Here is a 60,948-nt window from a genome sequence, read left to right as displayed (position 1 = left end):
CGCAATTGTTGTTTTATCACAATGCCAACGGTCAAGCTCTTCTAGAAAAGAAAGCATGCGACTTTTCACTGATGCGCACATATCCGGTACATAAATAAAGTAAAAGTGACTATGACAGAGGATTAATCTGGCCTACTTCTTATATGTCCTGGATAGCAAGTTTCATCATCTCGATATAGTTAATTGGAGGAGTTTTTCATTAAACGTCTGCACGATCTCTTTTTTATGGAAAGAGTCTAGTTTTGTCATTTTGCTTTCTATACATTACGCAATCCGGTCCAGGTGTCCCTTTTTGGTCTAAAAATGCAGCGAGAGTGCAGAAAACCGATAAAACGGAACGGTCGTGTTGACCTCTTGACCCCCGTTTCCGGTGTTGACCATCAGGAACATGCAATGTGTAATTGTGGGTGCTACGAAGCGCATAGCCCTCAGACAGTTGCATATCGCACCGAAAACGAGGTTAGACTATGAGAAAGCGGTCCAAGATATCGCCCCGCGGCCGTCATTATGGTCTCCGGACCCAAATTGTGCTAAGCTGCGAGTAGAAGGGATAAGAGTCATATATACCAGCGTACCATCTTCGACGCATCACACTCCGATAACGCTCAGTACAACATGAAGACACATATTCTGTTGTTGTGTATCGCGATGGCTGCCGCCCTTCCGGCACAAGAAGAAGGAAGAGGCTCCAGAAACGCGGTCCAGACCGAAAATGACCTTTTGGACACCATCTACAACGACTGCCTCCGCAAGGACACCACGTCCTGTCTCAAGTACAAGCTCTTCTCGTTCGTCGACAAGATGTTGGGACACAAAGATACAATCACAGTGACTGAAGGAGTGCAAATCATCAAAACCGGAAGTGACTCTGGAGCTCCCCGAGCCCTCAACGGCGACGAAACCATCGAAAGTCTCATCATGTCACGAGTCCAATCATTCTTGGAGTCTCACACCATGAAAATCGACATCAAGGGTGCTGACATCGTCAACGCCGTTTCCTCCACAGCTCGCTCTTTCAACGACGTCCTCGACGACATTTCCGAAGATGAAAATTCCGTTGAAGAAGGTCGTGGAAAGAAGAAGAAGGCGCAGAAAATCCTTGGTCCATTGATGGCCGCCGCCGCTCTCAAGGCTGCAGTCCTTGGAAAATTGGCCCTCGCCGCCATCGCCCTGATCGCTGGTAAAGCCCTCCTCATCGGTAAAATCGCTTTGGTGTTGTCCGCCATTATCGGACTGAAGAAACTCCTGGGAAGTGGCGGCAAACACGTGACTTACGAAGTGGTGTCACACCCCCAGCACAGCTCTAGTCACGTCAGCAGTCACGAGGCAGTCTATGGAGGCAGCGGCGGCGGCGGCGGTTATGGCGGAGATGCAGGTGGTTACTCCTCTTCTGGTCACGGAGGCGGCTGGGGAAGAGCTCTGGACGCCCAACAATTGGCCTACAGGGGACACACTCAAGCTCAGTAGATCCGGTAGAGCCGGTCCTGTACCTGTAAATTCTCAGAGAGCCTCTAGTTCCGGCCGGGCAACGCCCGCGTATTATTTATGTTTTTATTTATGTATTTATTAGTCTGTACCGACGAACAAAGACTAAGATACCATCTAGTTCTAGAATTAGACTTAAGTGTTATTTTTGACAAGTCAATAAAGTCATGTACTTATGAAGAATCTCTTTTATTAACTGGGTCAGTTTCTCCAAGTTCAAGGGCTACTTCAGTCAAGGTTGTACACCTGCTTTTTCCAAGTAGGTGACTGGCATATCATCATTTTTTATTTCGAAATCCTCACTAACTTCTCGACAGTTTCCACCTCAAAGGAACCAGCTTTAAAGCCACTGATTGCCCGCTTTGTTCTCCTCAATTTCTTCACAAAAAACCAAATAGACTTGAAAATTCCAATCGTTTGACAATCCGTTGCTGCCGCTAAGAAGCCGTATCAAACGGGATGCCAGATGATGAGGCCGATGACATCAACCTTGCAGGATGGTGCGCTACATTACTGATGCACTTGTAAACAAAACTATACAATCGACCGAAAAACCGATTAGCTACCTCCATAAAACTACTTCCACTTACATTCACATTCCAACAATCAACATTAAATTTCAGCGACAATTAATCACAAGCCTCATTTGATGATGTTTGCTCTGTAAACAAAAATATTTAATTGGAACGTGTGAAATTACCAATAAACAATAAACAGGGACGAGTTTCCAGGTTACTGAATCTCAATAGATATAAAATTTATTTTAATGGAGTTCTTGCCAGTTTGAATGAGAATTCTAAAATTGGGGTGGCAGGACTGACAGTTTTATGCCTGACCAACGAGTTTCCGGGAATAAAATTTTATTATCCCTGCGTTTGCAAAAAGTACAAGATGACAAGGTTAAATTGTAATAATTTTATTCAAAGGATGTTTATCTAGTTAGATGTTCCGATTTTGTGGTACGATTGAGCTGATATCAACTGGAAAAACACTCTTATAGATGCATATGATAAAAATTTAATTACAGAGCTTCAATGCTAGACGAAATAAGATTACATTTCATTAGCGTAAAGAGTACTTTCCCGTAAGATAAATTAGCTCGTTTTATTTTAATATTTTAGTTTCTTCTTTGATATTTCTATCTAACATAATAAATTTCCCAGTAACCCATATTGTCACCTCTGTTGCCGCCGTCTGACAAATGGTCACCCGTCAGTTGTTTGTTTTACGCTTAATCAACCAATAGCATTCATTCTAAAAAAAAATCCTGAACAACCGTTGACAGTAAGATAAATATGCGTATACTGTACATTTAAATGTCACACACATGTTTAAAAATCGTGAAAAAAAAAACCGATTTCCCAGGGCGTCCGTTAATATTCCAAACGGTAAAACAGAGCAACAAAGTTAACAAGCTGAAAATTAAAGGAAAAGTTTTATTACGCAATCGTGACGTTAGAAAGATGAGTATTAGCTTCCAGAGTTGAGCATAAATCTCCACGTAATGCATGGATATTACACTCCTGAATGGCACGACATCGAGTCTGATGATAACTTATCAATTATGGATAATTTAGCTACTTATGATTCGTAATTAGTCTCTGACCTGAATAGCAAGAAAAACTGAGCTCACGACGTTATTAAGTATGCGCCGTAAACGGCTTGTTCTTTGCGAATTAGTTCCTCACGTGCGAGCTGTGAAGTCGTGTGCATGAGTCTTAAAAAAGGCGGAAACAATAAATAGCGACGTCCACATGACCAGACCAAAATCACATTTTTTCGAATCTGCTCCTTCCTCTCAGTGCTGTATTTTTTATAACCCATAAAAGTGGGTCAGTGGTGGGGTCATGGTAGTAGGCAGACATCCACAAAGATGTCACTACCTAGCTTAACACCACTATCCACTATTATTTAATTACAGTAAAGACATTTTATCAACTTACTCCACTTTCCTGTGCGAAAACGTTATCTAGATTTACGGTAAACGTGACGCAATATTGCTCCGATTTTCAAACGAAATCCACCTGCAAATTAACATAATTCCGAAGAAAGTGTATTAGTGTAAATTTGTAACTTTCATTAGCGAGTTCAGCGGAAATTTAAATATCGTCTGCTTCAACTGAATGAGTCTCGTGTCGAGAAATTACACGGTAGATTTATTATCGGCTTTTTAGGAAAATGATAATTGCTTGTTAGAAAATGAAGTTTAATGACGATAATTCTGATGGCACTTTCTCTTCATTCTCTTTCTCTTCTTTCTTCATCGGTTACAATCTGATTCGTTTTTATCTAGACCTTGACCTACAGTACAAATTTTGGAATGAATTCATTTCCTGAAGCGTAAATTGCGAAATTACTATTTCGTGAATCACACATGGATGGCACGTTGCACAACAAAGTGTTGCGCATTAATTGAATTACAATAATGTGAGAAAATGTTTGATAGAGTACAGACAATCCCAAATGCATTGCGAATCAGGGAGTAAACACTGAAAGACTAAATTCCCACAATATAAAATTTATATTTGCTGCCGTTTGCTAGAGTTATGTACTCGTAAAATGTTATAAAGATGTTACCATATCTCTAATTAAATTTTTTATTGGAAGCGTGAGCTAATAATTCCGCATGTACACAAGAAGCTGAGCACCCCATCAGAGTTTCGTATTTTAATTAAATTAAATTGATAAAATTTTTAATAAAAGGTTTTATCTAAAAATTTTACATCACTATGTCTCGATCTGAAATTTTACAACATTATGTAAAATGTGGAGCTGTAATGTCTTTATTCAGAGAAGCAGAAGATTCGAGCTTTTATGTTTATGTAAGTCATGAAATAATAACTGGAACAGTCATCTGCTGGAAATAAGTGCATTTGTCGTATTTCCGATGCTTCAGTTACGTTTATATTGTTGTTTATTGTTTTCTTATGCAATTTCTGCTGAGATATCGCGTCTTTAATCGTTAAACTTTTTTAAGTTCGTTTGAGTAGAGAGCGGACGCCTTTTTGTCGGTCATTTGGACATAGTAGATCTTACGGAAGTAAAACGCGGCTTTCCTCACTAATTGTGTAAATAACTGTGAAACGCTACTAGAACAAATAACATTGCTGCCATCTTAAAACAGTCAATTTTTAATTACCATCATCAAAAATTCAGTTATGAAAATGTTAGCCAATTGAATGTCCTAGTCCGGTTTGTTCTCCTTTAATTCCTTTTCCTTTTTAATCACCCATCTATATTCTATCCTGCGAACGACCCCATCTCACCGCTATTAAATTAACTCAAGTGTGGTATCAATCCCGCAACAGTTTTCGCATTGAGTTTACTAATTTAGGCCACAATTGAAACGAATCCTTGTCGGTTTCCGGCCGAGGATCTTGAACTTTTCGTCCCTGAACTAGACGAGAGAAACGTCAAACATCGAGATCTGAATTACTTTCGAATGTGCTTACGCATCGGTGAAAGTTTACAACTTGCGGATCTTTGTCTTTGCACATAAGAAAAGCTGAGTTCGCGCCTCATGGATAAATTCTGGTTAAATTTTGTGGTAAAACAGCTTGGACAAGCCCTGCTGCCCACTCGCCCCGCACCTGGTACAGGGCGCTGGGCCTCTGAAAGCGGTCACTGGGTCAGGACAATAACCCATGTGACTATTTGGTCTCACAGGGCCGGATCAAGAAGAAACCGCTAGGAATTTGCTCTTAGTCACTGAGTAATAATTAATCCAGAAACTGAATTTACATAACTTTCTTCATTGTTTGGAATCGACCGCTATTCCGTATGACTAAGCTTCGGATAATTAATAAGATAAATATGGGGTCACATGCCAATAGCCAATGAATTTGCAAACCAAGTCTGGCGTCTTTCTTAAATTTCCTAATTAACTTTCTACCGACACCGATTTTTCTTAATTTTCTCCACATTACGCACTTTTATTTCTTGCCACCAACTGACCTGAGAAATTACCCCAGACCAAAGCGAAGACCCTAAATTTGAATTTTTTATGATACAAAACCAGATTAAAAAACGTAAAGTCTCATTTACACGTTTGTACGAGCTTAATTGGCAGCTACCATTTCAACCGGGATCTATCATTTTCCTTTCGTTGCAAGCAGCTTCTAAAACTGCTATCTTCATTTACTTCATACATATTTATACCGCGCTTTCACTTTGTATAATAGGCTAGATAAAGCAAAATTCGGTTAAATGGAAAATTCGCTGCATTATAATATTTATTACATGGCAAAACATAACGTAGCATAAAATTTCGACTTCTCTTGTAATTTTAATAATTCAGCAGTGGAGCTAATGCTATGTCATTATGTAATTCTGCATTTAATTTGTTATATTTAGTCACATACCCGAATTACGGTTATAATTGTTTAAATAACACCAACATTTTTTATATTTTTTGTTGTTGCCTGAAGTACAGTTTTGATCTTGAATTCTATTGAGCGTAAACACATTCAAATGAAACAGAAAAGCATGAATTACAGTATAATTGCTCAGTTCGTAATGTCGAACTAGAAAGAGCAGTTACACGTGTATCGTGAGAATTTTTTTTGCATTTTCATTTGTAAGCCCCTGGAAAACAATTTTATTTCTACTTCCACGAACTTAACAAATCAAATCTTTAACTTCCTTTAAAAATGTCATCAGGCTAATAATAGAAGATCGTAGGACGTATAAGACTTCAGGTGGAACGAGTCCTTTGGTTCTTTCTCTAAAAACGAAAACCAAAGTTTCCTGGAAGTGTCCTCAATCTTCTGAAAGTAATGACGACAAAAAAGAACTGCTGTTCATGTCTTACATTGACAATGAATATTGATGACGTTATAGAATTACATCTGGCTATCGAAGCTCGTATTTGTGTTTATTACTGATTGACGGAAATTTTCACACTTTGTTCTCTGGAAATATTGTTTATATTATCCGTATAAAATTAGGTATTTAAACTGTATTTTCTTCCCGGTCATGAGAAGATGCCGGCACTTATTTACCACAGTTTTGAGATGAAACTTTAAACAAGTTCTTTGTCGTCGTAAAATTCGAAATAATTTTATCTGCGTCTTCTTCTTTTTGGCCATAAATATTAATTGAATAACGTTACGACAGTAATGTGTGCCATAAAAGTCACTGTTCAATAATCGCAATAAAAGCCATCGTACTCCATTTCCAGAATCTTTCATTAGTTCCATTCATGTCACTGTTGATTATGTACCTAATTATTAAAAACAGTAACAGAATTAAAAAGAGAAAGCCCGAACTTTCAAGAACCCTCTCGAAAAAATGTCCTCGAACTGGGTCAAAAAGGAGCTGAAGTCCGGAATCCCAAAAATCTCCACCCACCGAGATGGGAAATTACAAGCATCTAACGTCTTCGCCGCCGAAGAGCGCAGCGCACGTGACCGCTCTCACTGCTCCAGCCCTGCACCTGTAAGTAGGTGAGGGCCACGTGTCCAGCGCCCGTCCTTGGTTGCGCCGTCTTGGTCCACTTAAGTCGTCTCGGGTCCCTCCCCTTAAAATCTGCCTTAATTGGCATTCTTCCACAGTTTTGGTCTACTTGCGAAGTGTCTGCATTCGCATGTTAATTGGTCGGATGCATCGCGGCCATAGGCTGTAACGACACGTGATGCGTCCGATCTGTTTTTCGTCTCGGTCAATGTCACGGCTGAAGAGTGAGGGGGCTTAGGATGACCGCAGAGGGGATAAACCTACCACGAAATGAAATTCCAAAGGTGGGACCGCGCTATAAATACTACTCTAAGTGAAATTATATCAGTTACCTGCGACATGTTGTTCAAGTGTCTTGTTTTGGCTTTGGTGGCGACCGCCTGGGGGCGCTCTACCGCCCCCGTGCAAAACAGCGTGGAAGAAACACCGCGAGCTCAAGAAACTACCTTCATGGGTGACCTACGTTACGTTTACAAAGTGTATCAAGAGTGTGCTGCTAAAGATTTGGGACCGTGTCTCAAACTGAAGCTCATCTCCGCCATGGATAGAGTTGCCAGGAACTACGCCGAAGTACCTATTTTTGATGGGGTGACCTTCGTCAAAGACCCCAAAGCCACCAGCCTCAACGAGGTCAAGACTGAAGAGGAATACGAAGCCACCCTTCCAAGAGCCCTCACCGAACGCGACACCGCTCTCAACACCATGATTTCGGACAAAATCGCTAGCTTCTTCGACACACACAGCCTCCAAGTAAGAAACATTGTAACCACCCTTCAAAACTTCAACTTTTATCGTTCCAGGTGAAGTTACCCTCAGCTCTCAGCGAAGAAAGTCGTGGCAAGAAGAAGAAGGGATCCGGCTTGTTGCTCATCCCCCTCATTCTGGGTGGTACTCTGGTACCTTTAGCCCTCGGTGCTTTGGCCCTTTTGGCAGGAAAAGCCCTCATCGTCTCTAAACTCGCCCTCGTCCTTGCGGGTATTATCGGATTGAAAAAACTCCTCGGTGGTGGCGGCGGCGGCCACGAATCCGGCCATGAAGTGGTTGTTTCCGGAGGACACGGTTCCAGCTGGGGACGATCGTACGAAAAAGAACAAGCTCAAAACTTAGCCTACAGCGCATACGCCCCTAAACAACCATAATTTATTGACTTAATTTATTTCTATTTATTGTATTTAATAAATTGTTTGTGTATTATCTAAGAAGTTTTACTTTCGTACTATGCCTGGAGGAAGTAAACCAGCACGTCGACCCGATATCAGTTATCTAGATTCCGTCGCTCATCCGAGAAATTGTCGATTTGTTACGATGTTAATGTAATCACGACTCAAATGGAGCTCTCGCAAAAAATCTACTTTCCCTAACGTATTATGTGACTTAATAGTCGCGCTGTTGGCATAATTAATGTAACGAAGTTTGATGTTAGAAAGTGATAATTAGTTCCGTTTTTGACATTGACTCTGAGACGCGGTCACGATCAATGTTGACAACAATCAAAAGAGAAACATTTTCTGTTGTTTACAAAACACGGTTACCAATCAGCGGAAACTCATTATCTCATTAATATTAATTGATTTTTATTTCAAAGAGCTAGTTCCAGGTCATATTTGTAACACTTATTACTCCTTAAACGAACCATGAAAGATCTTTAAAAGTAGATTTTACACCATGTAATTCCGTAGTAAAAAAGTCCGGTACAAGAAAATTTAGTTCCGAACATGCTTTGACGTCAGAGTTCCAAATGTTCAGGATGTAAAAAACGGTTCTGTACGTAAGTCACGTGCAGTCGTTCTTATGAGTAGGTCTTGTTGACATTCCTTTATTTAAGAACGATTTTATGGCTCAACAAATGACGGTGAATGGGCATGCAAAGCAGGTGAAAAAAATGGTTATAATTATCATGTGCAAAGAATATCTTTGCCTGCAGGGAAACTAGTACAACTCGTCAAATTGTTCTTCCGATTTCAACGCAGCACGAGTTCATCAGATAGCGATGAGTATAATTTTCTCATAACTGCCAACTTTTACAATAAAATTATCGTCTTATAAATGATAGCTAACATTAATCTTGTCATGCATTAATCCAACATTTGTAACCGGTTATAGAGATATAGTTAAAAGCGGTATTCGAGTATTCGGATGAAAGTATCTACATATTTAATATGTACTGGCTCGTGTCCAACTAATTGACTCTTGTACGACTAAAAGTTACTTTCATAAGTTAGAATCACATCCACTAAACACTAAATTAATGTTTAAAAGTGGGTTAATTCTCTTTATTTATTTCCGAAAATCATAAATTCGACTCAAATTTTTGTCATGATTTTAATCGTAATCATGTCTACAAAAATAATTTTTGTTCAGCCTTGGCCTAGTTTGTCTTGTTCCTGTCTGAAATTGGTAGTTTGGCAACAACCTCTTTCTTAATTTTCTAAGTGATTGCTTGTTATCAAATTTTAGCTTAAGATTTAAGAGTAAAAGCTAACCAATAAATTCCCCGCAAAAATTCTGTCCGACAAAAAGTACATTGGTTAAGGTTGCAAATATCCACCCAAGGTCACGAATTTTAAAATTTTCATCGTGTAATTTGTACCTGTTGCAAATATTGCAATGGCAGTGTTGTTTTGGGGTACAAAAGACGATCGTCTATGTTATGTCATTGCAAACCGTCACAATTAAATTTGTGCTTTACCGTTTTTAAACAGCAATCGCATCTGAGGAAAATGTCACTTCATTTGGAACATGTTTAAGGACTCGCACTAATTAATTACGTAACTTTGACGCACAGCAATTTTTATGTCAAAAGTGACAAATGTCAGATTCTGGGGGGGGACCATGATGCCATCCATGTTATCTTAAAATTCCAAAAATTAATTCATCAAGATTCCAACCTTAAATAAAAAAAAACTACTGTCAAAGTGGACACATGTAACCTAAACCGACTGTAGTAACAAAATATTTTCCGACCTGAGATAGCGGTTGTTGTCACGCCGACGATTTGACTTTTAAACCAAGGGTCATTTTCAAAAGAATCTTTCAAAACATTAAAAAAATAGTCTTATTTGTCAAAAAAGCCTTACAAGTAAAGTGGATTATAAAAGAAGTTATTTATTTATGTGGCGCATCCACCATTTTTTAAAATTAGCCCCAATCAAAAATTTTATAAACAGATTTTATATTTGGCGCACCCACCATTTTTGCAGCATTTATAAGTTTGTATTTTTCAGCATATTTCTCATTCCTGTCATTACATATTGACAGAAAATCAAATTAAAATTTGTGAGATAATAAATTCCTTTTAATTTCAAATTGCTCAAAGTTTTAAAAGTTCTTTAATCTGATATTTGAAAAAATCAGCTTTTTCTTAATTTGGCGCATCCACCATTTATGCAACATTTCTAAAAATTCATAATTTTCTGGTGGAATTTTCAACTTTTTATTTATCTCTACTTACTACATTGCACCTTTGTATTACAAGCAATTTTTTCCCATTTTTAATTAGATTCATTAGAACACTCACATATTAATCAATTTTTATGAAGTATTTATTAAACTATTTCATAATAAAAAAAATCCTAATCAAATAACTACATTTTTAATAGCTCCCTTTCTTTACTCCCGACTTCATTTTAACAACGCCTAGAATAAACTCGTTCTTTAAAACATCATTAACACTTGCAGTATTACCGTTTGCAGTCCTTACCATAGTAATCAGTAGCCTACGGGACGTGCGTTCATGATAAAATTACAGACCGTTTTAAGTACCAAATATAGTGTTTACCTGTACAAAGAACGGTACATGTACTGGTGGTAAAACATCTAATCATTTTAGCAAAAAAGAAAGCTGACACTGGTGAAAAGAAAACCGATGAATTGTGGGCTGCCTATAATGTTATTCTGCGGTTTAATAAATTCGCTGAGCTTTCTCTGCCCACATACTCCAAAGCTCGAGCTGATTGTGATTTGCTTACTTTTTAATAAACAGAGGGATTTTGTTGATAACATCTGTCGTAACAGGACGAAAACAGAAATAACAAAAAAGATTATATCTCTCGGGCGCGTGTATTTTTCTCTTAAAATTATTACCTGCGTTTACGTTGTAGGAAAAATCCATCGATAAAATTGAGGTACGAAATTTCAAATTCAAGTCAGTTTTAGAAACCAAACAAAACATTTATAAAATATTCGTGTCTCCGCGTCTAATCTCCAGAGACTCCTTTTGAATAAAATATAACTTCTAAATAAATTCTTTTTAATATTTACTAAAGTTCAAAAAATCACCTGCTATTACTTAAACACTTGACCTAGTGTTTCACACATAATTAATTTCAAGTAATAAAAATTCGTCGAGTGTCATAACGATCAAATATTTGCCTAAATCTTGTACTAAAAGCACCAAAAGAAATCCGTTACTTCTTTTGTTCCTACTTTTGTTTTAATTGAAAAAAATCAATTTTAGGTTAACATTTCTCTAATGAATTTTTTAAGAGGAATCATACAAAATTAATAAATATGAATAAGATTTACTTGTTTGAGAAAAAGATTTGTATACTTTGTTCGAAACTTGAGCCACGACTTTTAATGAATTTCCTTTGAAACGAATCTAAAATTTAGATTAATTTAAAGCTGTCGTGTTTTCTGTGTATTTTTTAATTAGTAATCAACAGCTACTGATGTTATCAGGACCGTACTATGTTTTGTCGGTTGCATGTATGATTTTCAAGCTGAAAGTGACTGGCAATAGAAAAGTCACGTTCCAATCCCGACATGCATGAAAATGAGAGTCTTGTAATTATAGAAACGAAGATATAACTTCGTTTCATAACTTCAGATGAGATGAAAAGAAAATGCAATTTTCAAGTCCAGATATCTCGACGATGTTACAAGTATCGACAGACCTAGAATGGATTTATTTCGCTAGTCACTACCAAATAAACCCAAGCAGACATACCCAGTCATGGCAGGTGCAATTTCATTAGCTGTCAAAAGCAAGAAACATCTCACGTATTCGGACAAAGTAAATAAAATTTTTCTAAAAACGTAAACATCTCTAATTAAGTCGTGTAATGGTCCGTTTTCGTGGGAAAAATCCCAAAACCGTCGAATTCTTCCTCGCAAAAATGAGCGCTTCCGTTCTGTAAACCAATCCATCGCGACATCAAATTACTATAAATGTCAATTGTACACGATCATTACACACAGGTTAACTAGAACATACACCGTCATTAAACTGGCACAGATATAATAATTTTTTTTTAATGGCTAGTCCTAGGCTGCTCCTCCTGATATAACCAGGACGCGATCAGTCAAGGATCACAGTTTGTCCACATGTTTCGGTGCAACAACATGAAGGTTTGCGTGTTCATTTTATTTTTGGTGGGTGTGATGGGCGAAAATCGCTTCGAAGATGGAATTTACAAAGATGCCGTTCAGTTTGTCAGGGACTGTGGACCTAAAGCTTTGACGCTGTGTTTGAAGGTGAGGAATTATCTTTAGGACCATTAAAAGAAGAATTAATTGCTTGGAAACTTGTAATTTTGGTAATTTTCGTGTTTTAACAGTGGTCCGCCTTTGGTAAATTTATTTCAAACAGGTGGATGGTAATTAATTAAATTGTGCGCCTAGTGATTTTAGATAACTTGGAATATACCTTAACTATAATTAGTTAGGAAACCGAGTCAAGGATCACTACCCCATAATCAGAATTTAAATGGAATTTGAGTTAAACATGTGCAGGCATAGAGCTTTCAATAAGACATTGATTTGTACCTCACATACACAGTGAATAATATTAATTACTCTAATTAGAAGTAATTTGAAAGATACTACTAATTGTTGGTTATAAATGTTTGTATATTTAAAATTAAATAAATTAATTCTAACAATTTGTATTGTAATTAGGAAATTGAACGTGAGTCAGTATGACAACTGAATTGTAATTTTCCATTACAGAAATATAAAAATACATTTCTTGCTTCTGTTTGGAAAAAGCACTTTGCTCCAAATTGATTTACAGATGGGTATTAGACTCAATTTGTCTCTTAAAGATGTTCTTAAAGTATTGGGAACAAAAACAGTTCATTCTAGAGTAAATAAACTTCCAAAAATAAGTTACAAAAATGTTATTAAGAAGAATTGTACAAAATTAATAAATATGAGTAAGATTTACTTATTTGAGTGAAAGATTTGTTCGAAGCTTAAACCACGTGTTCCGCTGCACCAAATTAGGTGAAACATTAATTTTCCAGATACCAAGTGGCAATTTCCCAACTATTCAAGCGCAATGTATGTGTATTAGCATCCAATGTCTGGAAAATCACTGTGTCTACAAATATGCATTACGTGCACTTGCATGAAATGAAGGAAACCCAACTTGCGCATTGTTGCGGTCGCTAACAACACTCGTGACTACTTATTAATAAGAAATTTAGAATCTCTAGAAGAAGTAGAGCACTAGTGGACAAATCTGGGAGACATGTCATGGTTTTTGCATCTGGAAAATCATTTTTGAACGATATTATAGGCTTAGTGACCCACATGGTCACTTAATGTGTGTGATTTATAAAGAAATGTGTGCTTTCTATTCTTTTATTGACATGTTTTTGCGAAATTATACGGGAACGCAATTTTTAAACTTTCCGACAAAATACCGTAAACTCCCATTTTGATGTTTCCGGTCTCCCCGTTTTTAGACGAGACGAGTCTATACCCATTTTGATTACTTACGGTAATAGTGAGTTCTCAATGTCCGTTACTCATTTTTTCCCATTTAATTTGTCCATAACGTCGCATTGTAATGTTAATCGGATCATTCGGTAACTGTATTGAACATCTGTCGTTGGATCTACTACGTTCCAGGACGCGCACATATCATTCATTTTAAGACTGTTTTCGTTGCAGGAAAAGGCTCTAAAATTCGTAGAGCGGCTACCAAACAATATTGACGTAGGAAATGGAATACGTATCAAACAGAGTAATTCTGAAAGACTTCCGAGAGAATATAGTCCGGTTATACTGCCGAATGAAACGAAAGAACGGGAAGCGGCGCTAGACAAGGTCCTACTGGAAAGGCTGATGGATTATTTAGGGTCGCATACTTTGGAGTTGAAGATTCCGACGATTTTCGGGGCTGACGCAGAAAATTCCGTCGAGGAAGGTGAGATAATGGCCAAAGAGCACTTTATTTACAAATAATACAAACAAACAACAATGCAATTGCCAATTTTGGTCAAAGAACGGTTCATTTATTTTCATTTCGCCCCCTATGGTCAGTTTAATTAAATTTAGCTTAATTTAATCCCAATTTAGTTTCATTTGTCGCTAATCCAGTCTCACAATGTTTCTTCAGCTTTATCTAAATGAGAAGATCCGATTACTCTACATTTTTACCACAAAGTTTTCAAATTTTTGCCTCCATGTAACTCATTTGTATTCGTCTAGGTCGTAGTAAACAAGGTGGTAGCTACACAGGCGGCTATGGTGGTGATAGCTACATAGGCAGCTATAGTGGTGGCTACACTGGCGGTGGTAGTCATGGGAACGGCTCCACCGACAGCAAAAAAGAAAAACATAAAAGTTCAAACTACGTTTACGAAGAAATCTTATTCTTCTCCATGAAAGGCGCACTGTGGGCTGCTTTATTCACAAAAAGTCTCGGTGCTTTCGCGATCAAAGCTCTCGTTATGGCCAAACTAGCTGCGATACTAACTGCATACTCGTACGGCCAATAAATTATAGAAAAAGTTCCTTGAAGTGCCAAATATAGAAATTGTTACCAAAAATTGTAAATAAACTTGTTATTATCAAAGTCTTTTTGTATTAAACTACTTTCTTGTTCACTCAGGTCGCAAAGAAGGCGGTGGAGGTGGAGGAGGATACGGAGGCTTCGGCGGCGGTAAAAAAGGAGGCAAAAAAGGCAAGAAAGGCGGCATGAGTACGATGATGATGATGATGATGATGAAGTCGTCGATGCTGTTCGCTCTAGGATTGAAAGCTGTGGGTGCTTTGGCGTTTAAAGCTCTGCTTATAGCGAAAGTAGCCTTCACTATTGCCAGTATTATAGCGTTGAAGAAGCTGGTTGATTCGAAGGGTCACACCGCGACTTACGAAGTGATTGCCCATCCTCATGTGGAGGAACATGGACACAATGAAAGAGCTTATACTCCTGCAGAGTTGGTCTATAGAGGTTACAGAACTGGTTCTTAAAGACGACACTTTGACATATTGTCGGTGCATTTGTAACGGTGCAGTAGTTGTTCAAGTTTCATTATTTTTAGATGACCTCAACTAGTACCTGGAAATGTTAGTGATCTGTTACATTGTTTTAATTTATTTGTTATTTATTATTAAATAAACTATTTTAACGAAAAAACACCCCCACTAAACAATTTCACCCAATTACTCGCCTCGTTAAAGTCAATAGACAATTATCACCATTTTTCTCCACCAACAACACTTCGAAAAGTCCTAACAACCATTAATGCAGCGTTATTAGTTCCATTAAAACGGCAGTTTATTCCTTTTGGAACACACATAAAGACAAACATAAAACGCCGATTTAGTAGTTCTACCAGATTTATTTCGGTTGTTTACTCTGTGCCTTCACCGGGCGATTCTATTTACATAATTTCGGTCCTGCGAAGTTTCTTTTGCTACAGCAAAACATACCAACAAAACAAATTCGCTGCCTCGGGAATAAATTTTTCTCTTCGATTATTCTGATGCCTAATTTAGTGCTGTATAAAAGTTAAATGGAGCTTTGATGTAGTTTCGGTCAGATGAGCCGCTTAAGAAATCATTAATGGATTCGATTGAAATCCTCTCAAAACAAGAGGAGATTAAAGAGGAAGAATTGATTAGAACCACAACAGAGGAAATGTAAAAAACTAATGAAAAAGTGATTATTAGCCAAAATTATCCTTTTTCATACGAATAAAAGATGCACGTCACGAATGGCGAATTACAGTTACATTAACAGCATCCGAAAACAAAGGTCCATCCGCTGTTCAAATATCCAAAGACCCCAATCACACCCAACAATAGCCTTTATTACCCATTGTAATGACGCCGTCTTACAATTCCTTTCAGTGCTTGCTTTTCTTCCTGCTACAAATTAATTAATGATGAATCGATGGTTAATTAGAAATTCAACAAGACAACCTTACACTTGAACATGCAAGATTTCGATGTCTGTCACATCTCCAGAAAGCGTACTAAATCAAAATGAGAGCGGAAAATTCTTGTTGAACCGTAACGGTCGCGTATGTCATTGTTTAGGGGCAAAAATCGCTCGAATCCTTTTTGTAAAGGAAGAAGGAAATACGGTTCAAAGAGAAAGCAATTGTCGAGATTCTATCTTGACACCCAGGCCGCGTTTACACAGGACGAATTCGAGGACGGGATAATCCTATAATTGAAGGATTTAATTAAAAATTCAAGCACGGGTGGAGTGGAGACACTACACGTGCACCTTTTTATGGAAATCTCGTTTTTTTTCTCACACGAGATGTTGCAATTGTGCCCCTCTCTCCATCATGTGAACCACTTTAAACAAAGGATGTCTATCTCTCAAAATACGGTAATTTCCTGCACTTTCACTGAAAGTCAAATTCACTCAAACATGACTATTGTCTACTATATAAAATCTCCCCGCGAATTTCGCTCTTATTTTGCAAAAATGTCTGCATCCACACACAAGTCGTCCTTGCTGTTATCCTTCTTCTTATTCTCAGTGACGTGTAACAGTGTTAATCACCCTTCAGTGGAAGACTCCTTTCGCCAGTGCATCATCTCACCCTCAGTCACTTTAGGATATTGTTTAGGCGTTGGTGCTATTAGCAAATTGCGAAGTTTAGATAGCGACCCCCAATTCGATCTAATTGATGGTGTTACTTTGAGCAGAAGTCAGCAGGAATATAGGGAAACGTACAATTTCGACGAAAGGGATCCTGCCGATTTCAGGTAAGTCAAAGGAAATGAGGGTGGACAAGGGAAAGTAACAGTCTCTGTCTTTGTAATGTCACAAAGAATTTAGCGGAAATTGAGGGTTGCCAAAGGAAAAAGAAACGGATAGAAAATGTGGGACGATGCGAGTGAAATGGAGTTTTTCACAGGTCCTGCACACGTTAGGTGGAATTCGTTGTTGCAATGTTACGTTTAATGATGCTGGTTTGCAAGAAAAATTTTAAGCAACAAGTGGAAAATCTGACAATGAACGCGCAAAGAAACGTTTAAATTAAATATTTAATTAAAGAGAATTCCCGTTTTCATTTGCGAATAATATTTTAATGCAACAAAAAGACAAAAAAAATGATATTTTAACGAGAATTTGCAGGATTTTATTATTTGTGCATTAACTGCACCAAAGCATTCTTCGAGTTATTAAATCCTTTTGTGGCTAATACTGCAGCAGACTATTTAAAGCAATTATTTATGGTTCCTCTGTGTTAGAAAGCAGCCACATAAAAGAGAATTAATTGCCAAACTTCTTGTCTTCGATGGGTACCCACAATTAAATAGTTACCTAAAACAAAAAAAAAAGGATAAATTCGGAATTCCTTGCATAACATTACCTCACCTTTTCCCAGCAGAAAAAAAAACAAAAAAATAGAAGTCTGATCATTGATCAAACGCTTTCTTGTATCTTTCAAATTACGTAATTTAATAATTTTTCGCTGATACATCATTGAAATGCTTGAAAATTTTCTTTTTTATAGAGAGCACACTTATGTATAAAGCTAACGCTTCGCAAAAGTTGATAAACTTATAAATTGAAGCAGAAATGAATATTCATACGGTATACCCAAAACTAATCCTCTAAAAAACGTTTCTGAATCCTGATTTGCAAGTTGTTAAGTAGTGTAACGAAACATTTTCCTTACATTAAAATTTCACCAACTGAGTAAAAATGCCATGCTCCGGCTTAAATAAAAATCTCTAAATTTCACTACGAGTATAGCCCGGAAATATCTCTTGAAACAAATTAGAATACTTTGAAATGTATTCCATCCCGAGGGTCGTAATTCAAACATTGCCCGGGTCTGTAAATCCTCTCGGTTTTAGTTAGCTACCGAAAGAGAATCTCTTGTATAAATTCCAAAATCTTGTCAACATCCCTACACCTACACAGTTTGTGCTTAAATCCGTTTCTAAACAGAATATTTACTACCTTTGCAATTGCTTATACGCGTTTCGATTGGTTTCTTGTTATTTTTCATTCTTCTGTAAACAAGAAATAAAACCACATGAACTCATCTCATAAATGCAACCAACAATACAATACTCGAAAATGATGTTCTATTATTCTGTTTACTTTCCCAGCAATTGTGGTAAACGAAGCTTTGCAACGCTTGTTAATTTTTTGTCGTAGCTGCAGTTCGTAAAATTCAAAACCCTCCACAATGCAAGAAATAGCAATACAAATTCTTCGTAACTCAGTCATAAAGTGCGATTCCCTCGACGATCTCGATAACAAAAAATTTCAAACTCCAACAGTATAAAAATGGCAATTTCCATGTAAACTAGAATCCATTGTTACATCGTGTACATATTTCTCAATATCAAAAGCATGCGAAAAACAACACATTCCGCTCGATCCGAGAATAGAAAATCACCCTAAAAAATTTCCGATGTATCAAATTTCTATTGAAAATTACGGCTAGCGTCTCTCAAGTCCAATAAATAAATCACTGTCAAAATCAAATAAATCGCGTTCTATCTCCTCGCTCGAACTTAATCGAATAGAATTTCAAGCTTTCAGTATCAAGATGGTCCAACATTTTCAGAAAATTCCTTGCATATTTTTCAGAACATGGATCGACTCGATAGGCCACGTTTTTGCTCATCGAACTTTACAATGGGACATGGGATTTGTCTACCCCGGGCTTGCAATGCGAGTGGCGCCCTCTACTTCACCAGGTGGTCAACTAGAGTTCTTCGTTGACCCCCACCAAGAGGTCCTCAACAAGCACGCGGTGAAAGACCTAGGAACCGGTAATTGGTTTGAGGAGAAACTATGCGGAAGTCTGTAACTAAGTAGTTCAAGGTTTTGCCGTGACTTTGTCGCTTCCGCTTAGAAGATTCTTTTCTGGTCAAGTTCAAGGGTTAAATTACTATGATTCACGTTTGTAGGTCGATTGCTGGCGCGCCAGTTTCTGGTTCCGTTTCTTCTGGGATTCAAGTTCAATGTTGCCACCCTTATTCCAATTTTATTCGGGTTGTTGGCCCTCCTGGCGAAAAAAGCGATTATTATCAGTAAAATTGCACTAGTGGTTAGCAGTGCTTTCGGATTAGGAACTCTTCTCCTGGGAAGTGGTGGTAACAGGTACCCGCAGAGTAATTATCAAAGCAGCAGTTTTAATCCAGGATTCGGGGCAGGCGGTAATTTCCACAACAGGTGTCGTATTGTATTTTCATTTAAATGAAATGTTTCTGAAATTATTTTTTTCAGATTCCCAGAAGACGACTACCGGGACATCTACTACCGCGCTCTGGCTGAAAACAACGTGGACCAACTCCAACTCCACGGCAACATCCAGAAAATTTTCCCTGCTGAGGAAACTCCGGCGCCGACGTCGCAAGGAAGAAATTTCGCGTGGAGTGAAGACGAGAAAGCCAAAAAAGCGACTTGACACCCTAAAAATACCTTTCCTCTTCAAATATACGAAACTAACCCACACGATATTTTTCATTTTTCCATAGCCCACCCAATTAGCATACCTCACGTATCTCATCTTCGTGAACAGATGCGACCTGGATTCTTCGGCCCCAAGCTACCTTCAACACAGTTTCGTTTAACTTTCTATGTACAGGTCTCAGAAAATTTCATTAAGACATATCTCACCCAAAAAACTGTTTGTTTTTCCTTCCGAAAGCACCGGACACGCAAGTCGGATTGAGACCGCTTTCCGGACGATTATGTAATTTCCCCGGAGCGATAAAAGCGACTCCGGAATGTAGTTTTTTTCGCGTGTGCGATTAATAAAAGTAAAACTGGGTTCTAGCAAATTTTATAGAGATCCGGTCGATTATATTGGTAGTGTTCAAGGAAAGTTTAAACACGGATGCAGAAAAGTGGAGAAATTACGTCTAACAGTTTTTATACACCTGCTGCATATTTTAACGATGCGTGCTACATGGATGTGGATTTTGTGTTCACGAAAATTAAAGGTGTTGGTAATTATTCAGCGAAACGAAAGAATACATTACATGGGTGGTGTATACTAATAATTGAAGTTTCGGGTTTGTGTTTCGAAAATGTAGATCGAGCATATGGGGCATATTTTCATATTTGATTACCGAATTTTCAATTTAATATATGCGAGTAATTATTCCGGAGTTAAACAAAAAGAAAAAGCAAAATTTTGGATCCAATCTGTTAAGTAGTTCAGCTGTCAATCAAAACAAATCGAGTAAATTATTATAATCTTCTGCCGCAAAATTAAATGGTACGTCCAACAAAAACTTGTTCTCAGAACATTACAGCCTGAGCGGAGGAAAACATAATTTAAAGTGCCTTAAAGACCGCACAATAATTTGAAAAAATGTTGATAAAACTTGATAACAGAAAAAAAAATTATGAGTATACGCTGTTTATTTTGAACGTGAGGTCCAAAGTCCAACATGTGCCCAAATTTTGGGACTGTACGCAAAATTGTGCATTAGGTTGTACCTCCTAGTGATATTTTTTGGTTTATTAGGTTGCCTGCATTGTCTTGTTGACAGATGACTTTGTTTACATTTAACTAAAATGACAAAAACAATATTAGCAATGTTGAAAAATTATTTAATTTATGTGTAGAACTTGTTTTGATTGAAAGATAGATCTCCATAGCTCACAGTGAGATTGAAAAATAAGGGTTGTAATTAAACATAACCTATCGTGCTAGTTTTTAACTGTACCTAATTAACATGAAAGGCTGCAGTGGGTGCAAGTAATGTTGAGTTTATGGCTTAAATGATTCTCAAATTAAAACCGTCACTTTGAGACCCGTGTCATTGAAATTATCCGATTGTTCCACAAGAAAAAAGAAAAAAATATAATCTTCGAGGATCTAAACGTTGATAAAATAGTCTTTTCTTGCTCATTGAACCTCAATGGTTTCACTTGCTTCGATTCTAAACCCAGATTCGATTAAAAGAATGCAAAATGTTCGCCCAAAGGTTCAATTCGGAAAAATAGGAACATGTTTACTAGTCGGAAAAACATCCACATCACGTAGTACAAATCTTTTATTATCCACTTTTCATCAAATTAGACTTAAATCTTTTTGTATTTTCAATAAATTCCTGATTTAACCAAAAGTGGCAATCAAAATGTAAACAAACCTTTTTGACACCCCCCACGCTAAATTAGTACCAACTTTGATGAAAACCCCTAACTTGTCAGATACACTCAGCTCTCACATACACCTTCCGCCACTAAAATTGGGACCTTTTATAGGTAATAAATGAAGTTTATTTGATCACATTCAAACCACCTATTTGCATAAATTTTATGTCCTGACTAATTTATTAAAAAATCCTAATTTATTTAGTTTCTATAAATATAATTACAATCGTTGAATGTTTAAATATGTTTAAATAATTTTATTGTTGCAAGTGGTTTGAATGTGATCAGCGAAAATTATTTTCATATTTTGATATTACGTACATTTAAATAAGTGCAACTTATTTCAGTATTACAATGTCAAACAACTCAGAACAATAAAATAGATAAGTTTTTATGCTTCAATGCTATTTTCATGGTTCTATCCATCATATAATTCTGAAATAAAATCTTCTCAACATTGTGGCGTTTGATATTATTGCTCCAGACAAAATAAAAAATATAAAATGTATATAATTCTTTAAAACCTCTTTATTGAATTTTACTGCCCTGTTAACCAAGTTCCTGCACATCACGTTATGCAAGCGAACCGGTTAAAAGGCGATAAACTAAACACGATGGAGTGAGAAAATGGTACAGTTTTCTAGGTTTATTCAGATAACTGTCTTATTTTGCGCATTTTGCGTTCATACAAATAGAAAATAATTAGCTCACGAACGCAGTTCAGCTAAAAACCAGTGAACTTTACAAAGAACACCTTTGTGGACTTTTAAATAAAGCATGTATTCACACAAGAACTAGTCAGCCTTTCTCAGAAGGTGCTTCTTTGAAAAAGAAAAAGTTTGTTGGGTCATCTAATTACAGTAATTACACGTATTAATTACAAATTTTGTTTTGTAGTAATTGTAACAACAATAAGTACCGCTATAAAAGTAAAGTTGGAACAATAAAATCAGGCCACAACAAAATAATTGCTTGTGCGTAAACGTTATCTTACGATCATGTAGATATGGAATATTTAAAAATCGACGTTCCCGATTTCCATTTATGACCCATCAATAAACGTTTCGATTTCGTCGCAGTAATTGTATACAATTGAAGCGAATTCGACCGCAACAATGCGGGCCAAACATTTCCAGCGACTCCCTTGTTGCTCCTGATTCATGTCAAACTAATTTGATTTTAATTGTCTTGTGATTACTTAACGCACTTGTATCTTCGAGATCACTTGTCTAGGACTAACATTGGAACCGAAATGAAAGAGACCGGAAAAACTTACATTAGATGCGAGCATCACCAAAACGGCACAGCACCTAATTTTTTTCTTAAATATGTATGCACCGAATTCGTGAGTTTGTTTCTGTAGAACATTCGCTACGGTTGGTAATTCTGTGTTTTATATAAAGTTTTGCAATCTCTCGCCCATATCAGTTTGTATCAAGCACCATGTGTGTCACCTACGCCAAAATGGCTCTAGTTCTAGTGCTCTTGTCGTTTTTTCAAAGCAGTGAGGCGTATATCGATAGGGAGACTTTCCGGAGTTTGATTCCATTTCGCGAGTGTTTAGGACAGAAGTTCCCCGGATTGTGTTTAAAAGAACGAGCACTTGACGCCCTAAACGCTACAATCATGAGCGACAAGCCTTTGGTGTTGATGGACATGGTGGAAATCGCGAGAAACCCCAACTACCAGTACAACCCTCCTGAAGAAGAGCTTCCCAACGAAGTAACAGCAAGAAGCTCCAAACTGAGCGGTTTGCTCTACAACAAAATCGAAGAGTTCTTCAAGTCACGGGTGGTCAAGTTTAACATAGCCCCAGCTTTCGACGAAGGTACAATCGTTTTGCACGAATTCGTTCAGTAGTGATAAAATTTTTCTTTTTCAGGTCGAGGAAAGAAAGATAAAAAAGGAGGAATGATGGTACTGGCGATGGGCGGCATGGCGGCCATGATGGCTCAGATTTTCATGGGGAAAATTGCCTTCATGGCTGGTACAGCTTTGGTTCTTGCCAAAGTCGCACTCTTCATGTCTGCCATCGTCGGGCTTAAAAAACTCGTAGGAGGAGGAGGTGGAGGCGGCGAGACTTCCCATGTGGTGTACGCCAGCGATGGCCACAGTCATGGAGGAGGCGGTTGGCACCGGAGTTTAACAAATGACGCCCAAAATGTCGCGTACAGAGCCCACATTACCGAAACTAATGCTGGGTATTAGAGATAAGCCAAAGAAATGTCACTACTTAAGCAACTAAATTAGTCGCTTGTAAGTAGTGACACTTTCGTTAATTGGTCGGTAGTTTTAACTATTTATTTTATTTATTGATTATTTTAAGTACAATGTGCAAGAAGTAACAATGATAATATTTATGCACGGAAAACAAATAGCTTCAAAAGGAATCCTAATATTATCTTGTTACATACTTGCTAACTGTTGGCTAAATAATACCAAGACAATCTTGTGAATATTTTTCAACTTTTAAAAGACCTAGAAAAATGTAATTAAGACAACGATGGTCTAGTTAATTAATTTAGGTCCCTATTGTTTAAATCTGAATCAAAACCGCGAATTCACGCTTTGTACATAAATCAACAGGTTGTCCTAATTTTTAATAAATCGGCAAAAAATTTCAAGGTCCAAGAAGTACTCATCACTCGTTGCAATCTGCCAGATCTAGAGTAATTTATGTAACTAGTGTAACGTTTTATGTAAGCATCGATAAGCTTTATAAAAGAAACTCGTCCGAAGTGTAACGTACATTCAATAAATGAACTTTTTACGCACCCTATTGGCTAGAAATGTAGACAACACAATTAGCTGCCTTCGCACATTTTTATGTATTCAGTTTCATAGCAAATATTTCCCCAATCATTTCGCATGTAATCGAATCTTTTTAGAAACTCGCGGTGCGAAATCGGGGCGATCTCCCGGCCCACCATTGAGATTGACTTTGAGGAAAGCGTCTCCGAAATGTAGATAATGCACACATTACTAAACAAAGAGCAAACAAAAAATTCCCACAAGCAGAGCACACGGTACATGTACCATATACAGTTTGGGGAATTGGCACCCGATGCATGGAATTAAATTTAATAGAAAGTGGGGGACACCGAGCGAGAAAGAGATTCTTGCATTCTTTCATTCTCACACACATCAAGAAACATGAATTTTCGGTGAGTCCAAGACCGATTAATGGACAAATAAATGAGCGCAACAAAGAAAACCATAATTGCTATTGGAGCGAGGAAGATAAAAATAATTTACCCCCATCAGCGCGAATGCATGCGTCGTGGCATTGTTTTATCATTTTTAGCAAGACGAGGTGTTAACATGATTGCTCCTTTAGTAATTCTTCGCTATTAGAGGAATTTGTTCCTTCGAATGCAAAATGCAACAATTTAATTTTTTTATGAGTAATGATAGGCATTGTATTTCTCAATGAATTTGAGTTACAATTTTCGAGAACTTTGTCGCTAAGATGCGTTGAGGGGAGTAATGCCACCCACTGACACTACTCCTCTCCCACTTCTTATTAAAATTGTTCCCATTCATCGGGTATCAATTCCCCAAACTGTAGGAGTGAAAGTTATGAAGTTTGTGAGAAATTGGTCGACCTAGTGAGCAGCGTTGTTCAAGATCAGCCTGAATTTTTTTCGCGTAAGGTGCAGAATCTTCTGTTGTTAAATGAGCAAGTATGTGAATAACGAGAGGTCGCAATGTCAGGTTCACAATTAACATTTCGAGGCGAAGATCTCGATGACACGGATTTAGAATTTCTTGATTTTATGCAGTTCCAAATGCAGGACGAGTGACCGAGTTTGTGAAAATATTGCGTAATCTTGATTTGGGTGCAACCGTCAATGGAAATGTTTGAGAAGATTAATTATTAAGTATTTCGTAAGCGGAATGTTGTAGTAGTGGTGTTTCAAGTGTATCATTAAATCTAAAAATATCGTTATAGGTGTTAGACTTTCGATGTTGATCTGAAGTTCAAGTTTTGGTACCAATTTCTGCAGTTCAATGTCCTGTAATTTTTCTATTAAATAAGAATTTTACCTTCCTTACGAACTAGGCACGATTCCCACGTAAAAATTAATAATTACATTATAACAATAAAACTAAAAAGTATCACAGAACAGAAGATACATTGAAGAGATTAAAGTCAGTTTTATTTTCTCCTAAAGCTAGAAAACAGTTTTATGGAGCAAATTCATAAATTAGTTTATATGGGTCAAGGATAACGCATCTAAGAGAAATGCACAATAAATCCTAAAGAAAGTGCAGTATGAAGTTTTAATTTGTACACAGTGTAAATCATTCAATTATCTAACGAAGGAAATTGATTAGTTCCTTCATTAGAAATCACTTCTTACCCTTTTCAGGCAACTACTTCTTGTTTATCTTTCTTCATTCAGAACCAAATAAGACGCAAAAAACCTACTTTTTAAAGATACCTCTATATTTATTAGTACACATACATATAAATATAACAGGTGCTCAATTAAGTTTAATAACGCTTCTTGATATTGCAAGCAATAAAGAATAATAATCATTAAAACATCTGTCGCATTGTGAAGAAAAATCAGTGCTGACCGGCGAAGAGGTCATTAGAAAATTGTGACAAACTGGCTCCAACCCCACACCCAATGTCTAATCTCCTTTATATCTTCTAACATTATCGCTGCCGCAGAACAATGTATTCCGCATATTCCACCCAAACATAAAACTGCATTATTATTATAAAACTGAAGATAGTGCAGACAGAATTGTAAAACACGCTCCACTTCTTTTATTGTGGATTAGATTTAGACGTGAGCTCCAAGATTAAGCTCATTGTTTCAAAAACTGCCGGATATTGTAATAAGAAAGTACGCTCTTCCTCGTTTACACCAAATATAATTTCACAGCATGTCTGATTCATTGAATTAACGCGCTACCAGTGTGTGTTGTTGCACACTCTACAAGAAACCGGTGAATTTTAATGAGATTAATAAAGTCGCTAATTACGTTAATTGGATTTATCCACGCACATAACACTAATGCAATGAATTAAAATTATCTCACTGAGACAAGCGTAATTGATGCAGTAATAACAGGACAAAACGTGCCAAGTGTCGATCTTAATTTTATATGTGAAGAAGCTTTCACGCGTCTCTATTAATTGTGATTCATTGAGACATGGATATAGTTTATTAATATTATCCCTTTCATAATGAGCTCTAGTGATCTAAATAAGGTCATTTTCATTCAAACGAGTTTCTTTTCTATGCACTTCTTTATTTAAGTTTACAATAAAATTATGATTACACTCTCTTTTCGTTCAACTAACGTGAAAATATCAATCAATTTACATCCAACGTTATATAATGTATTCTCGGTGCTTTTGTAGACGTCTCTTGAAAAGAAATGTCGCCAAGTAGGTCGCGATTTTTCTCTATAAGGCGCATCGATCTATTTATTCAATAAAAAAGTCGAAAGCTGCATTTTCACAACATCCTCGTCGACATTTTTGCGTCCTTGTGGACCGAAGAATCGCATAAACAATAGCGAAAGTACCCATAAACAAGAAGAAATCTATCTAAGCATCAATTATCTCCGTTTAGCACAATTCCTACGTTTGCGTGCTAATGCGGAGATGCACAACCGATTGGTTGTTCAGCACAACTTGACATCACTTTTACTCGCAGAACCAACAGATGCTCAATACCGTATAAACCCATAAACCTGGTTTTACAAGACTTTTTATTTTAGTTTCTTTCTTAATTATTACATTTACACTGACACGAGCCCAAAATAAATAAATTAGGGATTGTAACCCATCCTTCGACCAAAGCTATCATACCGGTGGTAATGGTCATCATCTTCGTACGACGTGGAATGAGAATGCGTCTCCGAGTGTTTTGGAACTTTTACGATCTCAAAAGTAGTCTTCTCTTGGTTGCTACTCACGAGTTTCTTCAAACCGAGGATTGCGCTCAAGAGAAGAGCCATTTTGCCGACGATGATGGATGTGCCGGACATGACGGCGATGCCTTGGTATGCTAGCGCTAAGAAACTACCTTTGATAGCTAGCGCCCAAAGTAATGCAGCCCATCCTCCACCTTTCCCTTTTTTTCTTGCTTCCAAAACTGTAGGAAGTCGTACTTCGAGTTTCCGACTATTCCAGAATCTCGCAGTGGTGTCTTTAAGCATATCATCAACTTCTTCAGAGGACAACTTGTCGAGTTTACTACCGTTGAGAGGTACCAAACTACGACTCTGTCTGTCACCAATAAGTGTCACACCATCCATAATTTGGATGGCGTGAGAATGAAGAGCCCGGTCTACAATCTTCAAACTCTGTATTTTCAAACATTTGAAGATTTCAGTTTGGTTGGTGCACCTACTGTAGAATTTTCTCAACACTTGGAAACTAGAAGGGTTTGCACTGACAATAGCCAACAGACTCAAAAAAACAAGTGTGGAATTCATCGCTACAACTGAAGATGTTGAAGCGTACGTCTTCAATATATCAGAAGGAGTTCGTGTTTTAGGGCAATTTTCACACTTGGTTCATTAGTATTTCAGATCATCACGCAAATTCCTGCTTGATAGATAAATAGGTGAGAGAAACAGTTTTTCTTCGCACGTGACCATTGATGCCTTATTTCTTGTGTGGGACCATCATAAAATTTTGTGGTGTCCACGCAAGTGTCGGGAGTCATAAATTCGTTTCTTCACGAGCCGATAAAGTGAACAGATAAAAAAAGTAGAATAACACTTAAAATTAAAATCACATAGGTATAGTCATAAATTTAGTGGCGTTGCTGATCGATATTTAACGACAATCTAATCAAAAAGGTCATACCCGGCAAAAATCCTTAATTGCACACATCTTCCTTATTAAGATTAACAATCAAGCTAATGAGCACGTCCTGAGCCGAAGTAGACCGCACGCATTATTGTTGAATAAAAGCACAAAGAACAATTTATTACAAAATAAGATTATGGTGTTCCGGTACTCCACATTACTGTCACTCTTATGCACCTTCGATTGCGAACGATTACAAAGATATTGTTCTGTGATTAAAACCTGAGAATTAGGTTAAATCTACACGAGTGCATTACTGCATTTTTCCTGTACAAGTACTCTTCTAATGGATCCGGAATTGGCCTCGTTGTTGACATTGCGAAAATGTTTTTCAAACCACAGTGTCATAAAACGGAACAACTCTGCGGTTGTTTTAACCCTAAATTTCGATCGGTTCACGCATCTTTTGACATACTTTTGGGAAAATTGTTACGCACGTGTAATCTGAGAAAAAAAAATACTCAACAATAAAGCACGAATTGTACATCTCCAAGATCATCAAAACAACCAGAATATAAAATGCAAATTCGTGGAGATACGCAAATCTGAAAAAATGATTGGATTGTGGAGTTCTGACCTGATTCTTTGTCTCTTTGATTTTAAAACCGTCGCGGTCCGCGCTCGTACTTTCAACACGAGGATTTAAGAATCATTGATAATGTCGTTTTGGTGTAATTGGGACTGGACTGTGTCCACAGTAAAATATAATGACAGAAATCTTACTTTTTAGTGTAATGAGCGATTTAAAATTAATTTGTGAGGACAGCAGCTGTGACAATGAGGCCTAATTTCGTAATTACGAAAGAGGTGCTTATGAGGTGTCCTATGTAGGTAAATAGAAAAGAAAATACGGATGTGTGGTTTATTACCACAACAATCCCATCTTCACTTTTGTCTAAAAAGTCCAACATATTGTAATTATATTGTTTTATGGGTGGTGCTATTAGAGAAATCCTGTGGTTAATCGGGTTAATTAGTTCGTGGCTTTGAATTTGAGACTATTAAATTACGTGTGCACTATTGAATTTGGAAGCAAAACTAATTGATTAAACCAATTACTAGAGTTACAATAATGCATAATTCTAATTGTAAAGATGTATAGCAGCAACTGTGCTTAAACGTTAAAATTTGAGTTAACCATTTTGGACGTAAAGTCACGAGTCCGTATCCTGCCCTCTTTTACACTAAAATCTGTGTTATTTGCCTCATTAGTTTCTTGTAAACGCGACACAGCCACAGACTCCATCGTAAAAAATGTTTTTAAAAGCCTCTTCAGGAAATCGGCGCTGTCAAATTATGTTAATTTTACAAAGTGCGGAAATTAAAGTATTAGTTTTCCTTCTAGAGGTACTAAAACATGTTCAATAAAAACGCTCGATAAAACTAAAATAAAGAAGCGATACCTGCTCCTACATTAAACACAATAAAATTTATTCTCAAATAGGTTTCAAATACATATAATAAATTTCTTCCTCGAATTTATTACTATTCCGATCATTAACTCGACTCTGCGGCTATGGATTTCTGATCTCTGAATAAAAAATCGCGGAACAATAGCATGAAAAACCAATTATTTCCTTAAAATCAGCAACAAAAAGTCGTTTCCGCCTCATCGCTTTGCCCAGTGGCCATCAACGAAAAAACCAATCACTTGCATTTTCGTCGTTGGCGTAATGAATCCGCCAAATAAACCAAAACATTTTTAGTTTCCATTTCAAGCATCACTTTTCTAATAAACCAGATTCACTGTCGACTGAATCTGCTCAAAGTACTCGAGCGTAAAAGCTGGAGGGGTCTGTAGTACCACTGGCCAATAGTGTTTGTTTTTGACTTTTCTGGGTCAGAATCCGGCCAATCACGCTTGTAGGGTAGTCGGCAAATGTGTCAATGAAACCGGGTGTGGGCGCAAAGACGTCTCTCTCTCTATGGGAACTTCTTATGAGGTCACCAGAAAAGGTCAAAGTCAGTGTCAAAGCTATTGTATATAAGTGCCCCATTGGTACTCTCGGTATCAGTCGTTGTCGGTTCTCGCAGTGATGAAGAGTTTGGTGCTAGTGTTGGCTTTCGCCGTCGTGGCGCTGGGACAAGAGTCCTTCGATAGCGCAGGAATACGTTTAGCGATGAAAATTTACGATGACTGCAGTAAAAGTGACGGATTTTCGCCATGTCTTAAGAAAAAAGCAATCACATTTTTGGACAGACTCGGAAGAATGGATCACTTTGCCCTTACTGAAGGTGTCATGATCACGCGCTCCAACGACGTGACTCCTGAAGCAACCCTCAGCGAAGAACAATTAGAAAACACCCTTCCAAGAGCCGTGGACGCGAAAGATGAAGCCTTGACCACAATACTTTTGGACAAAGTCGCCAAATTTGTTGGTTCCAGAACCATCGAAGTCAGCATACCAAAAATGGGACTGGAAGAAGGTACTGTTAAACATTAGACCATTAGAACCACCCATATTTTATCTAAACATGTTACAGGTCGTGGGAAGAAAATGAAGAACATGATGGGCGGTATGATGATGGGCATTGCTGCAAAAATGGCAGCTTTAATCCCCATCGCGATTGCTGGTCTTTTCCTCCTCGCAGGAAAAGCACTTATCACAGCTAAAATCGCATTACTTCTCTCAGGAATCATCGCGATCAAAAAACTCTTCGCTTCGAAACACGGAGGCGGTGGCGGCGGTGGTCACGGATGGTCGTCCGGCGGCGGTGGGGGCGGTGGCTGGCAATCCAGCGGAGGCGGTTGGGACAAGAGGTCGTTCGACGAGGCCCAGAAATTGGCGTACAAAGCGTATAGTCCCAAATAGTTAATTTAAGTCGAATTGTACAAATATTGACCGATTTTTTGGTCACTTCTTCCCTTTCTCTGTCACACAAGGCCATTGTTAATTGTTATCTTTATTTATTGTATTTATGTTATTTATTGTTTGTATTTCGTACCAAACAGTATTTCCGATTTTCTTCAATAAAAAGATTTTTGTAGAAATTTTGTGTTAATGTGTTCCTCGCGGCAACGTGATATTGATGGTAATATCGTAATTAGCGTGACTAAAAGAGTGTGTCGAATGACTATGCTTGTTTAGTTCTTCTTCTTGTAGCACACTGTGCTAAATTAGCATAGATTCCGGTGTCATATGAGATTTCACGCAACCTGCTTCCTTAATTGTTGATATGGGAAGATTAATCACTCCGACTCTATTCATGTGAAAGCATCTTATTCTAATGCCAAAGAATGATGAAATTTCTATTTTACCGTTAAGCCATAAAAATCAACATCAGCAATAAGTATTAGTGCAGCATTTTTGGTAACGCACCCAAACATTTTTCAAATTACAGAGATAAGAACGGCATTTTTCACAAATTTCACACTTTCGCACATTCCTTTTCATAGTTTAATGGTCCATAAGGTAAATTTATGTCTTTGTTTATGTTTATATTAATGTGTTACGGCTTTTAAATGCGGCTTTCAGCGGTAGCGAGCTGGTAGCGACCTCTTTAAACAACAAGGGAGCACCCGTGCAGGTTAAAGAAATCTATGATTCAAAGAGAAATGTACGGATCGTCAACTAGATGGTGCCTCGAATAAAACTGAAAACTTGAGGTACTGAAATTAAAGTACTATAGTTTCCGGCCAAGAAATGAAATAACAGTACTTGACAAAAACTCAACTTAATTCCGCAATCAAATAATGCAAATTTTAGCAAATTCCGAAGTACCAAGCATGAAATTCATCAAATTCGTGCGTAAATTAGTACTTCCATTAACAAACAATAACTGAGCCTGCAATTAATTTAATCAATCATCGCTTTATCCGTTGATCTACACTTGAATCATTCGCATCAAATTTCACAAATGGATAAGCTCAATTACACAAAAAGCTTCAGCAAGAATGAAACCGCCAAATAAAAAATAACCGTGTTTATAAAGCATAATTAACACAAGAACACTGCATTTGATCAAGCGTTGCAGTCAGTTATTTGTGCCTTTTTGGAACGATTCAAGCGTGACAAGAAGCGCTGAATATTTGGGGAAGTAGAATCAAAACTGTATCCAGAAAAAAATCACGAAGAATGACACCCGTCAGACTTGAAATTAATCTAACAGAACTGTAAATTCCTCGCTATTCTCCAATGAAAGGAGTAATTAACTCAAACGGTTCACTTGCGCACCAGTAATTCTTAATCAAACACAAACCTCTTGAAACTAGTAGAATAATACCTCTACAAGTCAATTTAAACATTTCATTCTTGGAACTTCCTCATCCCAGAAAGATTAATAAAGCGATACGTTGAACTGAGCCATCTTTATCAATCCTAACCGCAGATTTTCTTTCGGTTCTAAAAAGATATTGCTATTCAAATCGAGAATAATAACAAGTGACGTCTGTACAGGAAAACCGAAAGAAATGCTGTATTGAACAGTTAGGCTGCTTTCTGTTTCTATTTTTGTATAAAAATCGGGTGTGGATTAATCAAAATCCGGCTCGTAAACGGAAACAGGACGGATGTGAAGAACCAATTAGTTTGAGATTCAGTAGGATTATGGGACATATTAACAAACCGCTAGTTCAAACAGCTAATTGTGTTATTAGCAATAAGAAATTTGCTCAAATGTGGATTTTTGAGTAAAAAAAACTCTTCATTAGTGCCTAGGAAATTAAAACAATAACTTTTTAACTAGTTAAGTTGCACTTCACAAAATCAGTTGCGGAGGAGTTTATGATGGGAATAGAGATCACCGCAAGTGAGGATTAAGTGACCACTAATAATAGAACTTTATGTTTTTACGTGTGAAAAGAAAGTATGGTTCGCTCTTCTGCCGTGACTGTTGATTGCGTGAGAAAAATATTTGTAAACGCAATTGACTCCTCAACTTCCGAAAAAAAAGAAATTTGCGGAAAGAAAGTAAAAAAAAAAGAGTTAGGTGAACCATTTTTCCCATTCTGCGAAATTAAATTTATCGTGTAGAACTACTTTCCTAAATTTATTTTCGGCATGCGGGTGATAGCTGCGTTTCTCAAATGCTAATTTCGTTTTGGGAAGCAACTTTTTTCACTTTCCATCAGTGAAAAAAGATAACAATAATAATTAAAAAACAATGCAGGTTTTCTATCAGAAATATTGTGAATGTCAACCTTTTATAGAATCACTTAACTTGTTATACTAACCGCATATTATTCGCTGCTTTTATCTTTCATTATATGGAAGCAAATTAGAGATATTTTATCGAGCAAGAAAAGACAGAATGCAAATTTACTAGGAAGGAAATTTAGGTCTGTCTGTTTTTCTATACCACATGGCGATACCGTGCATTTAATATTCATTCAATTGGCGTGTGTTCATTTTGTTTTCATGCTTGTAAATGAAATGAAATAAAATGAAATTTAATTTTCACGGAACGTTTATAATTATGTAGATGCTGTATGTCCATGAGAAGTGTTAAAGCCATCTGTGTTTGTCACATATAAATACGGTTTTTAACTGTTCATACGATGCTGGAGATTTCCTCGTTCATTATAACGTAAATGTGTTGATATAGATCATGACGTAGAATATAAATCTGTCAAACTTAGTCTCGGACAATTTTCCAGTTTTAATTTTCAATGAAATTTCGTCCAATTTCACAACTGTTGACAGTTAGGCTAGGCCTGAACAGGTGCTATGATTTTTTTATCGTCACCCAATTGGCACCATATGGTCCCAATAAATTTTATGAAATTTAAACAAAACGGTAAAATCTTACGCAACCTTAACAGAGTCAATCACTTTCATCTCCGTGACAAAAGCAAAGAAAAGTGATGATTTGAGAAGATAAACTTCAACGGTAGTACAAGTGCGTAGCCGAAACTTGTCGTTCTTTTGGATAATTACAAAAGTTTTCCGCCGACCTTTCCGTCTTAGCAAAACAAACAAAAATGTTTTCATTGTCATTTAAAGTGTAGCTGACACTAAAACCTCCACATTTATCCGCCAAATTAAAGTCCGCACCTACCCGAAACAAATTGTTCTTCTTAAATGTACGCATGAAGGCAAAACGGTACCGTTCCTTCTGCACGCAACTAATCACATTTAAAGCCAATGATGGATACATCTCTTAATTTCCGTCCCAAAATTTGCATCGTGCGAACCCTATCCTCGATGAACCAGACTGTGACCAAGTTTTCGCAAACATTTTACCTATCATTACGCCCGCTGTGTCCGATTTTTGGGCACGCCACTGTCATACCATAAATTGCACGCTTCATGTTATATCTAAAGAATTCATGCGGAAACGTAGATAATATTTAACATTACAGGAGAATCATTACACGGGTCTGAAGCACGAGGAAATGGTTGAGTCTATTGCGAACGGTTGTGGTGGCAGCACTCGGGTGACGCACTCTTCCAAACCAAAAACGCGTTCATTTTGAAAATGATTCCTTGACGTTTGGGTCTGAGTGAAGAAAGAACACAAATATGAACTCGAAAATTGTTTTATTAGTTTTTTGTGTTTGTGCGGTCCTTGTTGAAACGTGTTGTGAGGAGAGCATCGAAGAAAATAACGAGTTGCAGGTCCTGGAGGACTCTTGGAGTCCTTATCCAAAACAGTGGTCGCTACAGAGCCGGATACCCATGACTCCAGGTACGATTTTATCGCATGCCATCAAGGCACATCGCTTGATTTTTCGGGCCAGTAACCAACCAATATGTAATTACATTGTAGTCTAACAAAATACGTGTGTTTATTGAAGTAGGTTTTCAGAAAACGTGACGAAAAGCGCAATCAAGTGGTGCAAATCAAGACGAAAACGTGTGCCGATAAAGTAGGTCTTTTCTGAGATCATTTAGATTTCGGAATCGACAACCGAAAAATGTCGCGATTAACATAGAGCAATCTTCTGACCCGAAAACAATAACGTCACGACAATTAGTTTCAGCTTAAAGAATTCCACATGTCTCAACTGTACATTCATTTACATAAACCGGAACTTCATCTTTATTCACAATAAAAAATCCGAAAAAACTGGCTCGTGGCGGGAACTCGCCATCCTAGATTAATGCCTCTAACTGGTCATTTTCTTGTAGTCGCGGCGGTGTAACATTTACAATGTCTTTTTATAACGACTCTCAAGCACTATTATTTCCAGAATACGACGATGTGTCCCGAAAAGGCGGCCACTTCAAAGTGAAGAAAAAATTTAGACGGTTTTTACTACCGTTGTTGTTAGCTTATAAACTCAAGTTTTTCACATTGATACCTGTCCTGATTGGAGGACTTATCCTGTTGACTGGAGCGACAGGAATGGCTGGATTTTTCTTTGCGTTGTTCGCTGCTGTTATGGGTCTCAAAGCTGGAGGAAGTCATTATTAATGTGCAATATAGGTAGCTGCTTGGGTGCCAACTCAAGTTTTATTTATTTCAAGACATGTAATTATAAGTTAAGTTATTATAAAATGTAAAACAAATCCTGGACGTATTTTTGTAGAATAGAGTAGATTTTGTAGAAACCTTTACAATTACACTACTTAAGCCAAATCCAAAGATAAATCAGTGTAGAATAAACTGTTTGCTACAAATAAATTCATGATTATTAAGTTGTTTCACTTTATTTTTAAACAAACAGTGGAGCAATAATGAATTAATAACTTTCTTTACCACATCTATTCAATTTTTCTCCATCAAAGTAGTTAAGTATGGAAAATACTCTGTTATTGAAAGGCCTTACTTTGTTCTTTATTTGCCCTGAATATCCACTTAAACTAGAATGTTGTGATTTTTCTTCGGGATGCAGGAAATAAATTGTCGTGTAATTTGAACTTCTTATAATGTATTTCCACACTGGTAGCTTTCAGTGTTTCTTATAGACACATCGTTTAAAGTTTGTTTTCATGTGAAAATATTTTCAGATGCGTTTATAAATTACATTGCTATTATTTATCTTCACGAAAATTGGGACAATAGGAAACGAATAATATGAAGTGATTAATTAATGTATTTCTGACGGTTTCAATGTTAAGAAAATTGCTACGGTTACTACTTTCAACAAGTTCATTAATCGTGCCCAATTACAAACTTCCAGAGCTTAAAAACGCAATTTAAAAAAATATATTTGAAGATTCAGCAAAATGAATTAAAACCTACAAAAAAATCCCGCATTGACTCCCATTATTATCTTTATTAAATAGTTTTTGTCACATAAAATGCATCCATCCAATTAAACAACTCGATCGTAACTTCTCTTTCATTGACGAAATAATGGCTATAACTGTTGTTTATTTGATAAATTTGTAAGGTAATTGAATTATGCACAAAAAAAAATCAATTCGTTATATCTTGGTAACAAAAAAACGCACAACGTAAAGAGAATTGAGCTGTGGGTTTGCCGAGCAACTTTTTAATTGGCGTTTGTTATTGGATGAAAAAGACGAAAAGCGTGCCCTATTACATAATTCCAGAGCAAAAAAACATAAAATTCGTAATTTTCAGCAATGGGTTCACAATCATAATTTGGTTCATTTGCTAAGGTCTGTGTCTACATTAGGTCGTTAATTTCCTAACAGTATTTTTACCGAAAAGTAGTAATAGTCAATAGCTGAAAACTGAAAAAGAATTCAATGAGTTCACTTTTCAGACAAACATGAACTTCTAGTTTAGTTGTGAGTAGTTTAGAAAGACTACATTTCCCATTTAGCTAATCCTTGAATAAATAGCTTAAAAAATTATAAACCCATTATTATGTTCAAGTTTAATTTGGCTACACCGCTATTTAAGCTCGATTAAAAAAAAGTAGCGTAGTTCCACTTTCTGTCAAATCATCAGTTAAATGGTCCGTTGAGATCCCAAACAATTATCGTTCCAGATGATTAAATAATATTTGTACAAACTTGTCATTCAAATCAATGGCTTTGTAGTTAAACGTTTTATCAATTAATAAAAAAAGTTACACTTAAATCTGCCACATTAACCGTTTAGCTAAATATTCAATGATTCCGAACAGACTTTGTGGTCGGAAGCGGTTGTAGTTCTTTGAAGTCATTTCAAGAACACATAAATCACTTTTGGTTAGCTTTATCCAATTCTTCGATCTAAATTGATCCCTCACTAATTGACGAATTAACTCACTTACCTTTAATTTGTAATTAAATCGTCACGTATTAATTAAAAACCAATTCAAGTTCGCCAATTACTTACGCGAAGCTCGTGATAAATTAATCTTGTTTGCAAAAACACAAACATTCTTGTAATAATTAAGTATCTGAGACGGTGCAGTAACAGTGCTAAAGACCAACTTCCGGAAGCTTACAATGAGGTTAATTTTAAACGTAATTTCATTCCTTAATTGGAGCAACAGGTTGTAATAACTAAAAACGGTAATGATAATAAAAGTTTACTACATAAAATTATCACAAGATAAAACTTCCCCAAACATAACTTCGCACGACAAATTCCAAGATCTTTCCGCCGATTAGCAAATTTCCATGGGAAAGACTCATTATAATAAATAAACCGAAAATCGATTAGTTCTTATGTACAGTATGATTTGTAAATTATTTATATTCGCACTGGTGGCGACACCCTGTTGGACACATCTTATTAATAGCAAACCATTGTTTTAAATGAGCGAGGTGTCCACCGTGTGAACATCCTTGACACCAAGCATATAGTCCTTTAACTACTTGGTGGCAAACGCTACAAAGTGCGTATTGAGACGAGTGACATTTGTCACACAACCATCCAATTCGCTGCAGAGCTTTACTACATTTACTACAATTTGTGTTAAATCGAGTCGACTGTTGGTTAAGTTGTTCCACAGTAGGGATCCACGACAATTTAATAATTTGTGTTGCAATATTCCACATCTGGAACCTACTAAGAAGTTCGACGTACCCCAAAAGCCAATGTTCTTGCGTAGTTTCATCTAAATCAGTCAATGATTTTCTTTGGTCACCTAAAATTATAAGCACACACGCTGCCGTTTGAACATCTCCTAAAATCGCGTGGTGCTTTAAAGTATCCAAAACAATTGAAGACGGATCATATAGAGGCATCTTTGGTAAACAAGAAACAGTTAGAAGAGTCTGCGGTTGCTCTTCTAGAGAGATAGTCTGTTGGTCATCGCTCATCACATTGAAGTTCGAGTTAGGGAATTTATCAGGAGGAGGTGTCCGATTTCGAATTTCGTGTCGAAGGTGGAAAGCCTCGTTCGGAAGAACGTAATCTTGTTGAGGAGTAGCATAATTTCTATATCCACTTTGGTAATCAGTGATTATACCATCCAATTCCATATCTATTTCGTTTTCTCCGAACGAAAAATCTCCTTTTGGTAGCCCTGTCCTGAAGTTTAGATAAGTCGGAAAGCCGTTATTGTAGATCGCAATATGATCCACTTGATCCTCGTTTTCGGTTTCATCACTAAACTGCGCCACTGGTGTATCCCCGCCCCTCGATCTTTGGTCATTATCATTGGCGTGCTCAATCCCGCCCAGTATATTATTTAAAGGAAGATTACTATGAGAAACGACATCATCTCTGTTGCTAATGTTAGAATTCTGCAAGAACTCCTCCCCATACATTGTTTTGATTATCTTCCAAACCATTGCAATTTGATTTTTGCCATATTGTTGAGCCACGGCCGAGTTGTGCTCACACATCTCGGATAAGCTCCTTCCGCTGAGCACGTAGTTGTGAGCCAAACCAATGAAAACGTCCGCTTCGGATTTCTCCTCTGGTGATTGGCTGAACTGGTGCATGAGACTAGATGCTAGGTGGAATTGATCGGGCGATTGAGTAGTGGACGTTTTTCTGTAATTTTTTAAGTGCATTTTTTGTAGTGTTGTTTTATTGGTACCTTATAATGCTGACACCAGGTTTTGCAACGACATTGTTGACGTTGACTTTGTGGGCGTACAGAATCTCGCCTTTGTTGTTTAAAGACACGCCTTGGGGGTTGGCTTTACTGGCGGGGCGGCTCGCAAAGTTGAACGAGTGTTGGTATAAAGTACAGTCCTAGTAGAAATACGTAAGACATGTTACTACACAAATATGTCCCTGTATCACCCTGTATAATGCAAGAATAACGAAAAAAGATAAATAACCGCATTAATGCTTCAAAGTTGCGCCGAAATTATTGAAAATAATTTTAAAAAGCCCGGTAAATTTTGGGATTTAATTAATTTAATTAAGGGAAAATATCATACCCTTCCGCTGCTGAGAAAAGTGTATGGATCCCCTTTCCAGGCCACGCCGCTTGGAATATCCTTGTGCTCATTGAAAGCGGCAAAAGGAATGTAAGGACGCCTGACGTCCCAAATGTTAATGCTGCAGTCCACAACAAGGGCACAAGAAGCTATGTGGTACCGGCGCTGCGGGCGCCACCTTATATGCCCTATTGACGCAATAGTATGAATTGTATACTCCAAAGTGAGTTTGCTTGTCAAGTCCCAGACCTAAATCAAAATGATGAGTCAAAAAATTAAATATGAAATAAGTAACGAACTTTAATTGTCTTGTCTCGGCTAGCAGTGGCCAGCCACGTGCTCTCAGGATGCCAGTCACAAGCGAAAATAGGTCCGCTATGTGCTGCAAATTGCTGTTGATACCTTTCAGGTCTTCTAACATCCCATAATTGTACACTTCCGTTTTCAGAAACCGCTGCAAAAGTGTATGGATTATGGGGGCTAAACTGTACATCTCTTACACTCTCTGTATTGCTATAAAAGATAGCTACAGCACTTTTAACGCGAATATCAAAATAACGCATTGTTCCATCTTGGGAACCTGATATAAGTCTATTTGGTTCACTTGCATGAAAGTTTACTTTATTAACTGTCCTTTTGTGCTCCTGGTAGTCTTGTTCTTGCATTCCTTTACCCATTTTCGTGAGATTCCACACGCACACGTGGCCATTGGTAGCCGCGGTCGCTAAGTAGTGGTCTAAAATTTACTAATTAGACAAGAAACTCATTGGTTTCTTTTTATACCGTCCGTCCAACTCCATGACACGTCGTTGCACGAAAATCCAAGGTTGAGATGCTTTAAACTCCGCAAGTTGTAGACTTCAGTGAATTTGTCTTCTTCAATTGTGTAAACTTTGAAAACTGAAATTTTTTATCGTTATTGAAGAACAAAGTTGTCGAGGACCTCACCATTTCGGCCTCCAATCGCCACCTGAGTGTTGTCTCTATTCAATGCTAGCGCATTTACTGGACCTTCTTGTACAACGTGAAAAGTTGCCATTGTTTACATTCGAGCAAAGACGAGAATTACAGTTATCGTGACACTGGATTCCAACATGATTTATCACTGGTTATAAAGTCCACGGGTCTGGTTACTTCACGAGGTTGGATTTTACTTATGGGACCGAATTATCATAAATAAATATGTTTCCAAAACAAGACAGAATGTTGGGTTAGGTGCGATGACCTCGAAACGTCAAGATTAGGAAGCCAGTGGCTGCGAAAATCTTAGCAGGAGTACTGAAAAGTTTTTTTTGAAAATTGTTGAATCGTTGAAATAAAAGCCTACACAAACACTATTTATTATTTAAAACTAAATAAATAAAAATAAATAAACAAATATACTAAAATATACAACAATAATCTTTTATAGAGGTCCTGGAGTTACAAACTCATAAGTTTCCCCATTGCTCGAAGTGTAGCTTTTCAGTCCATTATCATCTTTAGCCCAATGATTATAAGGAATTTTATGGACCACCTTGACTTGAGGTTTCGAAGGTTTTCCCAGCTTCGCGAATCCCACAATAGTCGACATGATTAGCCCCAAAGCGCTAAATAACACAGCAACACTAGTCATCACTGCCATGGCCTTAAACGCCAATGGAAAAATAATCGATTTGGCTAACATAGAGCCCCATAAAAGATACGTAAAATAATTTCCTTTCTTCTTTTTCTTCTTTCGAGCAGTTTCCATCATCTCTAAAATAGATAAACAAAGCGTTTTTATAAAACTTTTATCATTTGCTTACCAGTATTGGAAGTAATGTTGGTCACTTTATTAATAAAATCTTGAAAATAACTCTGAGAAGCAACACTACAGAACAAAATGAATAAAACCAGAAGAACGGCAAGTACTCTGAAACGCATTTTGCATTGAAATGGTAAAAGATTCCAAAGTTTTACAGTCTAGTTAGCCACAGTAGGGTGAAATAATGTAGTGATTTAAAAATTATACTTTTTAGAGCGGCTCCCATGCGGAAAATTAAGCGATTTGTGGCAGTTTGAATATGAGTTCTTGCATAAAGTGGCACTCTTAAAGATGAACACATGAACACGTTTTGCACGTTTGATTTGTAACTGTCGATGAAAAAAGTCCTTACTTAAAAGCACAAAAAAAAAGTTTGAATTTCATTTCAAGAAACAAAGATTAAAATAAAAAGATAAAAATTAATTTGTCAATTTGTCAATACAAAGCTAAATTAAGAGGTTTTAAAGCCCAACTGAGATTCCATTAGTGCTTTCAGTGGCTTGAACGTGAAGAGAAGTCTAAAGAAGTATGGAAGTTCAATATTCATTGCAGTTGTGTTTAACTGGTTGCATATCCACGAAGAGCTTTTACGTTTTTTTGTTGTTTTGTTTACATAACAGCGGAATTACAACAAAATGGCTGCAATAAAATACAAATAACTGTAAACTACTGCAAGCGCAAAGATTATCTTTTGAAGAAAATTCCTCTGAAAGCTCATTTTCGGATTCGTGCTTATTCGAACTTATGACGAGCTTTCAACAGCTGCATCGCGCAAACGTCACTTTGACAAGTCTTGTGGCCAACGTCGCCATTGCAGTGTTTACAGTTGTAAGTAGAAACGGCTCGCATTTCTAAATTGGCGCAGTGTTTGTGTCTGTAAACATCCTGTAAGTACAACTCACTTTCATAGTCATTACGTGCACAAAACCATAATAACACGTGGTAAAAATCGTGTAAAAATAAACGTATTAACAGCAGACGATTCACCCCAAATCTCGCCAACCGGCTTATTTAAAAACCAAAAAACAAGATAAACAACATTGGAGTGAGTTCCAAGAGACTAAATTAGGGATGAGGAGTGGCTCAGTAAGACCTCCTAATGGCTGTTGTAAAAGGGATGTTGAACTATGCAAAATTCGTTAAGGGTGCCTGAATACGAAGGGTCGCATTGTGTCTAAGGGGCTTTCCGTTACCTCTATCACCTGTCTTTTGTATTTTTCTCTCGAGTTCATATGAAAAGTCAGTCGCGTACATTCTCTTGCTAATGCAATTTTATTCACGATTTTTTAAGTTGTGTAGGGCGAATGGAATATAATTTCGTTTTCTTCAGTACGGGAAGCGGAATTTAAGGGCCAACAAGCCGAGATGTTTGTACATCCAACAGTTGACCAGGTAAAGATTTCAAAGAGGATTTATGTTTCCGTTTTTGTCAGTGTTTTTATTTCACTTGTTGTGCTCTAACACTAAAAAGCCCCTGGCAGCGCTATTCATAACCAGGTGATGGTCGATTTCGCGAAAGGGGATTCGGAAATTGACCGGAAGAACAAAATCTTTAGCTAACTTTGCACTGCAGTGAATTCTAGGGCATGTGGAGGAGACGTGTTGGTGAAAATTTTCTTTTTGCAGCAGTTTCGGATGGACCCAAACATGACACTTCTTCACTCGACGCCACCATTGCACACTGTCCATCCGAGGAGGAAGAACAACAGAAATGCTTTGCATGGGATGCAAGCCGAGCGACTATCTTTAAGTGAAGAAGCCAAACTGGTAAATATTCTTAGAATGGTGGCAATTTTGCAGCGCAAGGACACTCATAAAATTATGCGTATTTTACTTTTACGGAAATTGGTTTCTAAACAAGGCAGTAAAAAAGTCTTTCTTCATTAATAATTCATGGCCATGCAAATAGCGAGATTGTCTGATTATATCTGTGCATTACTTTCATTGCAAAATACGCTGCTGTGAGTGCAAACATGCTCTTCAAAATCAACAATAAAATGTGAATCTGTCTTAATCATCTTCAAGTAACTTGAGTAAGTTATTAAGCGGTTTTGCGATAAATTAGTCGAAATCAGCGGATTATTTGTTTAGTGATTATTTGAAAAGCGATAAAATTTTGTACCTTTTAAGTAAATGTTTCCCTAATTCCTTTAAAACTAATTTGATAAACAGGTGAGGAAGTACACGATATATTATTCACGATGTTTTCAAAGAAGGGGGCGGCGTGGAAAGTTTAATAGTTTTGTTAGTACCAAAACGATCCCATTTCAAGCATTGTTTATCCACTTCAGCCACGTCATTTTAGGTTTTAGATTACTTCAATAAAAGTCTTCAAAAGCCTTCGATAACGGGTTATTTAATTACTATAAATTGGTCTGTCTATTGTATTAAAATTCATGGCCTATTTTTATCGAATTTCATCACAATCGTTACAACTTTCACTCTTTGCGACGAAGTAGACCTGAAAATTCGACTGTTCTTTCCAGGAAATGGCGTCTCTACCCACGAAAACTCCCGTTTCAGTCCTCCAAGAATTACTAAGTAGACGAGGGGCGACTCCGAAGTACGAACTAGTTCAAATTGAAGGTGCTATCCACGAACCAATTTTTAGATATCGAGTTTTCATTAATAACGATTTCGTCGCCACCGGAACCGGAAGATCGAAAAAAGATGCGAAACATGCGGCAGCAAAAAATCTTCTGGATGTTCTGGTGGGTAAGCAAAGTCCCGAACAAGCCAATGCTTCCAATGGAACACCAGGAGCCAACGACATGTGAGTGCGAAAGATTGATTTTGTTAAATTTTCATTGGAACTTTTTTCCAGAACTGCCCAGGTAGTCTCACCTTTCGACGACAAAGTGATGGGTAATCCCATCGGTTGGCTACAAGAAATGTGCATGTCGAGGAGGTGGCCTCCACCGTCTTACGAAATGGAACACGAAGAGGGTCTTCCCCACGAACGTCAGTTCACGATAGCTTGCCAAGTTTTAAAATTCAAAGAAGTAGGAACAGGGAAATCTAAGAAGTTAGCAAAGAGAATGGCGGCGCACAAAATGTGGCAAGCTTTACAAGATATGCCTCTTGAAGGAAACAGTTTGCCCCAAGGTTATGACGATGATGAGGAGGTACAGTGTGGCTTGGTTTATAGTTTATAGTTTGGTTTTGGCTTTCTACTTTAGATGGATGTTTAAATGTTGCTTAATGTCAATGGGCGGAAATTGCTGAGGTATTTTTACGATCTTTCAGTAAGCAATTAATTGTTAAAATGTGCAGAATTGAAATGAACGCCTGTTGAGTTAGACATGATTCAGGCTTACTAATAATATACATGTATAGGGAACTGCAATGTGTTTGAAGTTGTGTAGTGCATTTCTGTTTAAAACCACTTTACAACAAAAAACGCTTAAGTGTCTTTCAACAACAAATTAACGCTAATAAAATTAACCCAATTGACCTCTTTTCGTATTGTTCTCTTTCTAGGATAACACATGGCTTTAATGTGCGTAAGTTCTGTTATGTAAAGAAATCCAATGTTTACAAATTCTTGATAAGTCTGAATCATGGTATTGTTTTTTTCGTGTCGTAAAAATAATCTGAGCAAATCAGCGAACTTCCAGACATCATTTCAATTGTGTATGTTGTAGTTGGCTGCAAAAATGTGTAACTTGCAAGGACGATACAGCGGTCTGAAAGATAGTAAAATACCCACCCTCACGTTGCAACACACTCATAAGGTGTCGCAGTTTCACAAGACTCTGAAACAATCCAACGGGCCCAAACTAAAGGAGTTGCAGGTATTTTTTGTTTTATACAACAATAGTAATATTTGTACCAAAATGTTAATGTTCCTTCTTTTTTCAGAACATAGTATTCAACAAAGACTTCAATTTCATCCAATTTCTTCATGAAATAGCCTCAGAACAACAGTTTGAAGTGACGTACGTGGACATCGAAGAGAAGGCATTATCTGGTAAAAACCAGTGTCTAGTTCAGCTTTCCACTCTCCCGGTTGCGGTGTGTTATGGCGCTGGCGCCTCACCGAAAGAAGCCCAATCGGCAGCAGCGGAAAACGCGTTGGAGTATCTCAAAATTATGAGCAAGAAATGAACGTGAAGAGTGCCGATCGTTTACACTTCGAACATCTGCAACTCGTTTTATTTATTGTTTTTACTGTATATTTGTTGGTTTGATCCATGTTGAGATGTTTTTAAGTGTAGTCGAAGCGACTTAACTAATGTATCAAATGGCATGTGCTTTCCCTACATGCATTGCTTTTCTTCTCTGTCGGCGCCGTTGGTGACTTTGGGCGTCGTTTCATTTTAAATACATCAGAATCGGGTCATTTTTGTTGGTTGAAATTTTTCATCGGGAAAATTTCAAGCAATAGGAATGACCCTAACGAGAAGGATCGCACCTAATTTACAAGCTATACTTTGCATAGAATTAGTGGTTTTTTTCGAGACTATCAATGTCACGGTAATTTTTAATTTTTTGTGTATATTGTTATATGCACTCAATACGCAAAAGAGACCAGAATTATGTGGAACATGGTGTCTATCGTTAAGAGTAGTGTTGTTTAGGTAGCTTTAGCCTTACACTATATAGGCACTAGATATTTAAACGAGTTACTGTATCGTTCATATTCTGAATGTATCGTCATTTGGGTGCCCCCATGCGATGTAATTTGTACATATTTGTATTATGTAAAGGGAGCATTTATTTAATGCAAAGTATAGAGGTTGTACCCCTATTATTTTCCCCTAATTAACATATATGTCAATAGAAGCTATAATATTAAGATGGTTACATCACGTTCTCAAGATTATATTTACATTTCTTTCTTACTTTAAGTACATCTTAAGTCATATTCATATTGATGTGTATGCTAATTGAATAAAAACATACTATATGCAAATTCACAAATTTCTTTTCTTGGTCCTTACATTTCTTATTATCGCATTCCTTGTTCAAGAATTCAATTTAAGAAAAAAGACGACTAAGTGAATGACTTGACACAAAAAATGTGGAATTCAAAGATTTAAGAAACATTTTGTGGCAGTTTAGCATAGTGGTGTGTGAACGAAAATTAATAAACATCTACTTTGAGGAATAGTTTTATCTTTACGATTTATGCGCAATAGTAACTTTAGCTGCGTCGTAAATGTTTATTCTGAGCAGTAATTTATGAACTTGCAGAATTGCATGTTTTATTCGCTTTATGCAGTAAAGTCAGAATGAAAAATACTGGTCTTATTTTTATAACGTGGTTAATAATAAAAAGTTTTCTGTTTAAAAAAGTCATTACGGGCATAAGCCAACGAACATGTTTTTATCCATCTAACTAGAAGTTCCATTTATCTTATCTCTCTTTGAGTCACTACTGGGAGTTGTTTGAGCATAAGTAATAATTCTGCGTATATATTTGTAATATCCAGAAAGCAAATAGAACACATTTCAATTTACGACGTCTTCAAAGGCTTGCAAAGGGACCAATATTCTAATGAATTTTTCGTGGTTTTTGAAAACAATCGTGAAAGTGGAATAATTTTAGCACACCGAATAGTGCTCATGTTTGTGTAAAATTTTGGATTGTTTACGTTTCTATAGCCATTATTTGCTTTCGCCTCTATTGTTAATAATAATAGCACACACAATTGTGCACTATTGGTATTTATTCATCACATTTTTCTAATTAAAATAAAGATTTTTTCATTTCCACCTGAAGTTATTTTTAATACAGTCCATTGAAAGGTTTTTTGCTGCCTTATAAGCACAGTTGGAGCTGTTGGTTCAATTTTTCCCCTTTTACTGAAGTGTTTTTCTCTGTAAATACTAAAAATGAAACGAAATTTTCGTGAAAATGCGTTCCTTTAATTGTTCGTAAAATATTCATACTCCCGACGTGTTTCTCACCGGTGTAAATTTTCCACCGTTCGTTCAATTAATCAGAAAAGCGCGGACTCAATTTGCATACAACCCCATAAACCCGATTTTTTTTAAAATTCATTTACATGAACATGCACGAACTAGTTTTAATCTGCGATAATGCATGTATGCAAACAAATTTCGATTAAGTCAGTGAATTTTTCAAGCGAGATGTATGATTAAAAGTTTAGATTGACAATTTCGAGGGAATTGAAGACAGGAATCCAATTAACTCCATTGGAAACCGCATATCTCTGAAGTTTCACTATGGATTCTAATAACTGTTGGAATGAAAAGAGTACCTGTTCGCAGCTGTAGCTACTTAAAACCGCTCGTTGAATATTTAAATGGAATGTTTTTGCAAACTAGGACCTTTTGAATGTATAAATAATGCTTTTACGGAAGTTCGTTGTGATTGTCGAAAATCTGTGCTCTCAAATCGAATTTGTTAGCTAGGCCCTGTTCTTGAAAGCTTGCTGGAGGACCGCGACAACGTTCCTTCGAAATTAAAAAGAAAAGAATTCGGGGGTGGAGCTCCAAGTCGAGTGGAGCACAATTATTCTTAATTGGAATTTCTGCATTTTCCGATTCGAATTTATTAGGTTTGAAGATAAGTTAGGAGCCGAGTGCCTCTTAAGAAATCTAAAACCTGCAACGAAATTTTTTGTGTAAAATCATTCATTGTGTTCAACTTGAAGACTACGGTGAACTGCCCTTTCGTAACAGCATTACCCCAAACTTAATTTCGCATCGCTATAGATTTTTAGTGGAATAAACTTCGTTTCGTATCTGCCGATTCATAACAGATCTAAATGTCCTCCGCAGGAAATGAATAAGCTCCGGAACGTGACCGGAATTCGAGTTCTTTTAAAGGAAAAACCTCGTCAAAAATAATCGCTTTCCACAAAATGCATTTTTTCACCAATACGGATGGGGTTTTGCAGGTTTCTTGCGCCTTCAGGTAAATGGGACAAGTTACGATAAACAATGATCGATGGATTCCTGGGAGCGTTAAATGTCTGATACGCAACTGCTGATTGATCTGATTTTCCAAGGATAATTACGCCATCGTAAGGAGGTTCATCGATTCCTGAAAACTCAGCGAGCGTGAAAATCTCGAGTCTCGTCCAAGTTGTAATAACTACTAATGCAAATGCAACAACTAACGAAACAGAATCAGAATCGTTAATTATCCTGGATCCTAGAGCCGAGTGCACTTGTCTGTTGATTTTGGAGCTTCCTTCTCCAGACGCTACCTTGGAATATATTAGACTACTGATTACTGAAGATCCCATTTGTTTGGGAAACAAACCTAACACTACTTTTGCGAGCCATAAAATAAATTTGTGTAGTGCTTGCTCCCTGCATATTTAAAGATTTATGGCGAAATTAGTTATTTTAATATGACGCGAGCTCGTTATTTAAAAAATGAAAAAGGCTAATTCCATTTAAGCACGCTGTTCCCAAAAGGAATTTATAGGATCGCTTTACTTTAAAAATAATTCGAGTTTCTTGTATCCACGATATTCGCACTAATGAATTAGACGAAACCATGACGCTTTATGTGCTCTTAAATTGTCTCGTTTAATGATCTGGAACAGCAGTCGTATCGAGTAATTGGCTGAATAATTGAAGGCTCTTGGATGCTGTGTGTGGAAAATTTTAAGCAGTTTTTACACCAATTTTTGCTGGAAACAATGCTCATCTTGTTACACCCACAACAAGCCTAGAGGAAGCTATCAACAAGAATTATTTATTCCGACCACATGGCCAGAGCTTCCTCTTGATAGTCCTTGTTTTGTCCGAAACTTCCTCTAAATACACATATAAATTAGGTGCTTCCTCTAGCCTCCAACTACCGTAAACATGAGCACCTGCAGTTTTTGTTCTAATTGTTGGTGGTTATCGTTGTCGAACAACGCGCCTGATTCAATAAAATGTTTGTTTATAAAACCGGGATTTTACAAAGAGACATAAAACTGCATCTAAAAATTTTATGTGGTTCCATAGAAGTTTTGTAATTGCCATAGAAAATGCGCAGACATTGTTTCAAAATGTAACTCCATATGGTTTATGCGACACTTGCAAGATGTAGCCATAATTCCATTTACGGTCACTTCTCTTTATAGATGTAATAAACACGGACTCTGAAGTTCTTATTTAATTTTTGCCGAGAAGGGATTTCCATGCAAACATAAATCTGGTTACTAACTTAGTAAAGCCCCCGCTTAATCTGTTAAGTAGTTTACCAGTACTAAATGACATCTGACTGTTACACTAAAAGACAGTCTTTCCTCCGCGCGCCTGCAAATGAAATTCAGGGGATTTTTTTTGACAGGGAAAAATCGCCGGCCTCCTAACTTTTGACGGTGTTTCGCTATATTTATGCGAAAACTTCATTCCTTTTGCGTGCTCCGTGAAAGTCATTTAGAAAAAACACTCCGGTCAGATGCCAACAAAGAGTGCAAAGTGGCCCTTGCGACGATATAATTAATAAACGACAAGAATGAGGTTGTTGCCATGACGACGTTTAAGAGTAACAATGACTCTGATAAATGAGTGCGAGTCCTTTGGGAAATACCTCGATGTTCTTTCAGGATAACTCCGGTAATGGTGTCTTAAGTTGGAAACCGACATCTTTTAAGAGGTTCTAAGCAAAGACACCGAACGCATTTCGCTGTTTTTACGGCCCGTCTCAGATTTAAAATGCGCGTGGCAAATTAAACACTTAAGCCTGTTAATCGAATTATGAAACTTTAACGACCAATTCCGCCTTTATATCACCGTTAAATAGTCAAAGCGTCGTTAATTTCCGAAGACTCACATGTACATGGTGTGTGTCACTTCATTTTCCAATTAGCTTCAAGTCGCTCAGAAAGCCCTCACCTGCACCTGACAGTGGTTAACGCTTCATTATATCGCTGCGTATTACTTCATAGAAATTGTAACGCGTCTGTTCCACAAAGTCTTTGTCTTCATAGAGACGATTTGATCGAGACAACGCGTAATTGTAGAGCTAGAGATCCGGTCTCAAGTTTTTTCAACAAACTCTTTTAAAAAAGTTACCGAAACATCTCGCAGCGATACAAACTCGATTTAAATTGTAATTGCATGAGATAATACAGAGTCTGGGGAAAGTTTTATTTATGGAAAACTCTGATGGAGGGTTTTTTTGCGAAAGAGGCGAAGATTACACAAAAAGAACAGATTACATGCGAAACAGTTTGGCGAGCAAACATTGTAATATTTAATTGTAATTGTAATTCAGTAGTCAAACCAAACATGTCAATATTAATGCATTGAATTAAGGGTGTGTGTTCAGAGAGCAATAATTACACTAAATGTCAGGAGTCAGGACTACATTAGTGCCAACTCTCTAAAATAAAAAGAACTACCAACAACATTCTATTCACTATTGAGAATAAGAGCAAAACAGTTCACAACACAAATACCTCGCACGCGATTGCATTTCCAAACTGGGGAATATCCGGTCATATATTGGCACATTCTTGTCAAATACTTCAGACAATAATTTAATTTCTCCGGCTGTTGTGGAGAGCCGATTATTATGCTTCCTCCCGAATGTGAAATGATCAAATCAATTTTGATGCGAGACATTCTTTTCTCTATTAATCATTCTGCTACACTCTAAATTTCGGGTATGGTAGTGGGGTACTTTGATAAGTTCCAAGTAATTAAATGTTGCTCATTTATACCAAAAAATACGAGATTTCGTGATAACGTTGATTACAGTGCGAAATATTGTATGTATACTTGTCTCGAGATATAAGATTAAAGTAAACCTGCTAGTAAAAATAAGGCCGAGTCAAATCACTCCTAATTCTTCTCAAAGAATAATCAATTAAGTGTTTGAATGGTAAGTAGCTTAAACGATTAACGAGCTAGAACATTAATTTTTTCAAACGTTGCATATAAATTTTACTGCAGCGCACTAAGAATTTGAATTGCAGATCCAGTAAACAATTTTATTGAAAGAAGAAGACTTCTTTTTGCACCATTGACAACCAAATGTATTCCATTTTGAATATTACTATTCACATAACCCATTATGTGTAGGCGGTAACGTTGATAAATGGTGGATGCGCCGGGATAAAACATCAGTCAGCAAGTTCATTTTTATCTCCTATTATGAGTGACGTTAAAAATCAACATTCTGCTTGCAGCACAACACTTTAAATGAATATTTTACCACGAATTTACATTCCCTGAAAAGTAAACTTTGTAGATGATCTAAAACAACAACCCAAATAGCTCTCTTCTCAGACCTCGCTTTTAATCCAACAAATGGAACGTCTCAACGTAAATTTTAATTAAAGACCTCCTTCTTGGGTCACGCGTCTTTTATTCTGTTTTGATAGCAACTTTTCTCTTGGTCCAATGCCGAAGCTTCATTCCTATTATTTCCGCACGTTAATAGTAAACAAGTGCATAAAATCTGATTTGAATTTCAAGATTCAAGAGTGCACTTACTTTTGCATTTAAACGGAAAAATCGGGAACGGTTTCCGTGAAACATTGTTATGATTTCATTTGCATAACGGGATTTAATTAAAAGTTACAAGTCGAGTTGGTGAAATGCGTAAACAAGTTGAAATGTGTGCGTGCAATGTTGAAATTATTTAAATTCAATGGTTTCCCGTTCGATTTGAGCCTGAAAAATTGTCACGGATTGAAAATTTGACGAATACAGGTTTAATTAAAGTTGTTTGTTAAAACTGTTCTCGTAAACAGAATCATGTGAATCCCCTTATTCCGGCCGGATTTCGCTTATGGGAATTGCTATATAAAGTCTGAAAATATCTGTATAGTCTACTTCGGTCGATATCTCGCTTATTTTTGGGGCAAAGTTAAGTCAGAAGGTGTTGATTAACGCAGAATTTTACACAGATTCCAAATCTCTATTCAAATTCTACGTACGACACTAAATAACTGAGTTATGGTCGATTAAAGTTTGGGATAATCTGTTTTTATTTTTCAATATGGGCGAAACTATGACAAATAGAAAGCTGTGATTTGCGCCATTGTTTTTCTAGAATCTGGTGTTACATATTTAGAATTTAAAATTAAATTTTACCATTGTCTTTCGAATCCCTTAAGCAATTCAAAGAGTCAGTTTAAATAACTGGCCAAAATTACCACTGTCTTGTATTTCGGGTCATTAAAACTCGGACTAATTTGTTGGGAGTGTGTAACACCGTAAAAGTGGAGTGTTTATTGTTCTTTTATTGGACCGTTTTATTTTATGTCTCCATACCTTGCTAAACTAGTTTCCCCTTTCATTTAGTTAAAAATAGATCCGCCGACGAGTGCGTGCAAAAAGTTAATTCCTCCGAATGATTAATTGTATGCTATTTTCGGCGACGACCACCAGATTTATGTTTCGTCGTTAATTCCATGGCGTTTGAATTAATGAAACCGTGATTCAGACTGTAGCATCGCAACAAAACCAGAATTAAATTTTATGCATTCAAATATTGTGGTCGTGTTTTTGATATTTTGGGTGTGGAAAGTTTATAGATTTATTGTGTGGCGTGCAAATTTCAATGGTTGTGACAACCGGCGGTGGAACGTTATTTGGAAAATATTCAAATGATTTCGGTTCGGCTCTCGAGAGACTTGTAGCATTTATTTCAATTATTTATTGCTGTCATAAAACATAAAATAAAAATAATGAAGCTGATAAGGAATTTTATTTGTCATAAACTTGGATGTGGAGTTATCTGGGCACTTTTTAATTAGTTATCTTAACGTTATTCATAGAAAAGTGGATCCGGCGCATCCACCATTTTACTCTCAGTGTGATTGATCAGTTTTCAAATTGCAAAATTATACGTCTCTATCTGCATCGTATTCTGGGTAATTTATAGTTGAAATTCGAGCTCAATTTGTGTGAAATGAAGTGTTAAACTAGTCCTACTATTGCATAATTACTAGTCTTTGTACAATTTCCTTTCCAAGGACCAATAACTTGTAATTAATGTCTCTAATTACTTCAGTATTGGCAAAACTATTCAAGAGTTCTTTATTGGCATCACTTCCGAATTCGTTGCGTTTCAAATTTCGGCTTTAATGAGCACAAGATGCAGTTTTTTTGGTGATGGAGTCATCTTATTAAATTCCTCCTTAATTAAAAATCTGTAATAAAAGAGCTTCAATGCAAGCTCCAGACTAGAAGTGTTTCCATGTTAACATTGAAGCAATTAACTCAGTGAAGCCTTGGCAGTTTTTCCAATACATCTTCCGATATTGATAAATTTATGCACTTCCAGTAATGGAACTTACTTCCGCTTTTGCTTCGCGATTTATTCCGCTATTATCTCTCCTTTCAGCGCAAGTTGTAAATGTGAACACAGTCGTTAAAAAGACGTATTTGCAACCCAGACGAGACTATTTAAAACGGAATTAGCTTACACAACGTTAGAAATGCAACGGGAAACGTTTAACCGCTATTCAATACATTACATCACTCGAACGTTCTTGCAAAATTCGCGCTCCCGAGAACCATTATAGTAATTGCATTGACATCTCCGGTGCTCCAGCCTAAGGAGCTGTCTGTTAGCACGTATTTATGTCAAACGAATGTTTACAGACCCACCTAAGAAGCTCCGCTCTAGCGGTGAAATTGCTCGTGAAATATTGTACCGGAACGATTTCAGACCAGAGAATTTGCACTTAGGAAAAATTTTACCTCTGAAAGGTGGCTGGATTTTTTCAAGCGAGTCAAGGAGAATATTCTTCGGGGAAAATTGATTTGTGACTCGGTGGAGGCGCCGGGAACGCTAAAATAGTGAAGGGGTGGATCATAATTTCGGAGCGAAGTCGTAAATTTTACGGTGGCGCAACAGCAACGTCTATTGTCTTGATATTTTCTAAGACATGTCAAAGCAACACTCAAAAAGATTAAAGAAAAAAACATTCCGTGCGCCACAGTTTCTGTTTAATTTCTCGTTAATTTAGGTCAAGCGGAGTTTCCGTGTGAAAAATTAATAATCGTTTGCACCATTTTCTGAACCATCATTTCGATTTTAGTTTCCGTAGACAGACTCAATTAAGACGAAATTAATGAGTTTGCTACAAATGTGTCGTTCATCAAAACTGTCCATCACTGTCAGGTGAGATATTCCGCAGACACCTCCAGAAGCACTCAAACCAATTATTATCCCCAATATTTAAAACGTGATGTGTTTGACATCAAAGTAATCTCATGTCTAATTCCGAAACAACAAAATCGAATCGCGCCAGAGCGCGTCTTTCAAATAATCTCGAAACCAATTTAACAATAAAGAAAGTTGGCGAAGGTAAGTTATTTATGTGTACGAACGGAGAAGCTCCGGTCTGCTCTGGAGTTCCGGTTCCGGTTCCGGTTGATCGATAAAAGCGGAACAGGTTTAGTCCATTAGAATCGTGTTACCAAAAACCGACGGCTGAACAAATCGCATTAATTATGGCATTGTTACGGAAACGAGATCGTATATTTTCATTAGAGTGGGCTTTTGTTGGTAGGTTATGATTGGGTCGGCTAATTAGCTGTTGGAATGAACTTTGATTTTTTTCAAAAGCTCGTCGTAATTGTTTTATGCATGACAGGTGGAAAAACAGTCTCGTCTGAAGATAACCAACACGCTCCATTATTAGCTCGAGTTCTCTCCGAGTCAACAATAACCACGTCATTTCTACACATTCAACTAGTGGTAATATTTTTCGCTAACCGAGTCTTGTTTTCTTTATTTCCGGTCTACTGAATCTGGTTTTCATTGTAGACGCTTGAAATACACGGAATATTACACAGCTGGAGATTTAAAATGCAAACCGAAACATTTTTACCCAGACGAGTCATAATAAAACTACATAAATGTGTTTCTCTTGTTCGGTTTTAGAACATACTTAAAAATTTTATCGTCTTTCACAAAAGCGCGCTTTTATTGTCCGTATCAGTTTACCTAACCCCAATTTTTACCATAAGCGAAGACTTTATGATGTCTCTAATCAGCTGACGCATTTCATACCTGGCATAAAAATTTTATAGAAAATTGGGACGACATTTCATATCAATATGCCACCACCTTCGTGAACAAAATTCGCAAGAGACAATATCAATTCCGCGACCTTTAGAGCCTTCGGCTAATAAAAAACTTCAATGAAATGAATATGCACCACCTAAAAATAAAAGCGCAAACAAAATATTTCAAACCAGAGCAGCGTTTACTCCCATTTGTTACCATTACCAATGTTCAGTCTATAAAATCCTCTAATATAAAACTGCTCATAATTCAATTAACCCGGTACAATTTCATCCCGTCTCTCCAATTTACCAGCGAGCTGATTGAGACAGGCGTAAACGTCAGAACAAAATCTGGTTTGGGTCAACCACAAATTTATTATTCTTTTATCAAGAGACTTAATGATAGAAAATCATAAATAAATCTCCTCAACAAGTCGGAGCCAAAAATAATCTCATTTCAAAACATCTTTCGTTGAAAAATTAAATTGGAACATCAAACGGAGATGCGCCCTCAGGAGACACTTTGTCCAAAATTTCAATTTCACACTGCAATAATTTAATTACGGGACTTTTTCGTAGACGTGTTAAACGAGATTCGCACATTAATAGCATCCATACGTTCTTGGATAAAAAATTCAGTGCTAGTCTTGTGGGGTAAATAAATAATGTCCGTGCTACACCTGTGAATCCAGCGAATCAATTCCGTAATCAGAGACGTTCCTTCCAGGCGTCCCGAGGGAAACGGATTCTCGGAAGGTTTTCGGTTGACTTCCAATCTGATTTTTGGTCATTATTTTTTTCTAATCCACTCGATTACGAGCAGTGTTGCTGATATATCGCTCTCGGTTCTCCACCCACACCTGTAGGTAATTCTTCCAGACGATGTTGAGACAATTTCAAGTCTTGGCTATTGGCTTTTTCCCAAGAATTCGGCGGGCTGTTAGCCGCCCCTAAATTGGATTACTTGGAATTTTAAACAGAAATTTTCCACTTGTTGATTATAATGGAACGTCAAATTAGATTGCCATAACAATGTATTTTCTGATAATTCGAAGTCGGTCCGATCCGTTTGTGCAGTTGCATTGACGTCTACTTTAAAAATAAAAGGTAAAGTTCACCTCTTTTCATCTGTCTGTACTTCAAGTTTCCGTGCTGAAAAAACCTCTTATAAATGAATGACAAATTATCCAACGAAAGTTGCCGGGAAGTGACAGACGACTTTGTAACATCGTATTACTTTAGTCAGCAACACATCGCACCTGGATGAGTCTTGTGAGAAATTCTATCGGGAATGGACTTAACTCTAATCCTGCTTGAAACGTGCCTGAAACCCACACGAAACCGGAGATCGACCTAATTTAACTGGTTTTTAGTTACTATTTTCTGTAATAATATTCCCACTTGTGATAAAAAGACTAAACGACCTTAAACGTTTATCGATTCGTTCTGTTTGTCATTATCTTTGTGTATTTCCGCTTCGGTGGACTGCTAAATTAAACAACTTTGGAGTTATCGATGTTTTGCCAGAAGTGGGCCCATTTTCGCATAGTTTACCAGGATTGAGGTTGTTGGAAGTCTCTTATGATATTCACCGCAGGTTGATATCTTGTCTAGTCTCTGAAGGTTCGTTATTGAAAAAAGTTTCTTGATTTAAAGGAGTTTTAACTTTTTACCGAGCCACGGAACTGGAAACACATACTTTACTCTTATTGAGGAAATAATTAAAATATTTTCTTTTATTCCCATTTTTAAACTTTTTCACTAAATTGCACGACAAGAATGGTAGATGCGTCGTTGCGGACTTTGTCTTTTAATTTTGATTAACTTAAACTTGGCAGAAAGATTTGATAAGCAACGACAAAGTAACAGGAAATAAAATGATTTTATGGAGAGTTTAAGGGTGGATGCGCCAAGTCTGTTACCCAAATGAAAAGATAGCTAGTTTTTGCCATTGCTTTAATTGCATCGTAAACATTTATGTCTGGGAAATTCGACGTATTCTTATTTATTTTAAGTGTAAACAAACCTAAAACCTCAAACAAGGGATGCTTGCAAAATAAAGATCTAAATTTTATCTTACTGCGCTCTACAGAAAGCCCTCATTATCTCAGTCAGACAAAAGCATTTCCAATTATAAGACGTCGCGAATTCAAATCAGATGCACGAGGTGTAAACTTTGGATGTCGCATTTAATTATCTAAGGTCGTTTTTAAGCATTGAAACTCCGAATCGTTTGTTAATAGCAGTATTAAGTTGCTACCGAGCCCTTTAGGCTTTTCACACTTAATATATTTGTTGTGAAAACATCTGGCACTGAAATATCTCTTATTAGTGTTTCGATTACAAATTCCTTCATAAATATTCCCCCATACAAACGGAATAAATTAACTGGGAAGTGGCGGAAATAAAATAAACGAAAATGGAAAAAGCTCGCTGCAACGCATTACGAAACAAGATTTCATCATAAATAAATAACGAATGTTAAGAAAGTTTCATGAAGAAGTCATTAAAAATCCACGTGTTGCAACGTTCCCATTCTTATCGCGCCCTGCAAGCTCTCATCAACCCCACGGCATTGTGGTGTTTGTCAGAAGGTGTCTTGTCTTGTTCTCGGAGGTTGTTGGCTTTAAATGACTTAATTTAACCGCTTCCTAGTTTCCGTGACACGTCCTCGATAAGATTATTCGGAATATGTGGAAATGTCAGCACACGTTCGATTTCATTTGTGTTCGGGTGAATGAGCACCCCTTTACCAACCTAACATAGTCATTACAAGCTCTGGGGAAACACAAAGACAAGACAACTAACGTAAACTTTGAACCTCGACGTGCCACGTTTCAAATCAGATTTATTAGCGAAAAATCGCCTCTCGCCCCCACTGAAAGCTTTTCTTCGAGTAATTTAAGTCAAACATGATGCAGACCGCTCCTTAATTGGGTTTGTGGGCCGCAACTTACTGACAGTCGACGCTTTGAGGTCAACATGGCTTATCTAGGGTCAGGTTTCACCAGCGTTGCATTTAATTTGACAAGGGATGCCCATGGCGGCTTTAAAATTTCGAACTTTTCGTCCTGATACGTTTAGATCAAACCGAGGCTCCAGGGACAAGTGCGAAATTCCCTTTTTGCACACAATAAAACTCCAAGTATCGTAAATTCTCATTCAAGCTACAAAACAAACTCTTTGATACTAATACCTTGTCTCGAGAGATGATTTAAAAAAGACTTGCTCGCGTGCCGACGCTTTGACATGGAAATTACTTCCAAGAAAGATTTTTTAATATTTTATCTTAGAAGGGGTGCAAACGAGGTTGCTCATCCGTGAATTCGAAATAAAGAATCACTTATTTTCGGCTTAACTCGGGAGTAATTTCAAAATTCCCATTACAATCCCAATGCAATTACGACATTAGAAGTAAGACTCTAATCGATTGTTTCTCAGAACGCGTGCACTTTTCTCCATTTCAGACTCAATTTTAGGAAACTGGACATATTTTAAATCAACCGTGAGGGATGACAATGAAAATATGGTTACGATGCTCGTGAGACCCCTAAAACCGATAAATTGTGGCTTTTCTCTCGCAATGTTCTAAATTATTTAACAAAATTACATTGCTGAAGACGACAAATAAATGATTACAGTGACGTGCGGATATTTTGAGGGGTTTATAAATTTTTATAACTGAGTAATTACCAGAGTTTATGTACGAAGTTTCTTGTAGAAGTTTGAAAGTTAATTTTCTAGGTCTGCCACCGAAATTTTAGGTTGTATAAAATAATTAATTTCTGCTGTTGTCCGTAAAATTTTATGTAAAAAGGTAAAAATGCGTTATTACTGAATTTCATTTTAGTTCTATTGCAGATGCTATCAGGGCAGAAAATTCCATCCATTCATCAGAATTTAATTTGGCAACAAACTAGTTTATTAATATGAGCTCTAATGCAAAATTTGAAACTGATTCATATTACATTTATGTGTTACACTAAAATCTGATCCAGCATATTTGAAAGATTCTCTCTCTCAAAATAAATGGAAATTATTCAATTCCAATATTCTTTTCCCCAAATGAAAGCTATTTTAACGATCTGATTATTTATTTTAAGCAGATAAAAATGCACCGACAGCAAATTACTCTTTTCCCGGAATCCACATTTGAGTGGCATATTTATGTACTCTTGCCACACCATTCACATCTAAGACTTCAGCTGTTTTCAGCTGTTATTCCTGATTTATGAAACTGGAGTATTTTTAGCAACCGCCTCCTAATTGCATTCCCGTTGACATTTTTAGTTATCGAAACCGAAATTTTTAGTATAAGTTCCCAAACATTTAGCAATATCACCACAGAGGACGCCACCGATGACAAGACCTCAAGTTATTCCAAGAATGGGATCGATATAAAATACCTCTTGACGCTGGGTTCTTACCTGCACGAAAATGCTCAGGTGAGTTTTGTTGTTTCAAAAGAATAACAAACATATTATATTGATTGACTGCGTGGTTAGTGAACTTTTGGCCCGGTTTATTATTTTTGAACGTTCTACAAACATGCATATGAGTTATGTGCTTCGTAATCGCGTAATTCCATCGACTTCGTGAACCGAACAAATGGAAAGTCAAGATAGGGCACAATTTTCTGGACTTTCACTATGGAAAAAAGTCTCGAGATCCGATCGCGGTTTAATTAAATCTCCGAACAGAGAAAATTTAAAATTGCGAGTGATTCCGTATCCCAGGTTAGACACAAAGTTAAAAATTGTAATAAAACGATCGAGTTAGTCTAGCGAGTCTGATGTTAATAATTAATGAGAAGTTGTGAGTCCTTAATTAATATCCGGCTGATAATAATGGAGGATAAAAACTTGCGGAGCGAGCGAACTTTGCTCATCCACTTTCAATAAAACTTGATCTCTTAGGATACGAATCATCAGAAAAACAGAATCGTGCCGAGTTACTCGAAGAAAATTTTATCGAGTAACACAAGCGTTAGTGAGAAAAAATGGAAAATATAAGAACGACATAAATGGGGTAAAAATAAAGTTGAGTGGTTTAAAGTTCTCGCGCTTCAGAGACGGAACAACATAAAATTTTCACTGTTTTATTTCGGAAATATTCGATCTCGGGAGAGGCAAAAAATTGTGATAAATGACCGCAGACGTCGTTGTTAATTACTCATAAAACTGAAATTGTGCGCTGAATATAAAATATGTAATTATTTTTGGCTACTAACACTGTGATCACAGTTAGTTTAAAACTCCCCGGAATCTGCACAAAGTATCAGTTAAGAAATTATGTGTACTTTTATATCGCGCCACCCTGAAAAGGAAAAAGTAAGTAATGCTAAAAGCTTCGGGCTAAAATATTTATGCATAATGTTGAAGTAAAATATTGGTGATTTTAATGTGCTGTTCGCGGTTATGATTCCAAGAACAAATGGGTTTTGAAACAAATGTTGGAATAATCAATATAGGCAATAATGAAGAATTACACTTGTTTATGTAACAAATCGATAGGCATGTATTGTACTTATTTATGCGTACATTTGTCCATGATCATATTAATTTTAAATCCACAGACAATAGGATAATAATTCTATTTAGTTGACCCTACATAATTTATTTCCAAACTCAATTAAAACCGTAATAATGAGATAACCATAAATTTTATCATCAAATAGTTGTAGTTTAAACGGCTCTATTCAAAACTCAACAATTTCATACATTTTCAAATTCCCACAATATTAGAATATCTACTACAACGACTCACACTGAATAATAATGAGTACAAACAAACGACTACAAACTCACATTTTCTCAAGTCATGCTTTAACATTTTTATGCTTTTATTACCAAACAAAGAGGCTTTTTATCGATTATGAATAAATCAGCGCCCTAAAATTAACCTGCTCATGTAGCAGTAACGGAGA

General features: G+C 37.0%; 11 protein-coding genes across 22 annotated transcripts; 8 read left to right on the top strand and 3 right to left on the bottom strand.

Annotated features, from left to right (window-relative positions):
• Positions 1 to 559: 559 nt before the first annotated feature.
• Osi7 (Osiris 7) lies at positions 560 to 1,562 on the top strand. Its single transcript, XM_088045631.1, has one exon. The coding sequence runs from the start codon at positions 616 to 618 to the stop codon at positions 1,465 to 1,467; it is 852 nt and encodes a 283-aa protein (XP_087901757.1). The 5' UTR covers positions 560 to 615; the 3' UTR covers positions 1,468 to 1,562.
• Positions 1,563 to 7,169: 5,607 nt separating this feature from the next.
• Osi8 (Osiris 8) lies at positions 7,170 to 8,133 on the top strand. Its single transcript, XM_088045688.1, has 2 exons — positions 7,170 to 7,689; positions 7,740 to 8,133. The coding sequence occupies exons 1-2, from the start codon at positions 7,210 to 7,212 to the stop codon at positions 8,076 to 8,078; spliced, it is 819 nt and encodes a 272-aa protein (XP_087901814.1). The 5' UTR covers positions 7,170 to 7,209; the 3' UTR covers positions 8,079 to 8,133.
• Positions 8,134 to 12,257: 4,124 nt separating this feature from the next.
• Osi9 (DUF1676 domain-containing protein Osi9) lies at positions 12,258 to 15,248 on the top strand. Its single transcript, XM_088046384.1, has 3 exons — positions 12,258 to 12,414; positions 13,837 to 14,092; positions 14,780 to 15,248. Exons 1-3 carry the CDS (start codon positions 12,265 to 12,267, stop codon positions 15,139 to 15,141), a joined length of 768 nt encoding a protein of 255 aa, XP_087902510.1. The 5' UTR covers positions 12,258 to 12,264; the 3' UTR covers positions 15,142 to 15,248.
• A 1,163-nt stretch (positions 15,249 to 16,411) lies between these two features.
• Osi10a (Osiris 10a) lies at positions 16,412 to 19,610 on the top strand. Its single transcript, XM_088045120.1, has 4 exons — positions 16,412 to 16,896; positions 18,743 to 18,927; positions 19,066 to 19,330; positions 19,385 to 19,610. The coding sequence occupies exons 1-4, from the start codon at positions 16,412 to 16,414 to the stop codon at positions 19,563 to 19,565; spliced, it is 1,116 nt and encodes a 371-aa protein (XP_087901246.1). The 3' UTR covers positions 19,566 to 19,610.
• A 3,098-nt stretch (positions 19,611 to 22,708) lies between these two features.
• LOC148168170 (uncharacterized) lies at positions 22,709 to 23,473 on the top strand. Its single transcript, XM_088046185.1, has 2 exons — positions 22,709 to 23,093; positions 23,148 to 23,473. Exons 1-2 carry the CDS (start codon positions 22,709 to 22,711, stop codon positions 23,471 to 23,473), a joined length of 711 nt encoding a protein of 236 aa, XP_087902311.1.
• Positions 23,474 to 27,058: 3,585 nt separating this feature from the next.
• Positions 27,059 to 27,727, bottom strand: Osi11 (Osiris 11). The gene has a single exon (XM_088046184.1). It carries the CDS (start codon positions 27,725 to 27,727, stop codon positions 27,059 to 27,061), a length of 669 nt encoding a protein of 222 aa, XP_087902310.1.
• Positions 27,728 to 30,134: 2,407 nt separating this feature from the next.
• LOC148168168 (uncharacterized) lies at positions 30,135 to 30,984 on the top strand. Its single transcript, XM_088045962.1, has 2 exons — positions 30,135 to 30,533; positions 30,591 to 30,984. The coding sequence occupies exons 1-2, from the start codon at positions 30,143 to 30,145 to the stop codon at positions 30,917 to 30,919; spliced, it is 720 nt and encodes a 239-aa protein (XP_087902088.1). The 5' UTR covers positions 30,135 to 30,142; the 3' UTR covers positions 30,920 to 30,984.
• A 3,454-nt stretch (positions 30,985 to 34,438) lies between these two features.
• LOC148168167 (uncharacterized) lies at positions 34,439 to 35,680 on the top strand. The gene is made up of 2 exons (XM_088046044.1): positions 34,439 to 34,733; positions 35,239 to 35,680. Exons 1-2 carry the CDS (start codon positions 34,568 to 34,570, stop codon positions 35,460 to 35,462), a joined length of 390 nt encoding a protein of 129 aa, XP_087902170.1. The 5' UTR covers positions 34,439 to 34,567; the 3' UTR covers positions 35,463 to 35,680.
• A 1,783-nt stretch (positions 35,681 to 37,463) lies between these two features.
• On the bottom strand, positions 37,464 to 40,542 carry Wdr24 (WD repeat domain 24). The gene is made up of 6 exons (XM_088046003.1): positions 40,238 to 40,542; positions 40,073 to 40,189; positions 39,589 to 40,025; positions 39,290 to 39,538; positions 38,941 to 39,098; positions 37,464 to 38,894 (listed from the first exon to the last, which is right to left on the bottom strand). Exons 1-6 carry the CDS (start codon positions 40,326 to 40,328, stop codon positions 37,640 to 37,642), a joined length of 2,307 nt encoding a protein of 768 aa, XP_087902129.1. The 5' UTR covers positions 40,329 to 40,542; the 3' UTR covers positions 37,464 to 37,639.
• On the bottom strand, positions 40,332 to 41,566 carry LOC148168165 (uncharacterized). Its single transcript, XM_088046183.1, has 6 exons — positions 41,077 to 41,566; positions 40,716 to 41,026; positions 40,665 to 40,671; positions 40,569 to 40,612; positions 40,444 to 40,514; positions 40,332 to 40,371 (listed from the first exon to the last, which is right to left on the bottom strand). Exons 1-6 carry the CDS (start codon positions 41,192 to 41,194, stop codon positions 40,332 to 40,334), a joined length of 591 nt encoding a protein of 196 aa, XP_087902309.1. The 5' UTR covers positions 41,195 to 41,566.
• A 114-nt stretch (positions 41,567 to 41,680) lies between these two features.
• LOC148168164 (protein Loquacious-like) lies at positions 41,681 to 45,998 on the top strand. Of its 12 annotated transcripts, none has more exons than XM_088045608.1 (7): positions 41,799 to 41,962; positions 42,406 to 42,467; positions 42,705 to 42,842; positions 43,562 to 43,848; positions 43,900 to 44,200; positions 44,720 to 44,869; positions 44,937 to 45,998. In XM_088045608.1, the coding sequence occupies exons 2-7, from the start codon at positions 42,441 to 42,443 to the stop codon at positions 45,180 to 45,182; spliced, it is 1,149 nt and encodes a 382-aa protein (XP_087901734.1). In that variant the 5' UTR covers positions 41,799 to 41,962; positions 42,406 to 42,440; the 3' UTR covers positions 45,183 to 45,998. The 12 variants fall into 12 exon arrangements, with proteins under 12 accessions (XP_087901727.1, XP_087901726.1, XP_087901738.1 ...); XM_088045603.1 differs by having other exon boundaries at positions 42,702 to 42,842; XM_088045607.1 differs by having other exon boundaries at positions 42,367 to 42,467.
• The last annotated feature ends 14,950 nt before the right edge of the window (positions 45,999 to 60,948 follow it).

This window comes from Gnatocerus cornutus, chromosome 9 (assembly GCF_029298725.1).
Source record: "Gnatocerus cornutus isolate USDA-ARS CGAHR chromosome 9, icGnaCorn1.1, whole genome shotgun sequence".
NCBI lineage: Eukaryota > Metazoa > Arthropoda > Insecta > Coleoptera > Tenebrionidae > Gnatocerus > Gnatocerus cornutus.
The sequence above is the reverse complement of the archived record's forward strand: the minus strand, read 5'-3'. Positions and strand labels throughout refer to the sequence as shown.

Coding starts and splice junctions, on each gene's coding strand:
- Wdr24 (XM_088046003.1), bottom strand. CDS start 40,328: ATGGCAACTTTTCACGTTGTACAAGAAGGTCCAGTAAATGCGCTAGCA. Junction 39,099..39,289: donor CTTTTCTCAGCAGCGGAAGG/GTATGATATTTT, acceptor TATTTCTACTAG/GACTGTACTTTATACCAACA. Junction 38,895..38,940: donor CCTGGTGTCAGCATTATAAG/GTACCAATAAAA, acceptor AAAAAATTACAG/AAAAACGTCCACTACTCAAT.
- Osi8 (XM_088045688.1), top strand. CDS start 7,210: ATGAAATTCCAAAGGTGGGACCGCGCTATAAATACTACTCTAAGTGAA. Junction 7,690..7,739: donor TCGACACACACAGCCTCCAA/GTAAGAAACATT, acceptor TTATCGTTCCAG/GTGAAGTTACCCTCAGCTCT.
- Osi9 (XM_088046384.1), top strand. CDS start 12,265: ATGTTTCGGTGCAACAACATGAAGGTTTGCGTGTTCATTTTATTTTTG. Junction 12,415..13,836: donor CTTTGACGCTGTGTTTGAAG/GTGAGGAATTAT, acceptor TTTTCGTTGCAG/GAAAAGGCTCTAAAATTCGT. Junction 14,093..14,779: donor AGAAAATTCCGTCGAGGAAG/GTGAGATAATGG, acceptor TTGTTCACTCAG/GTCGCAAAGAAGGCGGTGGA.
- Osi10a (XM_088045120.1), top strand. CDS start 16,412: ATGGAAATCTCGTTTTTTTTCTCACACGAGATGTTGCAATTGTGCCCC. Junction 16,897..18,742: donor AGGGATCCTGCCGATTTCAG/GTAAGTCAAAGG, acceptor CATATTTTTCAG/AACATGGATCGACTCGATAG. Junction 18,928..19,065: donor GGTGAAAGACCTAGGAACCG/GTAATTGGTTTG, acceptor TCACGTTTGTAG/GTCGATTGCTGGCGCGCCAG.
- LOC148168168 (XM_088045962.1), top strand. CDS start 30,143: ATGAAGAGTTTGGTGCTAGTGTTGGCTTTCGCCGTCGTGGCGCTGGGA. Junction 30,534..30,590: donor AAAAATGGGACTGGAAGAAG/GTACTGTTAAAC, acceptor AACATGTTACAG/GTCGTGGGAAGAAAATGAAG.
- LOC148168167 (XM_088046044.1), top strand. CDS start 34,568: ATGAACTCGAAAATTGTTTTATTAGTTTTTTGTGTTTGTGCGGTCCTT. Junction 34,734..35,238: donor CCGGATACCCATGACTCCAG/GTACGATTTTAT, acceptor TATTATTTCCAG/AATACGACGATGTGTCCCGA.
- Osi7 (XM_088045631.1), top strand. CDS start 616: ATGAAGACACATATTCTGTTGTTGTGTATCGCGATGGCTGCCGCCCTT.
- LOC148168165 (XM_088046183.1), bottom strand. CDS start 41,194: ATGCGTTTCAGAGTACTTGCCGTTCTTCTGGTTTTATTCATTTTGTTC. Junction 40,515..40,568: donor TTTTCAAAAAAAACTTTTCA/GTACTCCTGCTA, acceptor TGACGTTTCGAG/GTCATCGCACCTAACCCAAC. Junction 40,372..40,443: donor ATGATAATTCGGTCCCATAA/GTAAAATCCAAC, acceptor GTTGGAATCCAG/TGTCACGATAACTGTAATTC.
- LOC148168164 (XM_088045600.1), top strand. CDS start 41,820: ATGACGAGCTTTCAACAGCTGCATCGCGCAAACGTCACTTTGACAAGT. Junction 41,904..42,701: donor CCATTGCAGTGTTTACAGTT/GTAAGTAGAAAC, acceptor TTCTTTTTGCAG/CAGTTTCGGATGGACCCAAA. Junction 44,870..44,936: donor CCAAACTAAAGGAGTTGCAG/GTATTTTTTGTT, acceptor TTCTTTTTTCAG/AACATAGTATTCAACAAAGA.
- LOC148168170 (XM_088046185.1), top strand. CDS start 22,709: ATGTGTGTCACCTACGCCAAAATGGCTCTAGTTCTAGTGCTCTTGTCG. Junction 23,094..23,147: donor AGCCCCAGCTTTCGACGAAG/GTACAATCGTTT, acceptor TTTCTTTTTCAG/GTCGAGGAAAGAAAGATAAA.
- Osi11 (XM_088046184.1), bottom strand. CDS start 27,727: ATGAATTCCACACTTGTTTTTTTGAGTCTGTTGGCTATTGTCAGTGCA.